This window comes from Euprymna scolopes, chromosome 46, assembly GCF_053919585.1.
Source record: "Euprymna scolopes isolate OS-2025 chromosome 46, ASM5391958v1, whole genome shotgun sequence".
NCBI classification, from domain to species: domain Eukaryota; kingdom Metazoa; phylum Mollusca; class Cephalopoda; order Sepiida; family Sepiolidae; genus Euprymna; species Euprymna scolopes.
The window spans coordinates 36,381,073-36,453,161 of NC_136527.1; positions in this window are offsets into that span (position 1 = coordinate 36,381,073).

Genomic DNA, 72,089 nt, shown 5'->3' on the forward strand with positions numbered 1-72,089 from the left:
CAAATTATTTTTTAGAAGACCATCTTACAAATATGATAGAATCAGAAAACAAGTCTGCTATGGAAATCACCAAAACGAGTCTTTTAAAATATTCCAGAACTTTCATTACAGAAAATTGGTCTAATGAACCAAACAAGAGCATAACAAACAAACTTATTCACCCAGCACTTTATAAATAAGGAAGGTTTTATAGACTAGCTTAAAAGAGGATAGTGCCACAATTATAAACGGAGCAATTAAAGCTGACAATAAAATGAGATAAGAAGGAGAAATAATCAACGTTAGAAGTTGATTCCCCCAATATTATTTGGTTAAACAGAGAAAAAAATATAAGGAAATACCAGGGTTTTATGTACGATATAGAAACAAAACTGTAATCTTTAGAAAATCTGTATTCCAGTAATCATAGGAGGAACTTAAATCAGACAAAAGAATTTTAAAAACTACCTGGCAAATATACCTGGTGAACCAAGTGCAAGAGAGATTTGCATAGAAGGAGTATTTATTTTGTCGTATACAAAAATATAATGAATACAAAAAAACTTTAATAGAATATGCAAATATCTATGTTTCTCTTATAGAGTTAGAGTGTGAGCCCTAGGTAGGGAACCCTTTAATTTTTTAGTACTTCGCCTTATCAGGTTAATTTGACACTCTGTTTTTAAAACGTCCAATTCAAAAAGTTAACATTCTGTTATCAAAATTTCCAACTCCAGAACTTACACTTTGTTTTCAAAACGTCCAAATCCACAAGATACTCTGTTGTCATAACTATTAACTCTGCAACTCGACATTCTGTTGTCAACACGTCCAACTCCAAAACTCAACTTTAAAGGGACGGTTAGAATCTTAAAAAGATCTCGTTTGAATTAACTACACTGATGGGAGGATGATTGGCATCCGGTAGAATGCCCCATCCCCAGCGAAAACAAATTGATCAGAACACCAAAAGAAGAAAGACAAACAACATTCTTATGAAGTACGTGGTTCTTTTGGACACAAGTCAGATTTATTGTGTCATATGCTAACACATATGGGAAAACAATATCTGATAATCTTCCAAATTCCATACCTAAAATTGTATACCAACATCATGAAGCAAGAGTCAGTAGGACAACCTCTATCACATAGTCAGCCAACTATTTTGCACAAGACTATCTTACAAATATGACAGAATCAGAAAACAAATCTGCTACGGAAATCACCAAAACGAGTCTTTTAAAATATTCCAGAACTTTCATTACAGAAAATTGGACGAATGAGTCAAACAGTATGACAAATATTTGTTGGACTTATTCACCCAGCACTATATAAATAAGGAAGGTTTTATAGACTAGCTTAAAAGAGGATAGTGCCACAATTATCAGGACATAATTATAATGGCTTGCTCACGATCAAAGTTTTCAATGGATTGTGTAAACATCATCTGTAAAATGTTAAATATTGAATGCTTCAGCAGGTCCTGGGAACAACAGTTGGACTATTCATACACCATGGATTATGACTCTACGATTCCTACAGATATTTGCTTAAAAACGAAGCAATTAAAGCTGACATAATAAAATGAGACAAAAAGGAGAAAGAATTAACATTAGAAGTTAATTCCCCCAATATTATTTGGTTAAACAGAGAAAAAATATAAGGAAATACCAGGGTTTTATGTACGACATAGAAAAGAAACTGTAATCTTTAGAAAATCTGTATTTCAGTAATTATAGGAGGAACTTAAATCAGACAAAAGAATTTTAAAAACTACCTGGCAAATATACCTGGTGAACCAAGTGCAAGAGAGATTTACATAGAAGGAACATTTATTGCGTCATATACAAAAATATAATCAATACAAAAGAACTTTAATAGAACATGCAAATATCTATGTATCTCTTCTAGAGTTATAGTGTGAGCCCTAGGTAGGGAACCCTTTAATTTTTTTTAGTACTTTGCCTTATCAGGTTAATTTGACACTCTGTTTTTAAAACGTCCAATTCAAAAAGTTAACATTCTGTTATCAAAATTTCCAACTCCCGAACTTACACTTTGTTTTCAAAATGTCCAAATTCACAAGATACTCTGTTGTCATAACTATTAACTCTGCAACTCGACATTCTGTTGTCAAACCTATTAACCCCACAACTCGACATTCTGTTGTCAACACGTCCAACTCCAAAACTCAACACATTTCAAGTTTACTTGCACATGCCTACATATGTAGAACATTTTCTTTTAACTCGTCATCTATTCGGTACATGTCTTTTTTTTTAAATTCATCTTTTTCTTTTGCATTGAAATGTCGACATTCTGCAGCGATGTCATGACCGTTACCCATAAAACTAATTTTGTTTACTTTAGTTAAAATAATGAAAATTTCTATTCTAACATTTTGTTCGTTTATTTCATATTTTCGCTATGGCTAACACAAAGTAGGTGGGGGGCTAAAACAGATGGCAAGCGCCCCGAGGACATACAGGTGGAACTTAGTGCGTCCTCTGTGTAAAACAGAAAAAAAACAATCCGAAGAGAATGTAGAAGCACAATCTTTTACATCTAGTGTTGTCCAATAGCCGATTCTACTTATTGGGAACTCTTGGAAATAGGCTGATGATGTAATGCGGCAAATGCTGAGCGAGACTAACCTGAAGATGCTGGGACGTCTTATCTATATAGACGGCACCACACTGACATTGAAATTTATAAACAATTTTGCTTGACTGTTAGACGTCCTCAGTTCCACCTGTCTGTCCTCAAGGCGTTTGCCATCAGTTTTAGCCCCCCTTACTTTGTGTAAGCAGAGAAACCTTCGGTTACAGTTGGAACTATTTGGCGGGACACATTCCATCTAAGGTTCTTTGTTTTTTGTGTTTGTCCCTTTCACTTATTATTACGAAAAAAATTTTTTTTTCCTTCTTACAGAGGTTTATCCTTGAAAAGTATGTCAGACGAAACGCATTTCGGGTTTTGTTCTTTTGCGTTTCATGATTTATTTTATAACATTTTTTCTTGGGTTTTATTGCATTTCGTGATTTTTTTTAATGGACTTATGTATTTTTTAACATTCGATTATGGTTCATTTCTTTTTCATCATATATATATATATATATATATATATATATGTGTGTGTGTAAGGGGGTGGAGAATATGGGGTGTCAGACACTTAATAGCATTAGTGAATGAGGAGATGGAGGATTGCATTATATTCAGGGTAGAAATTAATATTATAATTGGTGAGGTAAATTCAACTAAATTGAACAACACACATGACACCGGGTAATTGTAGGTGTGTCAGAATTTTTGGGAATTTTTGACACCTAACACAAAACTGCGAATACAATATAAAACACTCGTAATTTCACTTATCAAAGTGGGTTGTTTATTTTCTTTATATAATATACTTCAAAAATAAACTATTAAAGTCGTTTAAAAAATAATAAAAATATTATTTTTTACTTTTTAAAAAAACAGTGTCTACAAAGTGCCTGCACGTGTTCATTCAGCCATTTTGTTTACGTAATGAAATCAATTGAATTTTATGAGTTAAATGTTTTTCAATTTTTTCACTTTAAAAATATATCAAACTTTTTCGATATTTTCAGGTTCAATGTGAAATTTTATGCTCTTTCCAATAAACCGAATATAATATTTTCGATAAGTGTTTTTTAAAATTCACTCACTCCTCCACCATTTATAAATGTATATTCAAATGAAAATGATTAATTTTCTCACCTCAAATTTTTGTATCACAAATTGATCAATAAAGATCAATAAATAAAATAAGCTGTCAGACGAAAAGCACTTCGGGTTTTGTTGTTTTGCGTTTCATGATTTATTTTATAAGATTTTTTTCTTGGGTTTTATTACATTTCGTGATTTTCTTTTAATCGACTTATGTATTTTTTAACATTCGATTATGGTTCATTTCTTTTTCATCATATATATATATATATATATATATACATATATATATATATATATATATATATATATATATATATATATATATATATATATGTGTGTGTGTGTGTAAGGGGGTGGAGTATATGGGGTGTCGGACACTTAATAGCATTAGTGAATGAGGAGATGGAGGATTGCATTATATTAAGGGTAGAAATTAATATTATAATTGGTGAGGTAAATTCAACTAAATTGAACAACACACATGACACCGGATAATTGTAGGTGTGTCAGAATATTTGGGAATTTTTGACACCTAACACAAAACTGCGAATACAATATAAAACACTCGTAATTTCTCTTATCAAAGTTGTTTATTATCTTTATATAATATACTTCAAAAATAAACTATTAAAGTCGTTTAAAAAATAATAAAAATATTATTTTTTACTTTTTAAAAAACAGTGTCTACAAAGTGCCTGCGCGTGTTCATTCAGCTATTTTGTTTACGTAATGAAATCAATTGAATTTTATGAGTTAAATGTTTTTCAATTTTTCACTTTAAAAATATATCAAACTTTTTCGATATTTTCAGGTTCAATGTGAAATTTTATGCTCTTTCCAATAAACCGAATATAATATTCTAGATAAGTGTTTTTTTTAAAATTCACTCACTCCCCCACCATTTATAAATGTATATTCAAATGAAAATGATTACTTTTCTCACCTCAAATTTATATATCACAAATTGAAGATAAAAGATCAATAAATAAAATAAGCTAATTTAAAACAAAAAATACAGTTATTTGCAAATTTACCTGTAAAGTCCAAAGTTTTAAACCATTTTTTTAAAAACCACATTGAATTTTGTTCAAGTGAAACCTTATAATCTTATTATATTGCACAGAAAGTTTCGTTTAATTATGACAATTATTTCTATTTCATTCAATGTTTTTTTAGATATTAGAAAAAAAGTCACTCCATAAAGAAGAAATAAAATATATTTAATCAAAAACTCATGTATTTCTTAGAGAGAAGAAAATAAAAATTTCGTCAACTTGTTGTTAATCGACGAAAAATAATGACTGAAATGTGAGCCGATTTTTATGTATAGTAACCCATGGGGACCAACTTCAAAAATGTCGTAATAATTACAAAGGGGAGATGGGTCACATGTCATGAAGCAAAGATCAGCCAACCAAAATTAATTCTTATTTCTTTTAAGCAAAGCGAACAAGCCACCAAGCACGGACAGTGTTTTGAATTTCATTCTCTGCTTTTCGTATTACAATTTATACAAGTTTTATATATATCAATATTTTCATTTGATATATTTTGACTCTGAGTCAAGACGACGACGACGACGACGATGGTGTTTCGTTTTTTTTTTTATCCTTCAAAATGTCTGCTGGCAAATTTTAATTATTTTCTTGTTAAAAAAATATTGAAAACTTTTTATCTTGAATTTTCAATCTGTCCAAGAAAATTTAGATTTTCTTATTTTCTTGTTTAAAAAAATATGTATTTAAAACCTTTTATTCCGAATTCAAAATGCCTGCTGGAAATTGTAATTATATTCTGTTTTTAAAGGAATTTTCAAACTTATCTTAATTTTGTTCCTGAATTTAAATTAAAATCAATTTATTTTTTTTAATTTCAATGAATTTAAATTAAAGTCGATTTTAATTTAAATTTATTGAATTTTTTTAAACAAGAAAATAAGAAAAGCTATGTATATTACGCTCACCAAGTGCTAATTAAAAACGTAAACAGAATTTTTGACATGAAAAACTGAAGGAAACAAAATTTATAGCAAAACATGTTTATATCAACAATTTTCTAAGAATACAAGTTATTTTCAATAAGTAAAGGTTCTTTATTAAAAGTCGTGTTTGATACAGAAAGCAAAGTAATCACAAAGCTTAGAGATGTATAAGTTAATATGTTCATAGTGTGAATAATATGCACATGTAAATAATATATGTGTATAAGTACATGACACTGGGTATTTACCTTGTTCTGTTTGCTTCGTCACATTTGTTAAGCCATGTATTCCGATAGTCTGTGAAATAATCATTTGAGGTGATGAATCCACGAGCGTTTATGAACTGTTGAAAAGCCTGGGCCGCATTTCTCAATCTGACAGGCATTCTAATGCATTAAAAAAATCTGAATGGAGTTGGGATGGCGGTCTTGAGGATGTCTTCAGGGTCAAGAGGCCGATTTGTGAGAAAATTGATTTTCCGTTGAGCGAATTGAAAAATCATGCAAGTGAGGTATCTGATAGTTATCCGGTACTTTCGGCTGTTATTGCTCTATAATCACCACAAGGGCGTCAATCAACCAAAGTGTTCTTAGGAAAAATGTGAACCACTTGCTTTGTGACAGACTAATGATGCCTTAATCCAGCATGTGTTGGGACTCTTGTTTTGCTCTCTTTAAGTGATTTGGTCAGAGTCTGCACAGGCAGGCGCTTATGGGCGGACCTTGCGTTTGTATATACTATGTATATGATGAGTGACGTCATGATTGACAGTATCGTCCATGGGGACACGCTGCGTAATGTTTGGAAAATGTTAAAGTATTTTTAGTGCATGTGTCGTTTGCGTTTTTTAGATACGACGGCTTATTTTTCGCTGATCCTGCCTTGCACTGATAGTCTTGTATTGTTATTTATTCTACCGCATTTGACGTCGACAAGTATACCACAACAGTGTAGGAAATCTGACTCTAGAATCGTAAATGGGATCTTTGCCACTGTAAATATCCATTGATATGTGCCTTTCAAACATTATCGATTTGTGACCGTATGTTGGAATGGGGGAGTGGTTCCCAGATTGTAAAAAGACCGGTGTCTGTGTGTGTGTTGTTTCTTTATTAGTTTGCTTGCGATAACGCTCACTTCTGTTCCTGTATCGATGAGAAAATGTATGCTGTAATTCCTGTCAGTGACGTAGAAAGTCCAACGCATACAAAGCCAAACGTGTCAGTATCTCTTAGCCATGCTGGTTCCTGTTGATTTAGATGTTTGTGTAAAAAGGATTTTTGTCGACTCAGCGTCTGATTTCTAAACTCCTCTATGAGTTTAACTTTATTTTAAACATCTCTTTGACGTCCGTGTTGTCTTTATCGACTTCAGGTAAGAGGAATTGGCGGGGTTTGAGGTTGGTTGACTGAGAAGAATGACGCTGTGACTTCTATTATTTTCTCAGCAAGGTTGACCAAGCCTTTGACCGGTGTTGTCTCCTGAGTGGGCGTGAGTATCATTTGAACTGCAGGCGGCAATCTATTGATAATTAGTTGCTTCAAAATATCCGTTCAAGTGGGTTTTCGCCTAATAGATGCTTCGTTGTTTTTAAGAGTTGAGACAGCTTCTTATCGCCTTGGTCCTATTCCAGAGACGCTTTTGTTGTCAATCCGACTTTCATTTAATCAATTGTACCTTAAAAATGTCGTATGTAACTAATCCAGGTGGGACCACGATTAAGTCGCGCACTTCAGACAGTACCTTTTTGTGATAGTGAAAACATGATGTGCTTGAGCTTGGTAAAGCATGCAGCAAAAACATGAAGCATTTATAAGAAGTTGTGCAAAAAGCAGGCAGAAATGGCTGCATGGAGAGGGGCAGAGACAACGTGCTGGTGCAACACCTTGTATAACGACGGAGACGCAGAACAAGAAGTTACAACACAGTGCCAAGACACTCCAAGTTGAAGTTTCGCCTCCTTTAGGCATGGAGTCAAGAAAAAGAATCAAATGGCCGCCTGCCAACAAGGAAGCGTTGCCAAATTTGGACAATGATATTTGCGAATTATTGCAACTAACCGGGCAAGGAAGCGTTCAAAATCAGTTAAAATATATAAACACAATTATAACTAACATGGCATCTGAAAGTTTTGGTTATGTACTTTAACTTTAGTAATTTAAAAGTCATCCGTTACTTATGATAGTTTTGTTGTAGTTTAACTTTAAGTTAAAATCCACCAGTCCAATACGACAGTTTTAACTTTTTATATATTTTTGTTTTAATCAATTTAGTTAAATGACGCAATAAAAGTATCAACTCGATAAGAACATATTTTATTTATTCGAAAACAAGGTTCCTTTTCCTTCGCTGACTGACAAATAGCAAGAAGAACAGAAATTTTAAATTCTGCCAAGAGAACAGTAGTACAAATCTTTACAAGGACTTGTAAGATTGTAGGATGAAAGGTCGGGATGACGATCTGATGAGTAAGAATCCGAAATCAGTATTTGAATGTATTTTGAGAAACCAGATTCGATAAATATTGAGTTTAATATGAAACAATTTAAAGATTATACTTGTAGTTAAACTATGCGTATATATTAGTTTACAGTGGAATTGGTTTACAATATCCCGGCTTGCATAAATAAAAAAATATATTAATAAACGTGAAGTTGAACACCCTTAAATAAGTGAAATATAACCTTTAATTTTGTTTAGTTAAAAATCATAAAATAAAATTAATCAATAAAATGAAAATTAAGAAATCTCTCATATTTAGATAAGTATACACAATTTTGATATTTCAGGATGACATCACAAATGATGAAGATCTGAAATACACAGATTGGTAGAACTAAGTAAACGGAATATTTACAGTCACATAACATAACAAGTATAGCTGTGGTACATATTTCCCTATCTCCCCCAAATCATTAGTACAATCCCCGAGGGATGGAACAAGGACTGATTGTAGATGACTGGCAATGTACGTAGGTGAACACACAAAAAATTCACATTGCAGGAGATAGTTTGGTGTCCTTATCCTAAATGTTCCTGTGTTGCATGCTGGGATGCATCAGTGTTGAGTTCTCATTATGAACCAGTATTACCAGTGATCAGTCGTTTGACGGTTTTGACACCAATCCAAGGTCAACAATTGCTGTGTGGGAAAGCAACGAATGATAGGCAATGTACATCCCAATTTTGTAGGTATTGCTTGGTGAACTCGGATATTTCTATCAGAAGACACCTCGTCCGGTATACCAAATGTGACGAATGTTCGAGAGAGTCTATTAGACTATAAGTCACACCTGCGGTTCTTTCAACTATGGGCCAATTGGAGTATTTGTAAACAATGACTAAGTAGCTGATACCTTTAAAAGTGGAAGACGTCAGCACATACACACCGAAATTGGCTGGATAGATGCGTGGTGTCGGTTCTATAATGGGTCGAGAGGGCCCCATCTGGTTGCAGTAATTACAGTTGTTTCGGGTGGTCATGACAGCAGGGGGTGATCATCCTGTGACAGAATATGTATGCTTCATAGATGAGGTTCCTTGCATCGAGGACGTCCGGTCTCGGATCAGAGGGGACGGTAATATGCTGCAACAACAGCTGATTTAAGCTGAGAAATGAGAGTTGGGCAAAATCCGAGATGTTCATAATCGTCAAGGGGGACTTATGTCGTGATGTTCATAAATGGTTGAGACTGTAAATTTTTTTCGGTCAACACGTTGTAGATGGTTCAAGGTCAAATTTGCGTGTGTTGTGGTGTCAAATATAGCTTTATTCCACACAAAGGATGTCAAAAAACGGCTGCTTCATGTTCTATGCATGTTTTTACGATGTTTGTTGTTGCTGGTGATTTCCGTTTTTGTTCAGGCATGTAGTGATCTTTACGAACACATTCTTTGCATCACATGACTGTAAGTTGGACATTCTTTTCTTCAGACACTTGCAAAGGATTTTTTGCCATGTTCAGTCTTTCCACAGTAATCGCATGTTTTGGAGCTGTTTGTCGTATTAGTGTTATGGATAGCAACACTGTTCTGTCGCCCGTAAGTACTGGCAGCAGCTGCAGCACCATGAGAATCATGTAGTCGGGATGCTGAGCACTTTCCGACTCCTTTAGCTTTGACGAATTGAAAAACCTTCTCTAGAGACTGACTTGGGTTTTTGTCACCAAAGTGGTCCAGCTGAATACCTGTATTCTCAAGGGCACGAAAGAGTAAATCTCGGAGGAGGGTTTTCATGTAGTTCACCTCTTCGCCGAACACACGTGTAGTTCAACTTTTCATCAAACACTTAATGACAAATTTGCACACTTCAGCTTGTCCTTGTAGATGATTAACAAAGAAGCAGATGATTTCGTCATGATCCTGGTACATGTTGTGTAGAGTAACACGTGACACCATGGTGTTCTCCTCTGACTACAAAAAGTCGTATAACTTTCAGCACATCAGCTTCTCATTTATCAGTTAATTACTCGTCTGCAGTGTGAGTCAAGTCTTTGCGTATGGATTATTAGCAGTTGAACAATTAGGTACTTTCCTGTGATTTTGGTTGACGCGATATAGTTTCTCAATCTAGTGATGAAGCAGGACCAGTCTTCATTTGAATGATCTAGGGATACAGTAGGCCACTTCACTTTCTCGACGCTTGCAGCCTGCAATAGGGCATTGTGCCAGTTCATTGTACCACAAGCATTGTGTGATCGGTATACTGGTTGATGCGAAGGAGTTTGTAGGATGGTTCTGCACTTAAAATCAGGCCAAGTCAATCTTCATCATCGATAAGTATAAACTATTTTGATATTGTTTCAGGATGAGATCACAAATGATGAAAATCAGAAATACAGATTGGTAGAACTAAGTAAACGTAATAATTGTAGTCACATAACATAACCAGTATAGCTATGGTACATATTTCTCTCATATTAAAAAAACATCAACACACACACACAAACATATATATATATATATATATATATATATATATATATATATATATATATAGAATATGATAAAAATGGCACATTTATAAAGTATATTGTTCACTTAATAATCGATAAAAACGTCACATTGATTAGATAATTACCTGATTTTTTGGTAGATTTTTAAAGAAATACTCCGTCAAAACAAACCTTTTGTCCCTCGCTGAACTAAATAAATTTAAAATAAAAATCTAATAATTTGTGCACGTTTTCATCGTTCCTTATTTCTATTCATTATTATGAGTATTTGTTTATTAAATGTACTTATCTCCTTTGTATTTTTACGTATTCATCAAAACATGTCCTTTGTTTTTAGTTTGAGAAAAATATGTTTGACTTAACCATTATATATGATGCGTTTTCTTGTTCGGTGAAGTGTGTGAGGGAAAAGGGCTGCTAAACTCAGGTACGTGTAAAATGAATGGCCGATCCCCAAAATGCATAAACATTTGATCCTTTCATTTTTAAATTCACCAAAATTCAGAAAATTAACCAATTTTTATGAAATTTTCAGTATTTATTAACCATCATAAAATATACTTTTTAAGTTTTAGTGAAAATGTATTATTTTTTGTAAACAAAACACTTTTACAAAAGTTAAAATTTTAAAACTAAATAAAACTAAATAAAAATGACTTAACTCTAGAGGTTATTTAGGAAACAAAACCTATACTTCTTCATCGTTCAATGAAGGAGAAATCTTTCTACTGGAGCAATTTTAATTTTTATTCTGATTTAAAGTGCCTCTATTTGGGGAGCCTGATTATGCATATATATATATATATATATATATATATATATATATATATATATATTGCTTATGAAAAAAAAAAACACTTGCAAAATTCATTGTGCACTTAAAAATCAACGTTAAAACACATTGAAATTTACGAGACTAAAAAACAATTTATGCCTGTCGAGTCTACCATACTTTGTTCAAGTTATCATCAAAATGTCATTTGGCCACGATAAATGATTGAATATGGATAAAAGATGCAATCATGTGAAATGCAGGTACTTATATTATAGTTTTTTTTTGTATATCTTTATAGCAAATAATCCTAAATCTTATTTATACAAAAACAAAAAATAATAAACAAATTTATTGCTCGAAAAACCTTTAAAAACAAATATTTAATTATGTTATCGCTCTAGACAAAAATGTCGGCTTTTGTACTTTTGAGGAAAATAAAAATTTTAAATTCTATTAAATATAGTAGAAATATTTTACATTTTCTGGGGGAAAAAAGTTACTCATAAATAAATGATTTTAATAAATTTAATTTCGTTTTAAAAAACGACAACCTGTCTATACTAAAATGTTGGTGAGGGGGATGCTATTTAATTTTTTTGGCACAAACAAGTGTATTTTTTTAAATTCAATATCTTAAGATTATACTTTACTAACTATCTTTGAAATAGTCTCAGAAAACTAATATTTATCTTTCAGTGAATTTAGATGAATGTGTCAGTTTCATTTCTCCTAAACTGCACAAGCTCCAGATTAACTTTAGGCTTTAATCTTTCAAGCACAATTAAAAAATAACCAGGAATTGTAAGTAAATAAATAAATAAAAATACGAACATGCGGCTTAAAAAACTATCAGTTTCCGCCATTAAATTGCACGCGAATTAAAGAAATAATAAAGATGAAACTTGTAATCTGTTCTCTCTCATGTAAATATTAAAATGTTAAATAAAATAAAACTAATTTTATCTGTGATATTCAGTAAATATATCGGCTCTATTTCGAAATGATTTTTTTTATTTTTGCTCTTCAAATTTTTTTTTCCCTCTTCAATTTTGTTTTCTGCGAACTTGCTCTTCCGTTCGTCATCTTGAATGTTAACTTGAGCTTGTAAAGTCAATCACATTTGAAAAATCGTTTCCTTTATAAAAGCAGGTAAAGTAAATCGAAAGCAGATTATAAAGCAAAAACGTAAGTATTACTACATGAACTTAGTATCGATTTTTCACATTTGCAGAATACGTTAAAAATGTAAGGGAGATAACTACATTTACTGAGCGAATAATCCTGAAATTTTTCGGTGTTGATTGTTTTTTTGTTATCAATATTGACTTAAACATTAAAAAAAAAACATAAAAAGACAACGGCCAATGTCTAGAATACCTTTAAACGTTTTGGTAAATTATTACTTACTTTCCATAATCGTTAGGCACTTCCAAACGATTGGGAAGAATGGAACACATAATCCCGTAAATTCAAACTTGTCTTAACTATACGAAATATGGAACAGCAGAAGCGACTTCATGATTTTTAAAACCTTTGTTTATCTTCTTCAAACTGCAATTAATAATTAATCTTTTTTATAATTTTGTTAGGTTTTAAGATTTACACAGTTTAACGATTAATAATATTTTAAACATTTTATATTAAATATAAAATACGGTTTTACTAAATATGTACGACTGTTCATTTGGTTAATTTTTTTTATTCTTTATTTGGTAAAATGAGACAAACTAGATTGGTCTACAAAATGTTTATTTTTTTGCAATAATATTTTTCAATCGGTTTTAATCTTGCCATAAAATAGTTGGCAAGAGGCATGTTTATATTATAATTTTATATTAAAAAAAAAATTAAACACCGTTAATTAAAAGTCTATGTTGTAACCGAACATTTTATAAGAATGGAATTGTAATAGTTGTATTTTTTTATTATTAAGTTTAAGGTAGTTTGTTTTTCTTGGTAATTCAACTTATAATAGTAGATATTAATTAACGACGCTGTAAAAACAATTTTCAGAATATATATTTTGTTTAATTTAGGCAATATCTTCATTTTTAATGTGTTTTGTAAACTGCACAAGCATCAGATTTACTTTAGTCTTAAATCTTTCAAACACAAAAAAAAAAAAAATAACCAGGAGTCTTAAATAAATAAATAAATAAATAAGAAAAGGCGGCTTAAAAAACTATCAGTTTCCGCTATTAAATTGCACGTACAACCAATAAGAGAATTAATAAAGATGAAACTTGTAATTTGTTCTCTCTCATGTAAATATTAAAATGTTAAATAAAATAATATTAATTTTATCCGTGATATTCACTAAATAGATGTTAACTCGAGCTTGTAAAGTCAATCACATTTGAAAAATCGTTTCCTTTATAAAAGCAGATAAATTTAATCGAAAACAGATTATAAAGCAAAAACGTAAGTATTATTGCTACATGAATTTAGTACCAATTTTTGCGCATTTGCAGAATACGTTAACAATGTAAGGGAGATAACTACATTTCCTAAACGAATAATCTGGAAATGTTGATTTATTCTTGAAATATCTTCAGTGTTGATTGTTTTTTGTTATCAATATTGACTTTAACATTAAAAAATAAAACATTAAAAAAAAACAACGGTCAGTGTCTAGAATTACCGTTTTGGTAAATTATGACTTATTTTCCATCTTTATAATCGTTAGGCACGTCCAAACAATTGGGGAGAACGGAGCAAATAATCCCATGACGTCAAACTTATATATGGGGCAGCAGAAGCGACTTAATGATTTTTAAACTGCAGTTAATAATTAATCTTTGTTATAATTTTGTTTGGTTTTAAGATTTACACAGTTAAATGATTAATAATATTAGAAACATTTGTATATTAAATATGAAATACAGTTTTACGAAATATGTACGACTGTTAATTTGGTTAATTTTTTTATTCTTTATTTGGTAAAATGGGATAAACTAGATTGGTCTAAAAGATGTTTATTTTTTGTGCAATAATATTTTTCAATCGGTTTTAATCTGGCCATAAAATAGTTGGGAAGAGTCATGTTTATATCATAATTTTATATTAAAAAAAATTAAACACCGTTAATTAAAAGTCTATGTTGTAACGGAACATTTTAAAATAATGGAATTTTTATCTTTTTAATCTTTTAAAAATGAATTAATTTTTAGGAAGTTTCTTTTTCTTGGCAATTCAACTGATAATAGTATATATTGATTAGAAAAGAAAACGCGATTTAAAAAGAAATATAGTAATATAAAATTTATATCAATTTTTTATTGCAACTTCAAGTTTTTGTTCAGTACGAATTTATCATTTACCAAAGAAAAAATAATTTTATAAATTTTAAATACTTTAAACTAATGTTCTTTATAGTTTACAAAAAGAAAAAATAATTTTATAAATTTTAAATACTTTAAACTAATGTTCTTTATAGTTTACAAAAAGAAAAAATAATTTTATAAATTTTAAATACTTTAAACTAATGTTCTTTATAGTTTACAAAAAGAAAAAATAATTTTATAAATTTTAAATACTTTAAACTAATGTTCTTTATAGTTTACAAAAAGAAAACATATAAATCTTAAATGTTTTTCATTGTTTAATGTTTTTTTTTTCATCTTTTTTCAATTTTCTCAGTGGATTATTAATCTATTATTTTATTTTCAATACTTAAACATAAAAAAACAACGATCAATGCCTAGAATCTGACGTAAAGCAAAAAAAAAAACTTTACAATGAAACTTTTATAGTCTTTTGGGAAACGAATATATACTTCAAAAGTGGCGCAGAGAATTATATTTCATGATATGATGAAATTTTAAATACTTTAAACTAATGTTCTTTATAGTTTACAAAAAGAAAAAATAATTTTATAAATTTTAAATACTTTAAACTAATGTTCTTTATAGTTTACAAAAAGAAAAAATAATTTTATAAATTTTAAATACTTTAAACTAATGTTCTTTATAGTTTACAAAAAGAAAAAATAATTTTATAAATTTTAAATACTTTAAACTTATGTTCTTTATAGTTTACAAAAAGAAAAAATAATTTTATAAATTTTAAATACTTTAAACTAATGTTCTTTATAGTTTACAAAAAGAAAAAATAATTTTATAAATTTTAAATACTTTAAACTAATGTTCTTTATAGTTTACAAAAAGAAAAAATAATTTTATAAATTTTAAATACTTTAAACTAATGTTCTTTATAGTTTACAAAAAGAAAAAATAATTTTATAAATTTTAAATACTTTAAACTAATGTTCTTTATAGTTTACAAAAAGAAAAAATAATTTTATAAATTTTAAATACTTTAAACTAATGTTCTTTATAGTTTACAAAAAGAAAAAATAATTTTATAAATTTTAAATACTTTAAACTAATGTTCTTTAGAGTTTACAAAAAGAAAAAATAATTTTATAAATTTTAAATACTTTAAACTAATGTTCTTTATAGTTTACAAAAAGAAAAAATAATTTTATAAATTTTAAATACTTTAAACTAATGTTCTTTATAGTTTACAAAAAGAAAAAATATAAATCTTAAATGTTTTTCATTGTTTAATGTTTTTTTTTTCATCTTTTTTCAATTTTCTCAGTGGATTATTATCATTAATCTATTATTTTATTTTCAATACGTAAACATAAAAAACAACGATCAATGCCTAGAATCGTACGTAAAGCAAAAAAAAAACTCCATCAAAATCTTTACAATGAAACTTTTATAGTCTTTTGGGAAATGAATATATACTTCAAAAGTGGCGCAGAGAATTATATTTCATGATATGATGAAATTACTTTTTTCCAAAAGTGGGGATCATTTTTTTTTTATAAATTTAATGTAAAATGAGCGGTACCGGTGCATGTATTGATCCATGCTGAAATATTTTTAGAAAGTCATTCTTAACATGGGAAGAGGAGGGTGTTTTGTTCCTATTCTGTACTTTAACCTTAGAATTTAATAAAAACAGCTATCATAAAACTTTAATTAAACTTGAAAAAACTAATTTATAATGAAAAGTGATACCCCACTTTTCAAAAAGAATATTTTTCATATCATGAAAACAATTTCTTTGCACCACTGTTAAAGCATATATTCGTTTTCAGCACCCCTGAAAACTTATAACAGTGGTAATCGTACAAGTTTTTTTTTGGGGGGGAGGGGAATCTATACATTGACCAGAACACCTTTATAGTTTACCATGAAAAAAAAATTATGAATATTAAATGATTTCCACTGGTTTAAAGTAAAAATAAAATGCTCGACGCATGCAAAGAAGTGGTATGCTCCTGTGTACTTGTCACTAATCTAACAGATTTTCCAAAAAGAAAAAAATTCAATACTTACAATTTTTAAGCTGTGTTCTGTTTCTAATACAAAGTTCTAGTAAATCGATCCTCCATTTTGGAAAAATCAACTTCAGCCAATTTTGCGAATTTAGCCATTTTTTATTTTTAGCCTATTTTATATTTAGTCGTTTTCTCCTTTCTTTAATTAAATGTTTGTATTCTTGACTAGTGCTTTCAATCTGAGGGATCGATGTATCAGAAATTGTGTACACATGTAAGTATACCAAAGAGTTTCCTGTTAATTTGGAAATGTAGTTATCAGATTTTCTGTTTGTTTTAAGAATTTACGGTTCTGAATTTTTTTAGATGATGAATGATTCTTTGTATTATTTAGATTATTAAGACTACTGTTCTCATCCTGAGTGTTATTTTTTATGCAAATATTGTATTTTTACATGTCGAAAACCAGTTTTTGTTTTTCCTTGCAATAATTGAGTATTATTTATTGTGCAAATATTGTAAAAATAACACTTAAGATGAGAACAAATAATCCAAATGATACGAACAAATCACATGTTTTTTTCTTTACATGTATTTTTACATGTCGAAAACCTGTTTTTGTTTTTCCTTGCAATAATGGAGATTCCATAATTTATGGATTGTGATATGACTTATTACTTAGTTGATTGTGATATGACCCTTTCATTTTAATTCTGACAGATGAAAAGGAAGTTATTATAAATGTGGCTTTCATAAGTAGATGTTCTGAATTTGTGTATGGAAAATCGTAACTTACTTGGCTAGCATGTGTGTGCTTCAAAAGATTGGTCATGTAACAGAAAAGAAAGGAAAGGAAAGAAAGCCTAAAATGGTTGACACTCACTTGTGCAATGCGGACTGTTTCTATTTTTAAAAAAAATGTACTAAAAACGGCATCATTTATGTCTGCTTAAAAAATGAAGAACAAGAGAAAGAAGAGAAAATTAAGAATATGCAATCAAAAATTCAAATTGAACAATTCTCTTGGATCAATAATTATGAAATTGAGTTACTCACTGAATGTCATTGAAGCTACATGATTGATCCTAGTGTTGAGGTTATGGTTGGACTCTAAGGGTTTATGAAACGTGTTGAGGTTATGGTTGGAGTCTAAGGGTATATGAGACGTGTTGAGGTTATGGATGGAGTCTAAGGGTATATAAAACGTTTTAAGGTTATGGTTAGTCTAAGGGTATATGAAACGTGTTAGGTTATGATTGGAGTCGAAGGGTATATGAAACGTGTTAAGGTCATGGTTAGAGTCTAAGGGTATATGAAATGTGTCAGTGGAGGCAAATATTGTTTACTTTCATATTTTACCTCTCTTAGCCATCACCAAAATTATGTGATTAAAAACAAGAAAATACATTAAGACGATTCTAATTAAAATACATGACTACTTTTACAAAAATGCTTTCTCACCAGAGTTTCTGCTGAAGGCTAATGCAAGGAATGCCGAAAAGATTGCAGGCTGTCAAATTGCAGAAGGGCTATACTACTAAATATTCATTGTGTTCATGTTGTATTTGTATTACACTAATGTTCTAAATTTATGATAAAATACAATTTTTCTTAGTGCAGAGTTTTTAAATTGATGTGAACACTAGGATACTTTCAATTTAGCTTCAATTTGCAGCTTTTGATAAAAACGAATGAGTGCGGACTTTTTGTGTTTTCACTATATATATATATATATATATATATATATATATATGTGTGTGTGTGTGTGTGTGTGTGTGTGTAGTGATAACATCCAGAAACAAAAATGTTCATTCACTTCCTTCTAGGATTGTCTGCCAGGCCCGTAGTGCTATGGTTAAAGTACTTGGTTAAAATCAGTTGTAACTTACATACTTCTGAATGTTTCAGTTTCACTTTTGAGTGAGATTTAAAATAGATTATTTTGTAAGGCTTTTAAGCCAGTCATCAACACGAAAGCATGTTACTCGCATGTACTAAATAAAGGGTTCTATTCAAAATTCTGTACAGATTTCTGCATTCAAGAGAAAGGTTATCCAGATCGACAAAGTACACCTGAATAAGATCGGAGGTAACGTATAAACGTTGTGGTAATAACACCCAAGATGACACTCAAGATGAGAACAGTATTCTGAAGAATCTAAATAATATGAATAATCAATCCTCATCTCTAAAAAATTAAGAAACGTAAAGATTTTAGTTAAATATGTGGAAATAAAAACACATTAATTGCATACAACTCTACTCATTTTTTTAATTTCATTAATAATAGATGTTTTTGATATTTTTAATCAAAATAAATACGAGAAATTTAAGTTAACCACATGAAATATAATTTTTTTTAATTTCTTTCATATTTTCAGAATTTACAGTAATGAAAAGAAATTAATGGATAAGGAGGACCTTTCTTTATTGGTGATTTAAAAAAGGTTTAAAACAATTTTACATTTTTTATATAAATTTTCGAAAGTTAAAATTTACTAGCTTGCCTATGATCATACACTACATTGTATATACATTTTGTGGAATCAGATGCAATCGAGCATGGCTGATAAAGCATTTTCTTATGAAGTATGTTGTTCTTCTTTTGGAGAGAAGTCAAGTTTGTGGCGTCATATGCTAACACATACGGCAGACAAACCACATTCTGATGAAGTATGTGGTTCTTCCTTTGTATGTAAGTCATATTTGTTGAGGCATATGATAACACATACTGGAGGAAATTTTCATTTTAATGTTTCAATTATAGCAGTCATCATAGGAGCAGCTGGGTTATGAAAAGGAACTTTAAAAAGTACATAACAAGCATACCCGGTGAACCAAGTGCAAGTGAAATACAAACGATTGCACTGAAAGAGACGGCTACAATCCTGAAAAGATCTCTTGATTGGACTCACTAAAATAGGGGTAAATGTCAGACATCTGGTTGGATGTCCCATCCCCTGGAAGAAATAGTTTAAGAAACATGAAAAAAAGAGACAAACCACATTCTTGTGAAGTATGTGGTTCCTCTTTTGCATGTAAGTCAACTTTGTCGCGTCATATGCTAACACATACGGGAGACAAACCACATTCTTGTGAAGTATGTGGTTCTTCTTTTGCACAGAACTCAACTTTGTCGCATCATATGCTAACACATACAGGAGACAAACCACATTCTTGTGAAGTATGTGGTTCTTCTTTTGCACGTAAGTCAAATTTGTCGCGTCATATGAAAACACATACAGGAGACAAACCACATTCTTGTGAAGTATGTGGTTCTTCTTTTGCACTGAACTCAACTTTGTCGCATCATATGCTAACACATACGGGAGACAAACCACATTCTTGTGAAGTATGTGGTTCTTCTTTTGCACAGAAGTCACATTTGTTGAGTCATATGAAAACACATACAGGAGACAAACCACATTCTTGTGAAGTATGTGGTTCTTCTTTTGCACGGAAGTCAACTTTGTTGCGTCATAGGCTAACACATACGGGAGAGAAACCACATTCTTGTGAAGTATGTGGTTCTTCATTTGCTCTGAAGTCAACTTTGGTGCGTCATATGATAACACATACGGGAGACAAACCACATTCTTGTGAAATATGTGGTTCTTCTTTTGCACGGAAGTCATATTTGTTGATGCATATGACAATACATACAGGAGACAAACCACATTATTGTGAAGTATGTGGTTCTTCATTTGCACGGAAGTCAAATTTGTTGAGGCATATGACCACACATACAGGAGACAAACCACATTCCAATGTAGTATGTAATTCTTCTTTTGAAGTGGAGTCAAATTTATAGTGAGGATACTAAAAAGAGCTCTCGGTCGGTTTCAGTAAAAAGCATGGAAATATTTGGAGCTAGTTTCCCTGCCTCATATCCAGCATTTCAAAGAAAGGAAATAAAAAAGAAAAAACCATAATTTTTCAAAAACTATCTGGCAAATATACCCGGTGAATCAAGAGCAAGAGAAATACAAACAGGTAAAGGGACAGAATCTTAAAAAGATCTCTCGGTTACAGTAACTAAACCAATAGAAGAATGTTTTGCATCCGGTAGAATGTTCCATCCCCAGCAAAAACAAAGTGATAAAATTATGGCAAAAGAGAGAGAAAGAGACAAGCCACATTCTTCCTTTGCACAGAAGTCACATCTGTTGAGGCATATGACAACAACTTACATACTTAAATCATTCGTTGACATCTATGCTGATTACACGACCATCTACGGCAACACATCAAAGGCTGTAAATGACGAAGTTCTCTCTGATTCTCTCTCCTCTGATCTCGAGCGCATGGTTCAGTGGGGGAAGATGTGGCTAGTTACCTTTAATGCATCCAAAACCAAACTCCTATCCTTACATCATCAACGCTCTGATCCCCAGCTGGCATCAATTGTGATGGATGGCTCTCGTCTGGGTGAGGCCCCGTGTTTTGACAAGCTTCTGGGTTTGACCTTTACTCCTGATCTGAAACGGAACACGTACATCAAGTCTGTTGCCAAGGTCGCTGGAAAGATGGTGGGATCCTTCTACCGCTCCAGAAGATATCTCACTACTGATGCGATTCTCTATCTATATAAAAGCCAAGTACGGCCAAGATAGAATACTGTTGCTATATCTGGGCAGGAGCTGCCAAAAACAGCCTATCATGCCTTGACAGAGTACAAAATAGACTTCGTGGCTTAGTGGGGGATGCCCTTTTCTCTACCCTGCAACCCCTCTCCCACAGAAGAGACGTTGCGAGCCTATCCTTGTTTTATCTTTATTTTCATGGCAGGTGCTCGTCTGAACTCCAATCCCTGGTCCCCCCTCGCCAATCTTTCACGAAAAACACCCGTCTAGCTGAATCCACTGTGAAAAATTTCCCCCACTCTATATCTGTGTCTAAATCAAAACGCGGATTTCATGAGCAAAGATTCTTTCTTAGAACTGCACGCCTGTGGAACTCTGTTCCGTCTGCCTGCTTCCCTCCGGACTACAACTTGGATGTCTTCAAGTCTAATGTTAACAATTTCCTAATGAACCGCCCCCTTAAGTAAACACTTCATCAAATCTCCTCACTAACGTAATGTACTTGCAATAACCCTTATCCCTGAGTGGCTTCCGGGCCTTGATAAGTGGTGATCACTGTGTAAAAAAAAAAGAACTTGACTGCCTACTAGACACTATTCTCGAGTGTCTAAGGTCTCTCTGTACAGAGGTTTGCCAAATATTCAACATTCTATTCCAGCTTCATGAAACAAGAACCAGCAGAACAACCTCTATCACGCAAGTGGCCAACCATTTTAATCAAGACTATCTTACAAATATGACAAAATTAGAAAACAAGTCTGCTACAGAAATCACCCAAAAGATCTATTAAAAATACTCCAGAAGTTCCATTACAGAATATTGGAAAAAATGGGCCAAGCAATATTTTGACAAGTATTTTCTGGATTCATTCATCTAGGACTTTATAAGTTTGAAACCCACAGAAATAGGGAGGGTGAACCGTTTGACATCGAGTTGTCAGGTTCTTCTAGAGGATGGCTACTATGAAATAAAATAGAATGTATAAATATATCCACATTACGATCTATAACATGTTGAATATTGAATGCTGCAGCAAGTCATGAGAGCAGCAGTTGGACATGTTATACACCATCCGCTATGACTCTCCACAATTCCTAAAGCTACATGCCTTGAAACGAGCTGTTAAACCTGACATAATTATATGAGAAAATAAGTAGAAAGTCATAACCTCAGAAGATAATGTCTTCAATAATACTAGGTTAAAAAGAGTGAGAGTAAAAAATAACAAAATACCAGGTTTTATGTACGACATGAAAAAAATTGGAATCTTTGGAAAATTTCTATTTCAGTAATTATAGGAGAAACTGAAATTAAACAAAAGAATTTAAAAAACTACCTGGCAAATATACTCGGTGAACCAAGTGCAAGACAGATTAAAAAAATTGCTCAAAAAGAGATGTTGGAATGAAATGTATAAAGGGTGAATGCCTAGCATCCGCTAGGATGCACCATCACCTGCTGAAACAAATCCATTAAATTAAAAAAGAGACAAACCACATTCCTTTGACGTATGTGATTCTTTGCATAGAAGGAACATTTGTTGTGCCAGATGCAAAAACATACGGAAGACAAAAGAACATTCAATATCTATGCATTTCATATAGAGTTAAATGTGAGCCCTATGTAGGGAGCCCATTGATTTCTGAGAACTTCAACTGCTCAAAATTGAAACAAAAGAGAAAAGTGCATGAAATATACTAACTGGTTTAATGAAAAATCTTAAGAAATATTTATACACACTTCTTAAGACAAGAATCTTAAGAAATATTTACACACAATTAGAAAATCAAACTTTTACAATGAAGCAATAACAGGGACAATAACTCTATATATCTATATATTCTAAAAAATCACGTGTAAGTTACAGGAGAATCTCTTCAAACTAACTGAAATGTATAAGTAAACAAGATATTTACCAGGTAAATTTCTCAAGACTTCCAACTCAAAAACTACAGTCTTGTTTCAAAACATCCAGCTCAAAAACTGAACACTCTTTCAAGTTCAGTTTCACACAGTTGCGTATATAGCATGCCTTCTTACACGTCCATCCACAGTGAGAACTAAAATAATAAAATTTTTAAACAGTAAAAAAACATATTCTTGTTATGTGTGTTAAAAAAGTGTTATTCTCTCATGCAAAAACCTGGGAAACGAATTCGATACTTTGCTTATGTTCATAATTTCCTTTTAAAAACAAAGTTTTTATTCTCGTGTAAATCTTTAAAATCACCCAAAAGAACAAAGATAACATCTTAACAGTTTTTTACGTCTATTTTTAAATTCAATAAAACGTCTTTTTATATCGTGTATTCATGTTTAAATATCTACTTCATGTTTTAGCTTTTTATTATTTTTATCAGCATACATTTATTGTGCAAGATCTTTTTAATACGATTGACGTTCAATAAGTAATAAGCCTGACCCACTTCCGCTTGTCTAAGCTAGTTAAATGTTGCATATGCACTTAGGTCTGAATGCTCTCCATCTGTCATTGATGAGACAACTGTCAGCCATTTTGAGACAACCTTTTTTGAAGATCCATGCTTGACTATTTGCTAAAGGGGATGATTAGTGCAGGGTCTGTGGAAACTACCTGATGGATTCATAGTTGCTGACAACTTTCCAAAAGCAAAACCGCATTGATTACCATAGTGTACCAAAGAAGTATTCACTCTGGGTGTCTTACACCGGTATCCACAATTTACATACGATAAAGCAAGAGTGTTGAACAACATCCAGTTACCATTTACTTTTGCAGCATCTTGATATCAATAAAAATTCAACAATTATAAACTGATTAGCCATATATAGCCTCGACGTAGATAGTAAGTTTTGTAGCAGTTGTATTTTGTGTGGCTGTTTTATATTGTTTAAATTGTGTTTTTTTCCATGGACCATTGCTGGATTAGTTGAGGAAGAATACATTACGAAGTGCTTATTTATTTTAAAGAAAATAAATGAAGCATTAATGAATATTGCAGTTATCAGTTAGCAAGTGATAATTTAATTAATAGATTTTTTTAAATAAAAATTGCGGAAAGCGAAATTTTATAACAAAACATGTTTATATCAACATTTTTATAAGGATATATAATAGTTATTTTGAATCAGTAAGATTTCTTTATTTAAAGTCGTGTTTGATACAAAAAGCAAAGTAATAACAAAGCTTTGTAGTTAATATGTTCATAGTGTGAATAATATTCACATGCATGTAATATATGTATGTGAGTGCATGGCTAGGTGTCAGAAATTTCGTGAAAATAGTGAATAATTCCACCCCGTCTTTCCAAGCTTATGACTCATCGAAAAATGTAATTCAAGCCCAAATTTTTTTTCAATTAAAGGAGCAAGAACCAAGGTTTCATTAAAAAAAGTGTTTTTTTTTAAGGTTTTAAACTTCGGACTCAGGCAAATTTCCAAAAAGCAGTACTTTTTTGTTTTAAAAAAACAGACAAACAAATAACGTGGTTTTAAAAAAGGTTTTAAACTTCAAACAGGTAAATTTCTAAAAAAACACTACGTTTTTATTTGTTTTAAATTTGAATATATTATTTATGGACCTTTTCTCTTCAATTTGTGAGTAAATTAATTATTTACTTTTCGGTAAGTAAATTAATTATTTACTTTTTAATAGACACTTGAAAATGGGGGGGGGGGCGTGATAAAAAAACGTTTGTCTAAAATATTATATTCGGTTTATTGGAAAGAACATAAAATTTCACATTGACCCTGAAAATATCGTAAAAATAGAATCAATAGAAAAATTTTGATAAATTTTTAAAGTTTAAAAATTGAACAATATTGAGTTCGGAAAATTCATTACTGTTAAAAAAAATATTTCTATTACTTTTAAAACAACTTTAATAGTTTATTTTGGAAATATAATCCATAAAGAAAATAAACAACCCACTTTTAACAGAGAAATTACGAGATTTTTATATTTTATTCGCAGTTTCGTGTTAGGGGTGTCAAAAATTCCTACAAAAATTCTGATACACCTTGTATGTGTATCTTGGTTTTTTTAGTTTGTCTATAGCTGTGATGTACACATTTTGTGGTATTTCAGCTTAAAAAAATCCGATTTTGTTTCCCAAGGCATTAGTTATATAGGCTTCATTTTTTTTTACTTAATGCAACATTTTAATGCTCCACAAAACTTCGTACAGTCTTTTCAGAAACGCATGTTTTTTCTCACTTGCGTTTTTACCTTTAAGCAATCAATGTGTTTGTTTTATAGTCGATTTGTTCATGGGAGGAGAGACCAATATATAATTAACTAATTACTTCTTACCCATGTTTTCTATGTTAGTCTTAAGTATGAGAATTAAGAGACGCAGACAGACAGATATTTTCCTGTCTCGCTCCCTAATTAAGACTGGGTGAAAACTTTTATCCCCTTATTTCCGTTTGCCGATACTTTCATTTCTCATGTGTTTATCTAGGGAACAAAACTTCCAATTATGCAAACTGCAGCAGCACGGCATATTTATATTTGTCGATATGTTATCCTGAGATGTACGACTCTACCCCTCACAAAGAAAATAAACAACCCACTTGAAAAAGAGAAATTACGCGTTTTTTTTATATTTTATTTGCAGTTTTCTGTTAGGGGCGTCAAAAATTCACCCCAAATTCTGACAAACCTAGTACTGCAATTCTATGGGCTTTAAAAGGTTTTTGTAGCTGCAACAGTGGTGCGTGATAGAATGCACCCACATAGAGTAAGCTTGCAGATGGGGCAACTTGTGAGCTTCAGGTTGATTGCAAATGCCCAATCTTGGAAGTAAGAGAATTTCCAACACAAGAGCCGACGTGTGTGTGATGCTGACGTGGCCATTACGTAGTGAATCCGACAAAGGAGAAAAAAGAAACAAAAATAGAATAGATGCCACTTATACGTAAGAATATTAGAAGTAAAATGCTACAATATTGTGAAAGTGACCAAATTTTATAACTCAGAGCATGTATGTGGGATGTTCTTAGTTTGGTATTCTGAAGTGTAACATTGGGAGAAATCACACACCTTCGGGATATCTAAGGATTAGTAAAGCGATTTGTACCATTGACCGCGAACGGGGTTAAGCTCACCTTAATTAAGGGGTTAGTTAAGAGAGGTGTTACGTTTTTCCATGGTTTGATTTGGAAGACTGAGGGATTCAGAGCTTGAAAGTCTGTGTGAATCCGTAAATAGAATTATGAAGTTAGCAGATACCTTGGAAAATTGAATAATGATCACGGACACTTAAGTCTGTGAATTCTGAAGTTGACGGTCACCCTAAGGTGGCTTTCGAAGAAATTCCAGGGGTGTTCTGCTGATTTCTTTTGTTCGTTAGTTAAGCCACTAGCATTTAGACGTTTTTGGCCTTGGTCACGTAGGTTTGGTCTGACCAGTTAATTGTCGGTAGAAAATGTGCCATATTTATTTATTTATTATTAATGGTATTATTATTTCTCATCGTCTGACAAGATTTAACTTTAAGGGATATAAATAACAATACGAAGGAGTACGTAAATGGTCAAAATGTTGCAGTACTTACGGTTTGTAAAATGGCGTCGCTGCGTTAATTATTTATTTGACCACGTGTCGTGTGAAGTTTTCTTTTTCTTCTGTTTGCCTGTTATTTTTTAGGTATAGTTTTATTGTGCCGTTCGTATATACTTTTATGACTTATCTAATCCCATTGCTGCCACCATGATGTGGTACTTGTTAGTTGTAAGTATGAAGAATAGAGCTGAACTGCGGATCAAGTTTTAGTAGTTTTATTAAGAATGATGTTTTCATTTGGTCCTAAGTAAGAATAGGTGAATCTGTTTTGCAATTTCTCTAATTGAATGTGTTCTCATGAAATAGCACTTGTAAATATTTAGTTTAATAGTTTTTCCCTCAAACTTTGAACCATCTCCCCATGTTTTTTTATTCTCTGAGTGTACTGACATGCAATAGTTTTGATGTAATGTAAACAGGCATCTCACTGATAAGCTCTCCACAATATCGTGTTAGACAGGATCCCAATTAGTAATATTCATGAAGAAAATGATGTCAAGATATTAATGAACAAAACGATGTCAAGATATTCATTAAGAAAATGATGTCAAGATATTCATAAAGAAAATGATGTCAAGATATTCATAAAGAAAATGATGTCAATATATTCATGAAGAAAATGATGTCAAATTATTAATGAAGAAAATGATGTCAAGATATTAATGAAGAAACTGATGTCAAGCTATTAATGAAGAAAATGATGTTAAGAAAAAAACCAAACAACTTGTTCATTCACCTAATCATTTACAGTTTAAAAGTAAAATATTCATCCTTTCTTGAAGAAAAAAGAAAAAAAATTTTTGCTGATGAATAATTTGAAAAAAAATTTTTTTTCAATAACTTTTTATTATTTTTTTGGTTCATGAAAAGTACCAAATTTTCCGGTTTGTTCATTTTGAAATTTGTGTCTGTTACAACGTTCAGACTAAACCAATGATTGCTGGTTTTGTCTGATCCATGCTTGATGGGAATTTCCGAGAATCCAGGTCAAATTATGAAAGAATACCGAATATTTCTTTCTCGTTACACTGCTAAGACAATAGGCAACATTATTGTCGTTAGACCAACCTAAAGGAATAACTGAGATGAAGGTTTCAAATGCACAAAGATTACAACTTGGTGTTGTGAATGTGGAATCAGACTTTGTTGAAAATAATGCTTCCTGGCATACCGTTTATAATGGATGAGGACATATAGGGCTTAGAGACATTCTATAAGTGAAGAACAGACAGTTTCCTACAAGTAAAATGGGAATATTTTATTTTAGGTTCGTATCTTAAAGCATTTTCAGGGTAAGTAACAGAATTCAAAACTTTTGGCCACCAAATTGACAGAACCGACCAAAGGGTTAAACAACAAAAAAAGAAGCTTACATTCAGCTTACAATCAACATAGCCCATGTGTGGCTCAATCCATACAAGCTAAGAATATCAATAACATATCTCATAGAATATTGGCCCATTTTAACAGTGATCACATTACTTTAGGACTGACCACCAATATCTATAATGGATGTCAATTTTAAAGTTTTGTAAAAGTACTCATGTATTTTAATTAGAACTGTCTTAATGTATTTTTTTGTTTTTAATCACATAATTTTGGGGGACTGTTAAGAGAGGAGAAATATGAAAGCAATCAACATTTTCCTCTTGTAGCACGTTTCATATAGTTTTAGACTCCAACAAACACCTCATCACTGTGACCAATCATGCAACTACCAGGATTTTAAATAAGTAACTCGATTGCGAGATGATGGCCTACCGCATGGTTAGGAGAATTGTTCATTTTGGCTTTTTGATTGCATATCTTGTCTCTTCTTTCTCCTGTTCTTCACATATGCACAGAGGAGAGTTTTACCTAAGCAGGTAGAGAGGAGAAGGAGTTTGTGTTAGTTTCATATGATTGTAGGTGAAATATGTCAGGAAATGATCAGCTTTTTTTTCATACTAATCTGAGAAATGAGTTCCTTTTAGCAACCGATGAAAATAAGGGGTCCTATATCAAAATAGAATCATTAGCAGTTTATCCTCTTTGAAAGAAAAATAAAAGAATATATAAATAACAAGAGGGATATAATGGTTCCTTACTGAATTTCTATGATCAATACCAATCAAAATAAATAATGAATCACACTTATAAAAAAACTAAAACAATATCAGTTTTTTACAAAACTTTCAAAATACCTGGATTAAACAACTTTCCGGAAGGGTCTTACCAGCTGAAATAAATTATGAAAGAAATTAGAGATATAATACTCAGATTTTATTTAAATGCTGCATATATACTTTTACTTGCATAACGTGTATGATGCTCATGTGAGAAAATCAGCAGCAGCTGTAGAATAGCTAACTAGTGAAAATATGAGAAGCCGCCATCTTAGTACATATGCAAAGCGTGTGCACACTGATGTCACAGGAAGGAGAAGAGAAAAAGACAGAAAAAAGAACACATGATGAGAGACGACAGCAATCAGACGTGTTTTGACTCATATACAGTGAAAAATGTGTTGCATGGTTGAAAAAGTGGAAACCCAGGTGGGGAAAAATGATACACAAAAGTGGCATTTCTGACAGGTGTTACGGGTGCGGTGGCTAATCACAACGCCGTAACACAGTATTTGCTATCGTAAGGAAGAGTAGGGAAAAAGGTTTTGAGGGAGAGAGATAAAAATACAAGAAGCAGGTATTTTATATAAAAATAGGGAATTTATTACAGGCAGAAAACATACCAAAACAAGACAGACTGACAGAAATATTTATGAAAGTAATGTTCAAACAGGACAAAAGGGAAGAACCCAAAAGTAAAACGAAAGGGAAAAATGGTAACAAGAGGAAGGTAATTATAGTGGGGAAAACTAGGCAAAGCAATTATCTATTCTCGGAATTTTATATATAATATAATATTCTATACGTTTGGTCAAATGATAAACAAAAGTACTTTACCATCCGTCGTAGTAGTAGTGAAGACCAAGTTGGGTAGTAGGTAGATTCTGGTGATAGTGGGTTGAGGTTAAAGTTCTTACGACGCCCTTTGAACAAATCCGCCGGGGAGAAAGGCTGCCTGTGGAAGCTACTAGCTCATTCTTTCTCACTCCCGTTAAGCTGTTACTCCCAGCGTTTTATATTTCTTAGACCTCTTTTTCTTTCCTTCTTCTTCCTAACCTTTCCTAATTCTATTTTTAGGGATGGGGACAACCTGAATGACCCTAGGTTCTGTACCCAGTCCATTCAAGGTCAAAGTTAATACTACGCCTCTTGTTACACAGGCATGTGCAATGCGGGAGTGATATTTTCAAAAACAGTGAAGTTCGTTGTTTGAAATTACCTGTTGGAAATGTCCTTCCTTCGTATTTTTTAGTTGTGATGATTGCAGCTAGAAGTCAACTATGACAATTAATGTCTCCAAAATACGAAATAGTTTAATTTTATGTCGCCTTTACTTTTTAAAACAAAATTAAAGTGTACTATCACAATCCGGTAAGTAAATATTCGACAAATATTTTTAAAATGTTTGCACAATAAATAACACTCAAGATGAGAACAGTAGTCTTAAGAATCTAAGTAATACAAAGAATCATTCTTCATCTAAAAAATTCAGAATCGTAATACTATAATTGGTTTAATGTTGGAGACGCCCCTCCATGGGATTAATGGACTATCTCATGATGTCACTTCCTTTGGTGACGTCACTTCCGGTAACGAGTACCGGTGCCTAGCAGAGATTCGTACGTGGCCAAGGAGGTTGTGTTTAAACGCCCAACAGTTGAGGAATGGTATTGCTCAACCCGCCTTGCCTGTAATATATATGAATACATGTTTGTTTCTAAAAGTCCTGTGTTCCTTTCGTTTTATTACCATTTAACACCATAACATTTAAGAATCATGATTATTTTTTAATTCATTAATTTTTAAGGTTTGTTGCTTTGGTCAACGTCTAGAATCTTTCCAAACCCAAAAAAACTCTTTACAATGACGAATTTTACAAGTTTTCGAGGGTGATGAAAGCATATATATGCTTCAAAAATGGTGACGAGAAATAGTTTTCATGATATGAAAAATGTACTTTTTCAAAATGTGAAGAATCACATTTGAATAAAAATTAAACGTAAAATGAGCACCAACTTTATGGCCACCTACGTAAGGGGTTACTTTTTGCCTTTGTTTTTTTTGGATTTTTTTATCTCAATAAAGCCACGAGGATATTTAAGAACAAAAATAAAGTATAATCTCTATACAAATACGTGTCATTCCTTATGTTTTCAGTGGTGACCATTTTTATGTGCAATTGCGCACATATATTTGCCACAAACAAGAAGTTTTCCAAATAATAAGAAATGTAATTATGTTATCGATGGTGGCCAATTCTGTATGTGCAAGTGAATACTTAATTGGCCACCACTGATAACAAACAATTGCATTGTTTAATATCCAGATACTTTCTTGTTTATACCAAATTTAAATGCGATATTTGTTGTCAGCATACCCGAAAACCTATTGAAGTTGTAATGTTAAAGATGATTGTTAAGGTGGAAAGTAAATAACAATTTACCAAATCGGCTTTCAGGCAGGCCAACAAAACAAATAAAAAAATTATCACGTGGCCAGAAAGTGGGTGCTTATTTTATACTAGCAGGGCTACCCAGCGTTGCTTGGGATCATATAAACTATTACAAAATTGAAGTTGATTTTGAACATATCTGTTATTCTTAGGATAGAGGAATTTTTAATGTCCATGTATAATTTGCTATTTCGAGCAAAAGAATTCTTACCTACCTAGAACATGTATGAAATAATTGTACCCTCCATAGGATAGGTAATTCACAGCATGTATATGAAATAATTTTACCTTTGTGAGGACGGGTAATGTACAACACATATTTAAAATAAGTTTTCCTATCCTCAGACGGGAAATTTATATGCATATATGAAACAATTTAACGTACTCTCGACAGGTATTGTGCAACATATATGAAATAATTTCACTTCCCACCAAGGCAACCAAAATTTAAAAAAAAAATAATTTTTAGACGGATCGTTATGATTTCCAAATTAATACATAAATACATTACCTTGGTTAATGATTAGACAACTGATATTCATAAAAAAATTCTAGTGGCCCCAAGCCCTGTCTGAAGCGATTATTATAAAACATTTTCAATGGCATGATGTCTTGTCTGGAACGATTTCCATAAGACATTTCAAGAGGCTTTGTGCCTTGTCTGGAGCGATTTCAATAAAAGCTTTCAAGTGGCTTCATGCTTTGTTTAGAGTAATTTCAAAGAAAACTTCCAACTGACTGGAGCGATTTTTAAAAAAACATTGCAAGCGTCGTCATGAGAAATTTCCATGAGAAATTTCCAGTAGCTTTCTGCTTTGTCTAGAACGATTTCCATAAAAAAAGTCTAGAGGTTTTTTTTACCTTGTCTGGAGCACTTCCCATAAAACATTTCAAGTTGCTTCATGTCTTGTCTGGAGCGAATTTCACAAAAAATTAAGTGGCTTTATGCCTTGTCTTGAGCGAATTTCATATAACATTTTCATGCTGTGTCTGGAGCGATTCTTATATAAAATTTCTATTACCTTTATGCCTTGTCTGAAGAGATTTCCATAAAAAAATTTAGTGGCTTCATATTGTGTGTGGAGCGATAGGTGTATCAGAATTTTGGGGGATTTTTGACATCCCTAACAGAAAACTGCGAATAAAATTTAAAAAAAAACTCGTAATTTCTCTTTCTAAAGTGGGTTATTTATTTTCTTTATAGAATATACTTCCGAAATAAACTATTTAACTTGTTTAAAAAATAATAGAAGTATTATTTTTCATTTTTTAAAAGTGTTTACAAAGTGCGTGCGTGCGTTCAGGCAGCCATTTTTTACGTAATGAAATCAATTGATTTTTACGAGCTGAATATTTTTCAATTTTTAAACTTTAAAAATCTATCAAAATTTTTCTATTGGTTCAATTTTTACGGTTGTTTCAGGGTGAATGTGAAATTTTATGCTCTTTCTAATAAACTGAATATAATACTTTAGACAAACATTGTTTTATAACTTACCCCCCATTTTGAAATGTCTATTAGAATTTTAATAATTAATTTTTGTGCACAAGTTTTATATATCACAAATTGAAGATAAAACATCAATAAAATAATCAAATTTAAAACAAAAAAAGAACATGTGTAAATTTACCTGTAAAGTCCAAAGTGTAAATCTTTTTTTTCGATAACCACGTTGTTTTTGTTTTTCTTTTAAGTGGAAGCTTATTTTTTATTTAGAATTTTCCAGTCAATATGTTTCGGTCAGTGTATATTTTTATATTTAATTCCTGGTTTCCTTTATTTTCGATATAAAAAAGACGATACTGAATAATACAGATTTATAGCATAATAAATCAAAAATTCAGGTATTTCTTTTGAGATACTAAAAAAATATTACATTTACTATGCAAGAATTTTCTCGGAATAATGGTGAGTTTATTTTTTACCACACATATTTTTTTACTTTCTGTAACTGATGAGAAAGTTGTATTTAAATTTTATTTTTACTTTTTAAACTTTATTTGAGTAAAAAGAATATTAATTTTTCAGGTAATTTCTACACTTTATCGCCGAAACAGTTTTGGCGATAAAGTAAAAGTTACTACATTTGTATTATTACTGTATGTACACATAGATTAAAAAAAGTGGTCTAAAAACAAATTGCCCACTTGACGTTACATTATTATAGAAAAGTGACCCCTCACTTTCTGACCCCTAACATTTCTCATCTTGGAAACTACTAGTTTTGTTTGCTGTATATATAAATGGTTATTTCCGTTTTCAGAGCCTCCGAAAACCTTTACAAGTGGAAAATTTGAAGGAATATAATCCCATATCGAGATTACTTACGTTTCTGAATTAGTGTTTTTTTTACACTTATAGGCTTCCGTAGAAAACAAAGTGAGAATCTTAACATCCGGTTTCTTTAATGGACGATAAACTAGTATTATCGATACGATTTACCGTGACATGTGGTTGAAAAATCCTTCCATTTAAAAAATACATGGATTATAATACATAAATATGAATAAATTCTCATACAGTAAGATTAAAAGAAAGTATATCTTAGTCATGGGGAACAGGTAAGTGATGTTTTGCCAGTTAAATAAATATCATAAGATTCAACTCATGTTATTTGTTCGACATTCCGTGAAATGTTAAGTGAAAAAATCCAAGGAAAAAATAAATAAAATAAAAAGCTTTTATGATATTAAAATTTGGTCTTTGCTCGTTTTATTGAAATAAAATTTACGGGTTTAAATTATATTTTCATATTGTTATAATCTGATAGACGTATAGGTGTCTATTCAAACAAATGTTTGTTATGGCGACTTGGCCAAAAATTCTGATACACCTAGTGGAGCGATTCCCATCAAACATTTCATGTGGCTCCATGCCATTTCTGGAACGATTCCTATCGAACATTTCAAGTTGTTTCATGCCATGTCTGGAGCGATTTTAATAAATAAATTAATTTTAAATGCCTTCATGACTTGTGGGGGGCGATTTCCATATAAAAAACATTTCAAGTCGCTTTATGCCTTGTCTGGAGCAATTTCCATAAAAACATATCAAGTGGTTTCATGCCTTGTCTGGATCGATTTTCATAAATTTCATTCAATCACTGGCGACGCTGGGCCTTCTGCTAGTATATATTTCAATCAGTCTCATTTAATATATTAGATGACGTTATTATTTCAACACGGTCAGTATTCCGTATGTTCGTTTCTTAATTAACAACTTGCTAGGTGAAAGTACAGAACAGTTTTTAAAATACCTTCCTCTCCTCGTATTAAGAATGACATTCTAAATAATGTTAATACTTCAGCACAGTTCGTATTCCATATGTCAAATTTTTACTTCTAATATTGTTAGGTGAAAGTACAGAATAGTTTACAAAAATACTTTCCTTTCTCCATATTATGACTGGCTTTCTAAAGAATAACGTTATTATTTCAGCACGGTCTGTATCCTGCATGTCATTTTTTTCATTTATTAAATTCTTAGGTAGTTAAAAACATACGCTCACCATATTAAGGATACCTTTCTAAATAATAATGTTATTATTTCAGCATGGTTCGTATTCTGTATGGCATTTTTTCATTTAATAAATTCTTAAAGGACAGTACAGATTAGTTAAAAATATACTCTCCCCATATTAAGAATGGCTTTCTAAATAATAACGGCATTATTGCAGCGCACTCCTTATTACGTACGTAATTTTTTAAATTTAAGTTGGTAGGTGAAAGTACATAATAGTTAAAAACATATACTCCTCATATTAAGAATGGTTATCTAAATAATAACCGTATTATTTCAGCACGGTCCGTAATCCATATTTCAGTTTTTTATTTATTAAATTGTAAGAATAGTTAAAGACAGACGCTTCCCATATCAGGAATGGCTCTCTAAATATTAATGATATTATTTCAAATCATATGAAGCATAGAATATTCAAAAGATACTTTCCCCATATTAAAAATGGCTTTCTAAATAATGTTATTACTTCAGCACGGTTCGTATTCCATATGCCAGTTTTTATTTATCAAATTGTTAGGTGAAAGTACAGAATAATTAAAAACATATCCTTCAAATATTAGTAAAATGGCTTCCTAAATAATAACGTTAATATTTCAGCATGCTTCGTATTTCGAATGTCAGTATTTTATTTATAAAATTGGTAGGTGAAAGCATAGAATAGTTAAAAGACATTCTCCCCATATTAAAAATGGCTTTTTAAATAATGTTATTACTTCAGCACGGTTCCTATTCAATATGTCGGTTTTTTATTTATTAAATTGTTAGGTGGAAGTACATAATGGTTTAAACATATCTTCCCCATATTAAGAATGGCTTTCTAATAATAGCGCTATTATTTAAGTATAGTCTGTAATACGCATGCCAGTTTTTTTTATTTATTAAATTGTTAGGTGAATGTATAGAAAAGTTAAAAACATATGCCTTCCATATAAAAATGACTTTCTTAATAATAGCATTGAGACTCAAGACTTTGTATTTTGTATGAAATTAGATTGAGAAATGGATACTTATTGTTGACATGAAAACAATAATAAAACAAAAATAGAGGTAAACATGAAAGGAATCTACCTGGCTTTTTCTAAGCAGTTCAGAGATCTCACCCCCCATTTGTTTTTCCAGGAGGAAATAATGCCTGGTAAAAAACTACTTGGTTACTTGGCTAAGATTACCGTGTAGTATCTGTTCTGATGCTCTGCTTCACTTTTTTCAGTTGGTGGAGAAGTTCTTCATGACTGAGACAATTATTTAAAATTGTTAGGAGAAAATAAAGGATAGTAAAAAACATACCCTATCCTACCCATATAAAGAATGGCTTTCTAAATAATAACATTATTACTTCAACACAGTTCGTATTCCGTATACATATTTCTTATTTAATAAATTGTTAGATGAAAGTACAGAATAGTTGAAAAATACCTTCCCTCCACATATTAAGAATGGCTTCCTAAATAATATTATTTCAGCACAGTCCGTATTCAGTGTGTTATTTTCGATCCCCTCTGCCTTAAAAATATATTTGAAATAAAATAAATATGAAATCTTAAAAAGAAGAAATATAGGTTTGTCTTTGTACAAACAAATTAAAAACCGTGAGTAAAATTTACATATTATTTCATTTTTTTAATACAAAGACATAAAAAATGAGTTGCCATCAACTAGAATAAAGTCAAAATATCTAGCGTTCCAGTTTAATATTGTTTTCTGTATTGTGTGCATGAGCGCAAATAATGTCGGCTAGTGGTTAATGTACATTTTATAAGTGTAAATTCTGCCAATGTCTACACGTTATTCATGTATGTAAAAAAGATATAACTCACTATAAACCATCCTTGGTGCATGAATATTATTTCCTGAGAATTTCAGTGTTATGTGACCAGTAGTTTATGGGTTTACCTGTGAGATATTACACACATGTACTATTTTATTTATATATATAAGTATGTAAGGTTTCACAGCAGCATTTCTAAGATAGGTGGTTGTAGGGATTACATGATAGTAATGTATTGTATATAAGTACTTTCCAACTGTTCTTCCGGTTAATGTTCCCAGGACTTGCTGCTACATTGAATGCTTAATATTTTTCCCGTATGTGTTTTCATGAGTCAACAAACTTGACAAGAACCACATACTTCACATGAATGTGCTTTCTCTCCTATATGTGTTTTCCTACAATTCAACAATGTTGACTTCCAAGGAAAATAAGAACAACATATTTAACAAAAATGTGGTTTGTCTGCCATATGTGTTTTCATATTACTCAACAAATTCGATTTATGTGCAATAGAAGAACCACATACTTCACAAGCATGTCGTTTCTCCCACGTATGTGTTTTCATATGCCACAACAAATGTGACTTCTGTGCAAAAGAAGAACCACATATTTCACAAGAATGTGGTTTTTCTCCCGTATGTGTTTTTATATGAGTCAACAAATTTGATTTCTGTGCAAAAGAAGAACCACATATTTCACAAGAATGTCGTTTCTCTCCCGTGTGTTTTCATATGACGCAACAAATGTGACTTCCGTGCAAAACCTGAAGCACATACTCTAAATAATGTGGTTTCTCTCCTGTGTGTGTTTTCATATGACTCAAGAAAGTTACCTTCCATGCAAAAGAAGAACCACATACTTCACAGGAATGTGGTTTCTCTCCCTATGTGTTTTCATATGACTCAGCAAACATGACTTCCATGCAAATGAAGAACCACATACTTCACAAGAATGTGGTTTCTCTCCCGTATGTGTTTTCATATGACTCAACAAATTTGACTTCTGCACAAAAGAAGAACCACATATTTCACAAGAATATGGTTTCTCTCCTGTATGCGTTTTCATATGATTAAACAAAGTTGACTTCCATGCAAAGGAAGAACCACATACTTCACAGGAATGAGGTTTCTCTCCCATATGTGTTTTCATATGATTCAACCAACTTGACCTCCATGCAAAAGAAGAACCACATACTTCACAAGAATGTGGTTTCTCTCCCGTATGTGTTTTCATATGATTCAACAAAGTTGATTTATGTGCAAATGAAGAACCACATACTTCACAAGAATGTGGTTTGTCTCCCGTATGTGTTTTCATATGTCTCAGCAAACTTGACTTCTGTGCAAAAGTAGAACCACATACTTCACAAGAATGTGGTTTCTCTCCCGTATGTGTGTACATATGACTCGACAAAGTGTACTTATGTGCAAAAGAAGAACCACATACTTCACATGAATGTGGTTTCTCTCCCGTATGTGTTTTCATATGGCGCAACAAATGTGACTTCTTCGCAAAAGAAGAACCACATATTTCACAAGAATGTGGTTTATCTCCTGTATGTATTTTCATATGATGCAACAAAGTTGACTTCTGTGCAAAAGAAGAACCACATATTTCACAAGAATGTCGTTTCTCTCCCATATGTGTTTTAATATGGTGCAACAAATGTGACTTCCATGAAGTAGAAAAACCACATACTTTACATAAATGTGGTTTCTCTCCCGTATGTGTGTTCATATGATTCAACAAACTTGACTTCCGTGCAAAAGTAGAACCACATATTTCACAAGAATGTGGTTTTTCTCCCGTATGTGTTTTCATATGTCTCAACAAATTTGACTTGTGCGCAAAAGAACAACCACATACTTCACAACAATGTGGTTTCTCTACCATATGTGTTTTCATATGATGCAACAAATTTGACTTCTGCACAAAAGAAGAACCACATACTTCACAAGAATGGTGTTTCTCTCCCGTATGTGTTTTCATATGCTGCAACAGATGTGACTTCCGTGCAAAAGAAGAACCACATACTTCACAAGAATGTGGTTTCTCTCCAATATGTGTTTTCATATGATTCAATAAAGTTAACTTCTTTGCAAAAGAAGAACCACATATTTCACAAGAATGTAGTTTATCTCCCATGTTTGATTGCATTCCACAAAAAGTATATTGAGTTGAGTATATGAGAATAAGCACGCTAATAATTCTAAAAATTTATTTGAAGGAATTAAAACTGTTACATCACCATCATCAAGAAAAGGTCTTCTGATCTCTTAATGGATTTCTTTTCAGTGTTGCAAATTCTGAAAATATACAATAAATTTGAAAAAATAAAATTTTGTGATAAAATTTAATTTTTATTAAAATATATATAGCGTCCTATGTAATTTGAAGTAGCATCCGATGTAATTTGAAATTTTATTTTCAATATCACTAAAGATTGAAACTTCAGCATTCAGGAGTATTTAACTTACAACTGATTTTTACCAAGTACTCTAACCATAGCACTTTTTTAAGGATAGATTTTAAACTCTTCTAACTTAATGTTACTAATACTACAACATAAAAGGTTGTGGAAACAAAAAGGTGAATTCCGAAAATGTTATTTAAAATCTGCAGTTTTATTAAATTAGGCTTTTTACATATGATCAAAATTATAAGACCAAGGGTTTAAATTCTTAGATTTATGGTACTTCTAATGTTTTTAGTTCAGTTAGAGATTAGCAATCACTGTGTAAAGGTGTTACCAAGCCTAAACCAAGAAAACTCACCGAAGTTGACTGCCCTCGAATTCTAGGATTCCATAAGCAAAGTTTGTCACAGCAAATGATAGCAGTTAAGGTATATCGCAGTGCAACTGTTATTGTCAACTTTCTAAAGAACATTGAGAATTATGGAAAAGCAAAATCCTTTAGTATGCCCCCAAAATTTCTCCTGCATTGAGTAGGAAAATCAGACAGGTTGTTATGAATGACAGAGGACTTTCTTCGAGTCAAATTAAGTCGGTTACAGATACTGATTACAGTCCAATCATACGACACTTACAACAAAAAGGCATGGTAAATAAAAAGTGTAAACAAATTCCTCTATTGCTTCCACGTCACAAAGTGGAACGCTTAAGATTTGGTTGGGAATACCAAATCTGGGACGTTGTGAAGTGGAAGACAGTCTTGTTTTCTAATGAGAAAAATTCAATTTAGATGGTCCTTATGAGTTACAGCGATATTGACATGACAAAAGCATGTCTTTTGAAATTTTTTCCACGCATCATAGTGGTAGAGGGTCCATAATGGTATGAGGTGCCTTTTCTTACAGATGATAAGAGGGAACCCCAGATGGTGCAGGATCGTCAGACAACAGCTGGTTATATTAGCGTGCTGCAAAAAGCATCTTTGATGACGGAGGGACATCATTTGTGTGGGGATGGAGTGTTATTCCAATAGGTTAATGCTGCAGTCCACAATGCAAGACGGACCTTGAACGTTCTACAAGAAAGTGGAGTCCATCTCTTGGGACATCCTTCATGCTCACCAGACTTGAACCCAATTGAAAATGTTTAAGGATGGATGAAAAAAGAGGTTTATCGAAACGGCAGACAATATTCAAGAAAAATGAACTTCGTGAAGTCATCTTCAGAAACTGGAGCAGGATCCCTCGCACCTTAATGGAAATCCTTATTTTTAACATGCCCCCCAAAACTTTTGAAGTCATCAAAGGCAGTGGAGGTAGAACTCATTATTAAGTTTTATTGTTGAATGTTTTCATACACTTTTCGTACACTTTTTTACAATTTAATAGAATTTTTGTCTCTGGTCTTATAATTTTGATCATGTGTAAAAAGCCTAATTTCATAAAATGTAAATTTTAAAAATAAATCTTTAGAATGTAGCTTTTTGTTTCCATAACATTTAGATTGTAGTATCGGAAGAGTTTATAGAAACTTTTACTGCTTATTACTATATTATTCATAATTAATTGTTCCCATATCGTGTTAAATACTATACTAGGCTTAGTAATTGATCATCACCCAGAATATATATCGATTCCTTAAGCCAGATTACTCTTTATTGTTCTTCTCCATTTATAATTTTTACGTCATCCCATAAGGGTAAATCGTTTGCCTTTTAAATCATATATTCTGCCATAACTGGTTTTTCAATCCCTTCAATGTTTTTTTAATCTTACTGTAAGTAAGTGACATGGGTTACATTTGTATAACTTTCAACATTTACATGGAATCTCTTTGTCATGATTTTTCCATAAACCATTTGACATGCACTCTTTAATACTAACCTGACGTTTTAAAAATTACAAATTCTTTCATTTTTTCTGCCATGTCCTTTGTATATGATATACAAACTTTTATTCGTATAACATAATGGCAGTATTCAGAAGAGATTTGACTATCTTGCTTTCTGGTGAAGAGTTCTTCTTAAGCTTTCCACCTCATTTGAATATGTATTGTTATTAGTATATTAGTATATTTTTATTTGTATGTATTGATTTTGCTCGGTGTTTTAGGAAACAGACAGTTTCTTTACATTATAGATTGTGAGGATTGAACTGTTATACTGGCCACATATTTAAAGATAAATAGAGTGTTATTAGAGTCTTTTAATGATGTAAACCCCATGTGGCATGAGATGACTTGGAAAATAAGAGACAAGAGTTTGATTTGGAGTGGTATTATTATTTTGTTCTTTCGTCAGTAGCACTTTGTTGTTATAATGGAGTAGTATCTGTTTTCAAATTTTGTGCAGGGATTGAGTTCACTATTGAAAAATAAGGCAGTGGTGTCAGTAACAATATAAATAAGAGGGAGATCTCTTTTTAGGAAAATAGTGCTGTTGGGAAATAAAAGAGACAGTGGAAAAAAGGATGTGGATTATTGATACCTTGTGGTATTTCAGGGTGACCGGAATAGTTGATGGGGAAAATGTCAGAAGGCCATAGCAAAAGTTAAATGGAAGATCTGGCTCGACATAAGGAAGGAGTACGAAGAAAATCCCATGAAGGTTTTCCACATGAGACAGTGGATTCTAGTTGAGGGTATGGGTCCAGCCAGTCCCCAAAGATATGGAGACATAAAAGAGGAGTAAGGGACTAGTACATGAAGTAAAGAGAAGTAAATAGTCAGGTAGATAATTAGATATTAGTTATTGTGGCGAGCTGGGCCATATACAGAGATTCTGCAGGAAGCATATCCAAGGAAACAAGGGCGCTCCATTCCTTTGATGCCTTATAAACGGAACAAGGGCATCAATGCACATAGTTGGTAATATGGGCGCATCAAATTCCTTTTCAATAAGAATTCAGGGAAATAATTATAGAGCTTTTAAGAACAGCCAATTAATTGTAGAAGGTAACATTATCGAGATTAGATTGAGAAGGAGCTGCAAAATAACTAAGTGTAGTGTGACTGGTAACATTATCGAGATTACCATGAATGATGGACAAAAGAGAAAAAAAATTTGAAGGGAATAAAAATACCTCAAGAATTCAAGTTGGAAGTTGATATGTTGAAGTAGAATAGAGATTTTTCTTGGACAGAACCGATACTCTGGAGAAGCATATCAATACTGGAAGGCATTAACTCATACTGAGACGCCCGTATTGAAAAGCAATAAAAGTTGGTAGACTTACAGAATAGACAAAATGATGTGGACAGGTGTCATTGAGACATTGAATAGTCCATGGAGTTTTCTATTAGTGTTAGTAGAAAAAATTTTGCGTATATTTTCGGGCTTTAAACAAAATCACCACGAAGTATGCCTGAGCATTACTGATTATTGACGATATACAAGCCTTGCTCGGGCCAGCAAAATATTTCTCAAAAATAGACCTAAAGTCAGAGTAATAGCAGCTTAAATTAAGTAAGGACAATAAAATGAAAGCTGTGTCCACCTACCACCAGGGTTTATTTCAGTTTAACTTGATGCCACTCAGACTTGCAAATGTATCCAGGGTCTTTCCGGAATTAATGTCCATAGTTATACAGGTACAGCAAGATTATACATTACCGTATTGGGATGATATTTTAAGATTCTCAGATACGAACATATAAATAGGGTACTAGCCAGTTTATGCAATTTATTTAATTTTCTCAGATACGATGGAAAGTCACTTAGATCACATAGATAGGGTACAAGCCAGTTTACATAAGCACAACCTTAGGTTAAAAGCCATAATATGTGAGATTTCCAGGAGAGAAGTACAGTATTTGTGGTTCAAAGTAAGTGAACAGGGTATAACAAAGTCAAATCGATAAAATTAGAGATGTCTTCAATATCACGTCATATTATCAATGATTTATCAAAAGATTTTGTGAGACAAGTGAGCCGTTAGTTTACTTGATGAGGAAATATTAAAGGTTCCAATGGGACAACACATGCTAGTTTGCCTTTAATGTTTGCCTAAAAACGAAGTTTGCAGATATGGTTATATTGGTGTATTTTGATCCTGAAAAGGACAACCGGCTGTACACAGATGCATCCAATCATGTATTGAGGAAATATCTGTTGCAAATTGTCATATGATCAAAGAGAGAGCAAAGAGGCTGAAAAACCAATTTACTAGTTATCACATAAAGTTAATGATAAAATTGAATCATTTGGAGCCAAACAAGTTTGCGTCATATAAAAGGGTTGAGTGTTCATCAGTATCGTCTGAATGTTCTATGATTTCGAGTGTAGATTTAAGAGGCAGATAGGGAAATTTTTAGATTTAAAGATGCGGATGAAGAATGGTAAATCATCTATAATGCAACAAAAATAATTCATAGTGAAAGACGAGATGATGTCGAAACTCAACGACAAACTATTGATAAGGTTATATGTACCGTCGCATCATAGAAAGACTGTTTGTGCAGTACGATGACAATAATGGTCACATGGGCGTGGAAAAGATATTTCACGCCAATAAGTGAAAGTATTTCTGTCCGTGTTCATTTAAGGAGGTGAATGAATACGTAGGCAAATATATTTCATGCCAAACCAGAAACTTGAGAAAGCAACAACTACAAATGCAGAAGTGTGGTTTGCCTCGTTTTCTTTTTGCAAAACTGATATTGGATATTTCCAGGCCCTACCCTACACTTTCAGGTAACTAGTACATAGTGACGTTCATCGATATGTATAGTGCTTGGCCAAAGGCTTTTGTGATCCCTAATAAGAAGGCAGAAATGGTGGTGCATCTGTTGTTGGATGAGATTTTCCCAAGATTCAAGGTACAACTCCAGTTGTTAACAGACAATGGGTCCAAAACTGTTAACAAAATGATGAAGAAGGCATGGGAAGACCTCAACATACATCATGTGACCACGCCATTTTATTTCCCCTAAAGTAACAGAAAATAGAAAGATTTCATAGGATGATGTATGACATTTTAGCGAACAATAAACAGTCATGGCATTTATACATAAACCAAATGTTGGCGACTGTCAGATTCCATGTGAGCGAAATAATGAAATTCTCACAATACTACTTGGTCTACAACAGAGACGTGATCCTGCCATTGGATAATATATTAATGCCTTGTAGTGTATGCTATGGGGACGAGCAACACGAGGTCGCTCTAAAAGAGATGCATCGATCTTTTACTTTAGTAAGGGATAACATTCAGGAAGCTAGGAAAAAACTGGTAGAGAACTCTGATAAGAAAACAAAGTCAATGGATTTTAAGATTGAAGATCTGGTTTATTACGTTAGAAAACATTATGTGGTTATATAAGATTAAGTAGCATTTGATGGGCTCCATGACAAACGTGCATGTGTAACATCTGTGGACAACGGCAATCAAGGAATGGGAAATTCCCAGCATGGAAAGACCATTATGAAAGAGCGTATGAGTTGGATAGCAATTCAGGCATAATACAGGCGGTTATCTTAATATGGAGGAGTTAACATCAACAACAAAGATCGGATCAGGAGTCTGATGTACCAATGATGAAGAGGAGAGTCATAACACAGAGCATAACGTCGAAAATTGCATATATTTTAGACATGAATTATCCCCTATTTTCATCAAATATGATATTAGGATCCATTTGAAAAGGCCTAAAGTAGGTTCAGTGTTTGGAAGTGGTTAGGGTTAGATGTCAAAGACGATATTAGGATCCGTTCAGAAAGGCCTAAAGTAGGTTCAGTGTTTGGAAGTGGGGAAGAGGAACAAGTGAGATGGAATTGTTTAGGTTGGGTAAGATCTATTTTCTGTTTTTAAAAGAATATTCCTTTCTCGGGTTCGTTCCATGCATGATTAAAAAAAGTAATTGAAAGTGATTATGAGAAAGACAAAAGAAATTAATTTTTAAGTTGACACAAAAGGAAAGCAATTGGACAAGTTTGGATTCATCTGCAGTGGTCAAAAAATGGAAAGGAAGGTGATGAAAAAGACACATGCATGAAAGGGCATTTCTGAGAAACATGTTCGACACCAAAGTTATATTTTGAAACACAGTAAAGTGCATTGTTGGAAATTACTGGAATAAATTCTTGTGTATCCACTTAAAAAATGCTGAGTTATATTTCAATGTTCTTTCTTTTTTGTTTCTGCGATGGTACCAGAAAATGTGCAGGTCTGGTTTTGAAATGTAATAACACTGTTCGAGTGTAAGAGCCACATTAAATACTCTCATCTCTATAAATGATCAGTGAAATTCGAAACCAAGATCCCAGTGACTGTGGCAGTTGCTTTATTACTGAGCCATAACCAAAAGCAGCATATAAAGTCTAGGTGGAAACCATTATTTCTATAGCAGCAGCACCGACACCTCATGGTTTGAGATTTTGAATTTTTTATTTATAAGCTGTGCTGATTGCTGCTAGCAGTCAACTTCCTTTCTAGTTTATCAAATAAAAGGCCATTTCTCAGGCAAGTTGAGCAGATGACAACATTCATAAAACGATTAAACATTGGCAATCCTCTCTTCTATTCCAGCTCTTGGACTGACAACACACTGAATGGTGATTCTACTAACTCATTTCCCTGTTTCATTGGCATAGAAATGGCGACAGTCTGCATTGCACAATTGACCATCAACAATAAAACCATCAGTTTTGCCATTTTAACTTTTCTTTCCTTTATTTTTTGCTACACTACCAACTCTTCGAAGTACACACACACACATGCTAGCCAAGTCAGTTGCACACATGGACCCATTCTACAGCCAATCCTTTTATTCTTTTTTACATTTTTACTAACGAATAAAATTAATAAAATTGTTTTTAAATGTTAGAATGAGACTTACAACTTTAAAACTTAAAACTGTTGTCAAAACATCACACTCCAAAACTCGATACTCTATTGTAAAAACTTCCAACTCAAAAACACAAATTCATTACATCCACTTATGAAAAACCCATTAATAATCACAGTTAATGTTCCATAACATACAAAATAGTTTGATTTTATGTAATCTAACTTTTCAAAACGGAATTAAAGTTAATGTGTACTATCACAATCCGGTAAGTAAATATGAAATTTCCATTATTGCAAGGAAAAAACAAAAACAATTTAATGTTCAACAAAATAAAAAATAATTACACACACATGCTAGTCAATTACAATATTCCCTACACAAATTCAGAACATCCACTTATGAAAGCCTCATTAATAATAACTCTAAACTTTTCATCTATCACATTTAATTGCTTGATTCGTTGAAAGATGGACTCATTCTACAATCCTTTTCTTATATTTTACATTTTTACTAACGAATAAAATTAATAAAGTTGTTTTTCAGTGTTAGAATGAGTCTTTCTATACTACAATCCTTTCAGCAGATAAATATAAATTAGCAATTTATTCTTAAAATAACAATTTCTCGGGTTAATTCGATACAGATGTCAAAAACTTCAACTTTAAAACTTGAAACTATTATCAAAACATCACACTCCAAAACTCGACACTCTATTGTGAAAACTTCCAACTTAAAAATTCAACACTCTTTCAAGTTAACTTGCACATGACTACGCACATAGCACGCCTTTATCCAACTTGTTCTTCTGTTTGTTTCACAAACGTTTTTATTCACCCATTTCATTTGCATAGAAATAGTGAGTCTGTGTTGCACAAGTGGCCGTCTGTTAGAGAATAGCAAGGCAGAAGCAGAAAATTATCTGTTGATCTATCTGTTTATCTAATTATCTCTGTATCTATCTATCTGTCTATATAATTACCTATCTAGCGATGAGTTGACAACAGAGATTTGAAGTCATTTTCGATGACATGTTTTGTGTTCCAGTTTGTGCAAGCATAGCTGAAGTTGGATTAGAGACGCCGATAAAGACAGATGGGATTAAATGTGTCACTCCTGTGAAGGAGAAGTCTCAAAATGGAAGCATAGAAGAAATCTCTAATCCAAAGATATAAAATCCTACATCGTCTTTGGTCCTGTCTTGAAGCGTTCCTTTAAACAGATTCGAGCTCCTCAAGGACGTATGACAAACCTATCAGAAGTAGCAGACAGGTATGACGTCATGTTATGTTATATATGTATATATGTTGACATGCAGTCACACACCAACACATAGAAGAATCATGGGCATCTACAATAGACATTAAAGATCTGATGACAATAGTACGTTACACAACAAACACAACATTCATAGTAACACGTCAACAATAAAACCAACTGATATTTTAACCTTTCTTTTTTTGTTGCACAACTAACACTTTGAAGCACACACACATGCTAGCCAAGTAAGTTATGATTTTCCTTACACAAATTCAGAACATCCACTTATGAAAGTCCCATTAATAATAACTCCAACCTTTTCATCTATCACAGTTAATGGTTCATAAATATAGTTTAATTTTATGTCATCATCACTTTTCAAAACGTTAAAGGGTACTATCACAATCCGGTAAGTAAATATGAAATTTCCATTATTGTGATGAAAAACAAAAACAAGTTTACAACATGTAAAAAATACATGTAAAGAAAGAAAAATGTTATTGGTACGTATCATTTGGACTATTGTTCTCATCTTAAGTGTTATTTTTATAATGTTTGCACAATAAATAACACTCAAGATGAGAACAGTAATCTTAATAATCTAAATAAGACAAAGAATCATTCCTCATCTAAAGAAATTCAGAACCGTAATATTGTAATTTGTTTAAAAATCATGATTATTTTTTTAATTTAATCAAAGTTATTTGTAAGGTTTGTTGAATGTATTTTTGAGAGAACTTAAAAATACATAATAATAAGTTTCTTTAATTATCAGCATTCTTTAAACAAACGAACAGAAAATCTGATAACTGCATTTCCAAATAAATTAACAGGAAAACTCAACAAGAATACAAACATTTAATTTAAAAAATGAGAAAACAATAACTGCATTACTTAATTTGTGAAATTTGGCTAAAAAAAGTCGATGTTTCCAAAATGGGGGTTCGATTTACTAGAGTGTTGTATTAGAAACAGAGTACACCTAAAAATAGTAAATACTGAATTCTTTTTTATATATAATCTGGTAGATTACTGAGCATTAGACTTCGTTGAAAAAAGATAAAATAAAAAAGATGACAATAAAAAATATACACAGTGGGAGGGTATTGCTTCCATACGTGCATCGAGCATTTTTTTTACCTCTAAACATATGAATCAGTGAAAAACATTTAAATTTAAAAAATTGAAAAAAAGAAAAAATTATAATTATATGTTGTTTTCGTCCACGTCAAAAATCTTTCCGATCCTCCAAAAAATCTTTACAATGACGACTTTTTTAAGGTTTTCAGGAGTTATATACTTTAAAAGTGGCGCAGAGAAATATTTTTCATGATATAACAAATTTATTTTTTTTAAAGTGGGGGATCACTTTTCATTATAAATTTAATGTCAAATGAGCATCCACTTTATGGCCACCTAGTAAAACGCAAAGCGGACACTTTTTGTTTTTGTTTGTTTTTTTCTGATTTCATGTTTCAATAAAGACACAGGGACATTAAAAAACAAAAATCAAGAAAATTTTTTATCAATTCTGAACGTGAAAGCGCATACAGAATTGGCCATCACTGATAACATAAAGAATTACGTATTGATCTTTTTTTATGTTTAAGTCAGTATTGAAAACAAAATCTGATAAATTAGTGATCATTCGATAATAATCCGATGAAAAAAAAAGATGAAAATAAAAAATAAACTTTACTTTAAACATATGAATCAGTGAAAAACATTTAAATTTAAAAAATTGAAAAAAGAAAATTTATAAATAAATAGGTTGTTTTAGTCCACATCTAAAAGCTTTGCAATCCTCAAAAAATATTTTACAATGACGACTTTTTAAGGTTTTCAGGAGTTCTGAAAACGAATATATACATTAAAAGTGGCGCAGAGAAATAGTTTTCATGATATAAAAAAAAAATACTTTTTCAAAAAGTGGGGGATAACTTTTCATTATAAATTTAATGTAAAATGAGCACCTACTTTATGGCCATTTAGTAAGACGGGCCTTTTTTATTTTTGTTGTTTTTTTTTTCTGATTTCATGTTTCGATAAAGACAAAAGGATATTAAAGAACAAAAAAAAAACAAGAAAAGTGTTATCAATTCCGTACGTGAAAACGCATACAGAATTGGCCACCACTGATAACATAAAGAATTACGTATTGTGAACGTTTTTTTTTATGCTTAAGTCAGTATTGAAAACAAAATCTGATAGATTAGTGGCCATTCGATAATAATCCGATGAAAAAAAGATGAAAATAAAAAATACACATCGTGCGGCGTGCGCCATTTAGTAATACTTACGTTTTTGTTTTATAATCTGCTTTCGATTAACTTTATCTGTTTTTATAAAGGAAACGATTTTTCAAATGTGATTGACTTTACAAGCTCAACTTAACATTCAAGATGACGAACGGAAGAACAAGTTCGCAGAAAATAAAATTGAAGAGGAAAAATAAAAATTATTTCAAAATAGAGCCGATATATTTGGTGAATAGCACGGATAAAATTATTATTTTATTTAACATTTTAATATTTAGATGAGAGAGAACAGATTACGAGTTTAATTTTTTTTTAATTAATTCTCTAATTCGTTGCACGTGCAATTTAATGGCTGACACTGATTTAAAGCCGCCTTTTCGTATTTTTATTTATTTATTTATTTTAGATTCCTGATTTTTTTAAATTGTGTTTGAAACATTTAAGCCTAAAGTTAATCTGATGTTTGTGCAGTTTACCAAACTCATTAAAAATGAAGATATTGGTGATCATTAGTTTATCATATTTTTTATATATATAGATTTCCTTTATCGTGTTAAATCTCTAACTCGTTGCACGTTCAATTTAATGGCGGGAACAGATAGATGAACATATTTTTGAAATCTTATCATATTTTTTAATCGTGTTTTAAAGATTAAAGCTTAAAGTTAATCGATGATATTGACGGGTTACTTAAATTCGGCTCAAGGAAATAATTTATCCCGAATTCTCCTAAGACAGCAAAACATCGAACCGGAAACGTAAATATAAATCGAAACGTTTCGTTCCCCCCCCCCCATTTGCTCAGTTTTTTATTATCGAAATGAAACGAAACAGCTTTATTTTTTTTGTTGTTTTTTGTGTCTTTTTTTTTTTATCGAAATGAAATTTGTTTTTGTTTTCCTTTTATTTTTTATTTTTATTTCATTTTTATTGTGAAAGAAAAAGGGCGGGGTTAATGATTGCTCACGAGAGGGAGAGCGGTGTGTGTGCATTTACCTTGCTTACTAACAAAAAGAGACTGCCTTTTTAAAGCTTTTTTTCAGAGGTCAGGTGACAGTTAATCACATGACCTTTTCGTTATTTAAAGGGAGATTCTTCTCAGTGGTCAAGATTTTTTTCCAGATGAATTTGTGGCTGGTGCCGGAAAGCTATTCTTTGATTACCTAAGCTTTGCTGACTAGCAATTTTTAACTGACTGTCACGTCGCGGAAGGGAGCAATTCTTCTGCAACTTAAGATAGGTGCACATTGCTTCCTTTCCTCGACTGAGCAGTCATTGGATTTTAAAGGAAAATTAAGTTTTTTTCACATTATTAGTTTTTTTTGGGGGGGGGTCTTCTATATAAATAAAGGTTCCACCCTCAAATTTAAAATTACTACTACTAAGGTTTTTCTGGCTGCTTAAAACGAAAACAACGTTTAAAAATTAAGGAAACAAATATTTTTTCAGACATGAAAAAATTATCGTGTGAAAATGAGGGGGATTCCATTTTCATAATCATTTAACGTAAAATAAGCACCCTCTTTACGGCCACTTTTTGTGGGGGGGTAATTTTTTAAGGGGGTGTTTATTTGGTAATTGTGATCAACCAACCAGCAAAAATGAGCGCTTGGGCTTACAACAACGACCACTAGTTATAACAAAGAATTACATTGTTAAAAAAAACATATATACATGAAAAAAAAAGTTGTAATGAAAAATGTTTTCCTGTCGGCGTCAGAAACTGACAAATTCAAATTTAGAAGTTAAATAAATTTATTGTAAAAAATCCCTTGAAAGATAAATATTAGTTTTCTGGTACTATTTCAAAGATAATTAATAAAATAAAGTCTTAAGATATTTATTGGATTTAAAAAAAACAAACACATTGTTTGTACAAAAAAATAAACATTGCTTGTAAAAAAAAAGACATTGTTTTTACAAAAAAGCTTAATTACTCCCCACCAATCAAAGAAGAAGTTCGTAACAGATCCAGCTTTGCATAATCAAAATAAAAGATAACGCGTCGCTCATAAGTTCTACAACCCCCCCCCCAAAAAAAATGTCAGGAAGTCCATTTTATTTTATAACTAGGGCTGTGACAAGAGAACATTTTATCATTGTTTTGACTCTCGAGTATATATCCGACACAGTTAATCAACCGAGAACAACATCACTCTATTGTTGGAATTTTTTTGTACCAATAATAGTGCATCCCCCCCCGTTTACATTTATTATATTTGAACTGGTTCTTGCATTTGGTTTTTTGTATTTCGTATCCGTAATGATTCTTAGTTTCATACATTTTGGGTTTGTAAGAAACTCCTTTTAATTTGAAGAAAAGGAAAATGCTAGCTCCTTAATGAGCCCAGCAAGGATTTCGGTCTCTATTTTGGTTGCAGTGGTGTGGAGAATGGATGCAGGTTCATTTCCCAGCGCAGACAAGGAATTTTGGAGCCTCCTTCAAAGAAGAAAACCCGGCAAGAATACCCCGGATATGCGACGAAGCATGCTTCTGAAAACTATCTATGTGACTATGGTCTGCACGTATTTGGAAGGAGTATAATTTTTTACAAGGTTTCTATTTTGTGTGGTTACGGTTTGCACTTAAATAGACGGAAAGAAATTTCTAAAAGGACTTTAAACGAAAAAAAAGGAAAAGACACGTACCTGACTGGCTTTTAATTTGTGAGTACGCTCCTAAAATTTATTACATATGAGAGTGTGATTAGAAACTACTATTTTGAATCTTATTATTGTATTCGTTCATGGATACAGCATCTTCATTATAAGAACCAGTGTTATTTTTTCATTATATGTTACCTTGGCGTTTTTTTTTAATTTAATGCCCACGAAGGAAAAAATTGCAACTAATTTTATTGTGAATAAAATCTCTTCTTCGTTTCAAACAAGACCTTTATATTTTATTCTTTACCCCCCCTTTTTTATTTCATGCTTTTATTTTTTTTCAGGCTAGTTACTTTCGCGTCAAATTTATCTGGAAACAAGATAAATTTCCGACATTTTGCAAATATTTTTATTCCCTTTTTCAGAACACTTTGAAAATAAAGTGTGTTCTTTTTTCATCGAGATATGTTTTAATTTTCTTTCTGTAAATGCATTTTGCAAAAGTTTGTCCCTTTATGTAAAAGTAGTTTGGGAAATTTCTGCTTTTATTTGAAAGCATTTGGCAAATTTTGTCCCTATATTTAATGCATTTTGCAATTCCCCCCTATTAAACACATTTAGCAATTTTTTTGTCTCTTATTTAAGACACTTTGAATATTAAGTGTACCCTTTTCTAATCGAGATACGTTTTAATTCTTTTTCTTTCAAGTTAGGATTAAATTTAACTTCTTGAAATTTCTGCTATCTCCGCTATCTGACACTATCAATTTGTCTCTTAGATTCGTTCGACTACTGTGAATTTCTTCCGTTATTTAAAGGCATTTTCCCTTATTTAGAAGCATTTTGTAAGTTTACTGCTTTTATTTGAAGGCATTTTGTAAATTCATGTCCCTTTTTTCAAATTACTTTTCAAATTAAGTATATCTTTCCTACGTCGAGACCCGTTTTATTCTCATTCTGTCAATGTGTTACTTAGCTAGGGTTAAATACACTGGCCCACTTGTGACTCTTTCTGTTGCCCCCCGTACCCCACGCCTGTATTTAGAAACGGTCTGTATAGATATTTCAACTACTAAATTCCCTTCCCACTTAAGTTGTAACTTGGCGTGTATCTCAACGTCCCATTAAAAGACACGACGCCTACTATGTCCTTAGTTTAGAAACCGTGTAATGTAATTTTGTATGTTTCGAATATTCGACATTAGCTTAACAAAGATTCCTGAATTTAACATAGTACGTCTGTACAGGGACTGCAATGTTATATTTAGTTTATTCCTGAATTTAGCATTTTTATGTACGTCTAATGTCTTTATTTATATCTGTCTAATATATTTTACGTATGCCTAGCACATAGTTTTTCACATATTTTTCCTTATAAAAAGAGATTAAGCAATACATATATACTTTCCTTTTACTACTTTTTAAAATTGAAGTTGTAACTTTCGTAACCATCTTTCGAAATATAATCTACATTTTATTTGCATTAGTGTAAATTCCACGGGTATTGCGATTTATCTTGGGAGAAACTATAGCATTTTCTTCCCTAGTCAGCGAAATGGAGATCCTGCTAGACTGAGGTAATTTTTTTTCGTCCTAATTCAGCGTGTTCGATATTTTTTGGAAGCTGGATTTTCCCCACTTTAAGAAACGACTTTTATCTAACTATACCCTCGTGGGGTGCATAGTAAATAGAGATGCTGTGTCCGAAACCGAACGATAGTATCACAGATATTGTATTATGTGTTGAAGTCTACTTTACCTAAAACTTGTTGCATTCGCATATGAGCGATTACTTTCGTATTTTATTGTAGAAAACGATTTCTTATATGTTGAAGATATTTAAAATTTTCAATAGCGAGTTCATACCGATTTGTTTTGCGGACTGTGTTATTAAAAGAGTTTGTGAAAAAACAATTCCCCTTTCTTTACTTTGATCCGTATTTGCATTTGGTTGTTTGAATTCGTTTGAAGATACACATGTGACATAAGTGGCATGTATCCTCCCCCGACGTAGTATATTTAAACTCTCTTCCCACTTTTTTCCTAGGTTAAATTTCAGTGAGGATATTGCTATAAAAGTGTTAAACGTTATTCATTTTCTAGTCAATTAACTTCCATATAGAAATTTGCATTTTAAATCCACTTAATTTTAATTTTGAGTCATAGTGACCCTTTTAATTTGTAACTGGGGATTGTATCCCTTGATATTTTCACAGCTCAGTATGCTGTATTGGTCTTGTTTTGTTTGTGCTATGAAGAAGGAATTTTATGCAAATACCTTTGTAACCTTTGTGTGTGCATTTTTTTGTGTAAAATATTCGAACGCCTATTTTTTTGTATTTGTTTGGATTTAGTTTATATTTTTGAAAAAAAAAAACGCTGCACTCGTGTTGTTGGTCACTCGTTCTTCCAGATTCCTTGTAAGGAAACAAAAGTTTTATTTAGGGCAGATTATCGCCGTCTTAGATGTGTTGTGGTTGCAGAAGGAATTACCTAAGCCTTATTTTATGACAATGAAAGCCGATGTTGATGAATGGTTAGCATCGGTAGATAATATAACTGGGTTGTTGGGTGATCGTTTCTTGCGTGAGGACGTGGACTGTTCGCTTGTAGAAGCAGATGCTGTTAATGTTGTAGTGTTCTCGTCCCAGGTTCGATTCATTCTCTCGAGGTTGGCAGATGGTGTGGAGTGTGATTCCTTGTGCAACCCTGTGATATTCGAAACCCCTAGGGAGATGCTTGGCGAGTTACCGACTACTAGGCCCAAATGTCCAGACTCGGAAGACGGTTAGCTGAGTGCTGGCAAGTTTGGCTTGGAAAATGTTGCATCTCAGTCTGAAAGCAGTTTTGCAAGTTCCACTTCAGAGGATCTGCGTAGTCAGGTGCTGAAGTTTGATTTTTCTGGCAGGCAGTTTGCCAGTAATATTTTAAAGAAAAATGTATTGGGAGTGAGATTCCCAGGTATCATGAATGATACCACTCGTGTCCACGACTTGTTAAGCGTGGGCATGAATATTGTGAAATTCATGGAGGGATTTCCATGGAATGTTGGAATTGTTTTACCCTTTAACCATGTGAGTTCGAAAACTTGCATGTGTAGTTATCTTCCACAACCTTGTCAGAATACTGAGGAACTTAGTCTTGACGGTGAGATATTACTCAGGTCATGTAGTTCTGACAATAGCCAGTAGTTAAAGGACAGGAGTCTATCCTGTGTGAAAGTGCAAGTTTTCTGCACTTCTTTACGTGCTAATGTTAGCACTGGGAGAGAAATTCCTCATCAAGGGTATAGGGCAGAAAGCATTATATCCACCTGTGAACGTGTAAAATCCAAGAGAAGAATGTTTTTAGAGTTACGTGAACTCAAGTTGGACTGGGGCGTCCAGATTCAGGTTGAGTGTAATTCGATAAAGAATCCCATGAGGGATCCTGTCGCATTTGCTGAATACATGGTGTGTAGTTCAGCTTCTCCAAGTTCCTATGAGAATGTAGGATATGTTGTGCAGAGATTACTTGCAGAATCTTCATTCGATGAAGTTGCTCCTTTAAGCATCACATTTCCTGCTTTGGAGTCACATGCAGGTGTTATTGTTTTTAAATGTTTTGTGAAGATCTGCTTCCACATAGCTTACTGCAGTAATTGCAAGAGCTATTGAAATCAAGCTCGATTTGTCCTGGGGTGTTTCTGAGGCGCTCAGGGTTATGTCATACTTAGAAGTGAGTTTTATAATGCTGAGATGTTTGTTTCAGTGCTCTCCTTGATAGGGGTATCCCATAAGTATTACAACTCCAGTTGCCTAGGTGTTTCTGACACCTATACTCAACTTTGTTTGTTTGGCTATATATATATATACATATATATATATATATATATATATATATATATATATATATATATATATATATATATATATATATATATATGCAAACGTTTAAAACTGTAATTGCCTTGAATAATTTGTGCAGAATTTGGGTTGAAGTTTTATTTCATTCCACCAAGTTGAAGAACTTATCAAAGCATAGGGCTGATTGGATTCGTCCCTCTTGTAGCACCGGTGTTGATCTCACTGGGCTCTTGTGGTTACGAGGGAGCTGAGATATTTTGGTGTTCGCTAGAGATCCTATAGGGATGACGAGGTTGGATGATAAATTATGTGAACTCCTCAAGCCTGAGATATTTTGGTGTAATTAAAGTAATTATTGCAGTACAATTGCAAAAAAAACAAACAAACATATAAAACTAATAAAACTTGGAATACGATTTAAAAAACAGGGCGGCGGATCAGTAAGTTTTTTTTTTATTATAACTTTTTTTTCACGTGTAATTTTTTTTACATTTAATCTCTTTAATTCATTTTTTCTTGTATAGATTTACTTTAGATTAATCTTTTAAACACTATCAAGAAATAATCGGAAATCTATATAAAAAATAAATAAATAAAAATACGAAAATACGGCTTTAAACACTATCAGTTTCCGACATTAAATTGCACATACAACGAATTAGAGAATTAATAAAGATGAAACTTGTAAGCTGTTCTCTCTCATGTAAATATTAAAATGTTAAATAAAATAATAATTTATCCGTGATATTCACCAAATAGATCGGCTCTATTTCGAAATGATTTATTTTTTTTATTTTTCCTCTTCAATTTTGTTTTCTGCGAACTTGCTCTTCCGTTCGTCATCTTGAATATTAACTTGAGCTTGTAAAGTCAATCACATTTGAAAAATCGTTTCCTTTATAAAAGTAGATAAAGTTAATCGAGAGCAGATTATAAAACAAAAACGTAAGTATTAGTATTATTACATGAATTTAATATCGATTTTTAAGTTTAAGTTTCTAACGACGCCGTAAAAACATTTCACGTGTATTTTTTCCATATAAATATTAACTATGGTTCTTTTTCAGTATGTTCACCAATATCTTCATTTTTAATTTAGTATTAATTTATTATTATTGTATTAAGTATTACTACATGGCGCACGTATGTGTATTTTTTATTTTCAGTTTTTTTTTTTTTTCATTTTTCATCAGATTATTATCGAATGGTGACTAATCTATAAGATTTGATTTTCAATACTGACTTAAACATAAAAAACGGTCAATAATTCTTTATGTTATCAATGGTGGCCAATTCTGCATGCGTTTTCACGTACAGAATTGATAACATTTTCTTGATTTTTGTTCTTTAATGTCCCTGTGTCTTTATTGAAACATGAAATCAGAAAAAAAGCGAATAATCCTAATGAAAATGTTGATTTATCGTTGAAAATTTTTCGCTGTCGATTGTTTTTGTTTTCAATATTAACTTAAACAAACAAACAAAAAAAATAACTTCTTTATCGTTTACCAAAACAAAACAAGAAAATAATAATAATTTAGGCACCGCCAAAAATGGCCGCAAAATCAAGTTGTTGTTGTTTTTTAAAACGAAATTACATTTATTAAAATCCATTATTTCTGAGTAACTTTTTTTTTCCAGAAAGATAAAACCCTGAATTTTATCATATAGAAAACAGAATAATGTAAAACTTTTTCTACTATTTTTAATTAAATTTTAAATGTTAAATTTTCCCAAAAAGTTAACAATTGGCATTTTTTGTCTTGCACAAAAAACGTACATAAATATTTAAAAAAAAAAAGAAGGTTTTTGAAATAATTAATTTATTCATTTATTGTCTAACTAAGATTTAGGATGATTTTCTAAGAGAATTTGCAAAAAATATTATAATATAGATACCTGAATTTCAAATAATTCCACTTATTCATATAGGTAACCAGATATTTCGCGTCGATCTAGAGTCTACGGCGACACTGTTTACGTTTGCGTTTGATAAGAAGAAAACTATGGAAGACCAAACAGGCCAAAAAAAACTTCTTTTTCAGTGACGAAAATTTCAATGTATTATTAAGCTGAGGCTGGCCAGTACCAGATGGGTGACCATTTGTATGAGTTTGGTTATTAATGTGTATGTGTGTGGGGGCCAGGCTCCCCAAAATGGGGGGGGGGGCAATTTAAAGCAGAATAGAAAAAAATTATTTCAGCGCGTTTGGTCCACCGTAGTCGAAAGGCGGCAAACGTTTTCAAACGGGATCGAAAAAAAATGATGCTATTTTTAACACAAAGGGCATAATATTTATCGAATTTTTTTTGTATCGATTCTTCAAAGCATGCCCTGTTTAATAATGGTCATGCATTATTCGGCTCGCTAAAAAAAATTCTTAATTTATTTATCAAAGCTTTTAAAATGGCTTTTTTCGTATAAATATTAAAACATTTTTTGTTTTTGTTTTGCTTAACTTAAATTAATTATTTTACTTAACATATTCACCGAATTTCACACTTCAAAACTCAAAAACGAGATGATTAAACACAATCGAAGTTCTGATACTCAGACGTCAAAATAAGGTATGCAAACAATTTTTTTAATCGATATTTCTGTCCTTTACAACAACACAATATGTTTTGTTCAGTTTCAGATGATTATTTTAAGCATATGTGTACCACCTCAAAACAAGGGGGGTTGTAAATAATATATATATATATATATATATATATATATATATATATATAAATATCGTTTATGAAAAATAAGTACACTGTTATAATGTTCATTCTTCTCTTAATAATCGCTGAAAATTTCGTATTGATCGGAAAATTACCTGATTTTTGGTAGATTTTTAAAAAGACGGTCCGTCAAAAAGTACTGTCCTGCCCCTCCCCCCAGTTTTGCCGGTGCCTATAATAATTTCATAAATTTTATGTTTTTAAATGTTTCACAAGTTTTAAAAAAAAAATCAGATTTTGTTTTCACTAATGACTTAAACATAAAAAAGGTCAATTTCTAAAATCTTTAAAAATTACAAATATTCTTTAGAATGACGACTTTTATAGGTTTTCAAGGATGCTGAAAATGAATAAATATTTCAAAAGAGGCGCAGAGAATTAGTTTCGATGACATGAAGAAAGTATTTTTTCTAAAAGTGAGGATCACTTTTCTATATAAATTTAATGTAAAATAAGCACCCACTTTTTGGCCACATGGTAATATTTGGGGGAGGGGCTGCCTGAAAACCGTTTTGGTAAGTTGTTACTTATTTTCCACCTTAATAGTCATCTTTACCATGACGAATTCTATATGTTTTCGGGTATGCTGAAAACGAATATCACATTTAAAATTGCTGCATACAAGTAGTTTTATGGATATTAAGCTAAGTGGTTCACCATATAGCAAGCGTACCTGTTGTCTTGAAGGGAGTAGTATGCACCCCATCCCCACCAGTCACTCATTATATGAATGTATTTTAATATAATTGGGAGGAGAGTCCCTCTATCAATCTTTTAACTGATAGGACCAACCAGTGGAATAACAATTGTTTTTTGCTAATTCTCTCTATTCCACCAAACAGTCAAATTTGGGATAGAGGACGGCCTTTATTATATTTATACATTCTTTCTATAAATGACAAAGACTCTTTGGAATTTCTAAGAAACCATGTAATGTATCACATGTAATGTTACATGGGTTGTATTGCAGGTAATGTTACATGTAATATATTGCACGTAATGTTACATGTGATGTATCACATGTAATGTGATACATCACATGTATCATACCTAATGTTGCATGGGATGTATCACACATAATGTTACATGTAATGTATCGCACATAATGTTACATGTAATGTATCACATGGAATTTCTAAGAAACCATGTAATGTATCACATGTAATGTTACATGTGTTGTAATACATGTAATGTTACATGTAATATATGACATGTAATGTTGCATATAATGTGCTGCGCATAATGTTAAATGTAATGTATCACACCTAATAGTACATGTGATATATCACACATAATGTTACATGTGTTGTATTACACGTAATGTTACATGTAATATATCCCATGTAATGTGGCATATAATGTATCACACATCTACATGTGATATATCACACGTAATGTTACATGTGTTGTATTGCACATGTTACATGCAATGTATCGCATGTGCTGTTACATGTAATGTATCACACGCAATGTTACATGTAATGTATCACACGTTATGTTACATGTAATGTATTGCACATAATGTTACATGTAATTATTGCATGTAATGTTGCATATAATGTATTGCCTGTAATGTATCACATGTAACATTACATGTGATGTATCACATGTAATGTTACATGTGTTGTATTGCACATAATGTTACCTGTAATGTATCACACATAATGTTACATGTGATGTATCACACATAATGTTACATGTGATTTTTCACATATGTTACATGTGTTGTATTACATGTAATATATCACATGCAATGTTACATGTGATGTATTGCATGTAATGTTACATGTAATGTTTCACATATGCTACATGTGTTGTATTATATGTAATATATCGCACATAATGTTACATGTAATGTATCGCATGTGATGTATCACAAATAATGTTACATGTGATGTATCACACATAAAGTTACATGTGATACCTGCAGAAAAGATTGCACTTTTAGGACAAGAGTAAATGGAGATGCAGATCCTTTTTCCGAAAACAAAAAAAATGTAATTTCTTACATGAGGTCAACTTCCACAATTTTTACAAGGTTTCGACTATGCTGAATAAGAAAATGTCACTTAAATTTTGCAAGCACTTTGGCGATATAAAGAACTCGATAATGCACTGTAATTCACTAGTCGCCATGTTGTACACGCACGATAAACAAATCTACTTCTCTGTGACTAACTCTGCCACCCCCTTTTTAATATGGTCTTTGCTGGAGGGTATGCTAACAACAAATATCATAGTAAAAGGAGTGTTTATTCTGAAAGAATTTTCTTCCAGAATTTCCATGGGTAAGTTTTGGATGTCTATTCCGAAAGCCGTTCTTAACAGGAAATTATTCAGTGAATCAAATTTGTAATTGTTTTGGTTTATACGCATGCACATTACTAATTTCTTGGTTGTGAAAAAAAAGTGCATTTGTTTCCGCTAGGTGGCAGTGTCAGTCACAGAAAAGTAGATTTGTTTATTGTGCAAGCATACAACATGGAGGCCAGTGAATGACAGTGCATGATACAGGTCTTTATATCTCAAAAGCTACTTGTCTCTGCAAAATTTTAATGAGAGTTTCTTATTCAGCATAGTATAAAACCTCTTACATGTTAAAGAAAATTGTGAAGGTTGACCTAATGTACAAATTAAAAATACCTTAAAAATATTTTTTAATATTTCAGGAACATTACGATAAGCAGTATTCCTTCAATATTTTCACAAAATAATATAATTAGAAAATATTAAATGTGGTTTTAATGATAAAAATTATCACAAAAATTTCGCATGTGACACTCTGTTCATAAAAATCAGTAATCTTAAACTTCATGCAATTCTCATGAGATCCTCATTTAGCCAAGCCTGCATAATGAACACTTGTTACAAGAAAGCATTTATGTTGGAATGATTTGAATTAATATTCCTAACACGTAATTAAATGTTTTTTCATCTTAATACAGTGATTTCAAGTTATTTGTTAAGTGTCGCTATTTTCCGGAGTTATTTCTATATTTTTATTTTATGTATGTGAGGATGTGCCGGTACCTTCTACAAATTGGTGATCTCATTAAATTTACTTTTAACGGTCCTGCAGATCCTCTACTACTTTCGACTTCAAGAGATTCTTATACCTGCAACCTCAGCGCTAAAAGTTGATAGATCTCGATTATGAATGGGTGAACACAGACTCACACCCTTAGAAGTTAGTGACTCCACTGTCAGTTCCTACACACACACACACACACACACACACACACACACACACACACATATATATATATATATATATATATATATATATATATATATATATATATCGTTTTTGGAGCAGAAACACGAGAAAATAAATATCCAAACTTATTTTCTGCTTCTTTATATGTGTGAACCCAGCTAGAGACAAAGAGTGTAGACCTTTGGGTGTGTAGATGAAGCCATGTTTGTGTGATGTTGATTGCCGACTGACTGTAGGCTTCTCTCGCCGTTTGCCTTTTTGTCTGGGCTATATATGTGACCTGCTTTGTTAAGGGTCGCTCACCTTCGAGACCTGTGCATATCAAATAGTTGAGCTTTCACCACTGATGATATCAATTTTAACGCTCAGTGCGTTTGCTACCAGCTGTCACATGTGCGTTTGCAAAAGTTGAATGCATGGCACCAAGTAATTAAACTCTTGTCTTTTTTACTCTCCAAATCATGTGATGCCATGTGGAGTTAACATAAAAGACTCTCATATCTCACCTTCAATTCTCACAATCTATATAATGTAAATAACGTTATATCGTTTCCTACAACATCAAGCAAAAGCAATATGTACTAATAACAATACATATCAAAATGAGGTGGAAAGTTTAAGAGAAATCGTCCACCAGAGAGCAAGATACAAAATGTTTCCAGATAAACGAATCACTCCTTAATACTGCCGTAATATGGATAACACTTTGTATAGATATATGAAGAACTTGGCATAAAAGAATTGAAAGAATTTGCAATCTCTATAACGTCAGAAGAGTATTCACGTTTGATTTGACTCTCCAGAAACAGGTTGTGCATGTCAAGCCGTTTATGGAAAAATCATGATTAAGAAATTCCATTTAAATACGGAAAATTATACAAATGTAAGCCATGTAATTTACTAACAGTAAAGATGCAGTAGAACAATAAAGGAAACAGTACATATTCTGGGTGATGATCAACTACTAAGCATACCTAGTATAGTATTTAACACGATATGGGAACCATTAATAATAAACAATAGATATTTATGTACATATACATATAGTAATACGTAGTAAAAAGTGTCTATACATTTATATATATATACATAGTAATAAATAGTGATAACATCTTGACCCAAAATATTTCCTTAAATTCATAATAGGATCGTCTTGTAGGACCCGTGGTGCTATGGTTAGAGTACTTGGTAAAATTCAGTTGTAAGTTAAATACACGTGACGTTGAAGTTTCAATCATCTGTGGGATTGAAAATAGAATTTGAAATTACATAGGAATTATAGCAGTCATCGCTAACGATATAAGAGTTTGCTAATCTAATGTACTAAATAAAGACTTCTGTTCAGAATTCTGTACATAATTCGGAGTTGAAAAAAAAAGTTGCCAAGTTCAACAAAATACACCCAAGTTGAATCCAAATAATATAAATAATCCTCATGAAGATTTTTAGTTAAAGATTTTAAAATAGAAACACATTGAATATTTGGAAATAGAAATACATTAATTTTGCTAACTAACCAGTATTGCATAAAACTATAATCATTTTATTTTGAATTTCATCAATAATAAATGTTTTGGATATTTTTAATAAAAATCAACAAAATAAATTTAATTTTACCACATGAAATGTATGTTTTAATTTTTTTATTTTCAGAATTTGCAACAATTAAAAGAAATCCATTAATTGATAAGCTGGACTTTTTTCATTGGTGATTTAAAAAGGTTAAAAATAATTAGAAATTGCATCATCTCATTTTCTAAAGTTGAAAAATCTGGATGTGACTCACCAAATATTTTTCATCAAATTTGGAAAAATATGTTCTTATAACGTGTGTTTATTATCACTAAATTGAATCCCAAAAAAAACAGTGCAACTTTAATAAAAAAGGATTAAAAAGGATCAACCTCATAAAAATTTCTTTATATAAAGTGTCTAAAGTTGAAAGTTATTAGAGTGTCTCTCATTATACACTCCATTGCATATAATTTTTTGGAATCAGATACAAAACAATATGGAAGACAGTCAATACAAGAGGAAAAATCACATTCTTGTGAAGTATGTGGTTCTTCTTTTGCATGGAAGTCAAATTTGCTGAATCATATGAAAACACATACAGGAGAGAAACCACATTCTTGTGAAGTATGTGGGTCTTCTTTTGGATGGAAGTCACATTTGTTGAGTCATATGAAAACACACACAGGGGACAAGCCACATTCTTGTGAAGTATGTGGTTCTTCTTTTGCATGGAAGTCAACTTTGCTGCGTCAAATGAAAACACATACAGGGGACAAACCACATTCTTGTGAAGTATGTGGTTCTTCTTTTGCAGATAAGTCAACTTTGCTACAGCATATGAAAACACATACAGGAGAAAAACCCTATTCTTGTGAAGTATGTGGTACTTCTTTGGCACAGAAGGCACATTTGCTGCGTCATATGAAAATTCATACGGGAGACAAACCACATTCTTGTAAAGTATGTGGTTCTTCTTTTGCACAAAAGTCAACTTTGCTGCAGCATATGAAAACACATACGGGAGAAAAACCCTCTTCTTGTGAAGTATGTGGTTCTTCTTTTGCAAAGAAGTCAAATATGATGAGTCATGTGAAAGCACATACAGGAGAGAAACCGCATTCTTGTGAAGTATGTGGTTCTTCTTTTGCACGGAAATCATATTTGGTGAATCACATGATAACACATACAGGAGAGAAACCACATTCTTGTGGAATATGTGGTTCTTCTTTTGCACAGAAGGCACATTTGCTGGGTCATATGAAAACGCATACGGGAGACAAACCACATTCTTGTAAAATATGTGCTTCTTCTTTTGCATGGAGGTCACATTTGTTGAATCATATGAAAACACATACGAGAGAAGACCCACATAGGAAATATGCAGCTTAATGAAAACATCGACATCAGGGATCTAGAAGAGCATGAGCCTTATAAGTACCTTGGCATTGAGGAAAACGAGAACATACAACATGCCAAGATGAGGGAGAAGATTAGTAAAGAATATGTACGCCGGATGAGGAAAATATGCAAAACCCAGCTCACCAATAAAAATAAAATTACTGCCATAAACCAGCTTGCTATGCCAGTAATAACATACAGCTTTGGTATCATTGACTGGCCACAAAAATACATCAATCGGCTAGATGTAAAGACACGGAAGCTACTAACGCTTCATAAAATAATATACAGAAATCAGTCTACCAAGGCTGCATTTGCCCAGGGGAGAAGGAGGTCTGGGACTCTCAGAGATCAGTCATCAACATAGGGCAACTATTGTGAGCACCGGTCAGTATCTGAGAAGCTCCCAGAATGACACCCTCTCAATAGTATATGAACATCAAGAGTCAAGAGCCAGCAGAACAACATCAGTCACCTAGCTGGACAAGCATTTTGGTCAGGGCTGTCTCTCAGATGAGGACGAAACATCAAACACGTGTGCCACAGAAATAGCAAGAAAGAGCCGACAGAAATATACCGAGACCTTCCAACAGATGAACCTTAAAGAATGGGAACAACATCAGCGTGTAAAGTATTTTCTGAGGGAACTCTCTCATGAGTACATAGATAAAGAAGGTTCTTTGGACTGGCTCAAAAGGGGATCCCTCCACCACGATCAGAAAAGGGTAATAATGGCTGCCCAAGACCAGGGATTGATGACCAATTCATTCAAGAAGATGGCAGGGATCAGTAATGACAAATGCAGGTTCTGCCATACAGAATTGGAAAGTGTTGATCATCTGATATCAAGTTGCAAAGTTTTTCTAGGGGACGGCTACTATATAGCGAGACATGATGGAGTATGCAAGTACCTCCACTGGACCATCTGTAAAAAATTAAACATCCAGTGTAGTAGCAAGTCCTGAGAACCTCAACCTGAAAGAACAGTTGGAAATGACTTATATACCATACATTACAACCATATATCCCTACAGCCACCTACCTTGAAAATGCTGCTGTGAAACCTGTCAAATATGTAAATATATCCACATGACGATCTTTAGAATGTTGAATATTTAATGTTGCAGCAAGTCCTTGGAACAACAGTTGGGCATATCATACACCATCCACGTTGACTCTACGTTTTCTTATGGCTACATGTCTAGAAAACGGATCTATTAAATCTGACATGATGAAATGGGACAAGAAAGAGAAAGAATCAACCTAAGACGTTAATGTCCTCAAATAATACTGTGTTAAAGAAAGTGATATGAAAAAATAACGAAATACCAGGTTCTTATGTTCGACATAGAAAAGAAACTGGAATCTTAGGAAAATCTCCATTCCAGTAATTATAGAAGCAGTTGGAATTAGACAAAAGCATTTAAAAATTTTTGAAATATATTGTAGTGAAGTAGAAAAAAAAGAAATTAAAAAATATATATAAGACACAGCTGTTCCTTCCAAAAGGTTAAGCTCTTCAACGCCCAAAAATAATTCACCGTCACAAAAAGAATTCACCGTCACTTCTTCCAACCGTCGTTTCAGTCTCTGCGCTCTTCCCCTGCTTTAAAAAAAGTACCGTTTATATGCTGCCCATTTCTCCACTTATGGAAATTTACTATCAACCAGAGCCATCTAGTTTTCCATTTCTCCAAACAGCCAATTTGCAAAGGGGGACAACTCAAACCACATATATTAACTGGCCCAATGAGAAATTCCAAGAAATATTCATACACAATGCCTTGAAGACGAAACTTTAGCAATGAAACGATAACAAGGATAATAACTGTCCATAAATTTACCTTCGGATATGAATTCATATTGTAATAAAATCGTGTAATTTCCAATCGGATTTCTTCAAACTAACTAAAGTATAAAAAGTTAAATTAACAATTTGTCAGATACCTTCGACACTCTTTCGCGAGAACTAAAATGATAAGATTTTTTAAAGTTAAAACATATTCTTGTTATGTTTGTGAGTAAAACTCGAAACTGTTTTAAGTTGATTTGCACACAACTACATAACTAGCACGCCTTCGTTTATCTCGTCCATCGATAGTGAGAACTAAAATTATGTTTGTTATATGTGTGTTATTCTTGTTAAAAAATTGTGTAACTCTCTCACACAAAAACGATAGAAAAGAATATGATCCTTTGATTATCTTCATAATTTACTTTGAAAGACAAAGTTTTTTATTCTCATGTAAATCTAAAAACATTTAAAACAAAAAACATACATTTTTATGCCAAAGTTACATCTTAACATTTTTTTTTACTTTTTAAATTTACATTTCAATAAAACGTCTATTTTGCATCAAGTATTCATGTTTTGATATCTATGTAAGCGTTTAGCTTTTTTCATTGTCTTTTAAATATGTTTAATGTACAATTTTGTTTAAATATTAGGGTCGTTCAATAAGTAATGTCCCTGACCAATTTCTGTTTGTCTAATCTAGTACAAATGTATATACAATGATTTATGGGTCATATGGCAAATTTCAACTTTGAACAAATTGTTGTTCCAAAGTTTTTGAAATCAGTCAAGTGAGCAATGGAGCCTGTCAAGTGTCATGCAGTGATCAGTTGTCTTTTTTAAAATCACGCACTCCACAGGAAACTTTGGATGAAATTAAAGAAACAATGCAATGTCATATTATTCTTGTAAAATGTTGGCATTATGAATTCCAATATTTCATGAACTTTGTAGGAGCAGCAGATTTGGTTGCCCTTTATCTGTCATTGATGAGACTACTGTCAACCATGATGAGTCTACTTTTTTGAAGATTCATGCTTGACTATTCGTGTTAAACTGGCTTCAGTCGAAAAAAAGTTTTATGGTATTATGAAATTCATAAGCAGTCTCCCGTTGTATGTAACCCATGTTTGAGGAAATGATGACATTAGGTTTTCACAAATCTTGCACGGATGTGGCGACGTCCTTCTACATATAGTGTCTGCTATTCCTAAATAGTCACTGATCTGTTACTGACCATGCTCGATATTGCTTAACTTGGGTGATATAACAAGAACTGGTATGCAACGTAATTATGACATGTATGAGTCGATTGCTCTAGGATGAATTTGGAGATGTGCTAAGAATATGAGTCAAAAGTTTTCAAAACACTGATTATATAGGATAAAACCTGGGTCTATCACTGCAATAGGTGTATCAGAATTTGGGGGGGATTTTTGACATCCCTAACATGAAACTGCGAATAAAATATAAAAAAAAACTCGTAATTTCTCTTTTAAAAGTAGGTTGTTTATTTTCTTTATGGAATATACGAGGGGCGTGCAATAAGTAATGCCCCTGACCCACTTCCCATAGCAGTAGAGCAACGAAACTTGGCACAGTTATTAGTTTTTCTCTACATAGGAACCACCTAGAGTTATGCATTTCTCCCAAAGTTTGATGGAGTTCTGGAGACCGTTTTTGTAGAACACCCCAGGTTGGTCCTCCAACCACGACGTGAATTCAGAAATCAAGGCTGTGTCATCTGGGAAACACTTTCCTTTCAAAAAAAAACTTCATGGCTGGGAAGAGGTTAAAGTCAGAGGGTGCAAGATCAGGAGAGTAGGGAGGATGGGGAGGATTTCATAATCACACGATCGTGCTTCTGATCTGGCGACATGCGAGTTGTGGACTGGAGCATTGTCCTGCAAGAGGAGGGTACCTTTGTTGATCTTGCCCCGCCTCTTGATTTTGATAGCTCCCCTTAATTTCTTCAAAAGTGAAGCATAATAGACTTCTGTGATTTTGGATCCCTTTGCCTTGAAAACTGTCATAACTACTCCGTGCTGCATAACTACTCCGTGCTGGTCCTAGAAGACTGTGAGCATGACCTTACCAGCGGGGGGTGCACCCTTGTCTTCTTTGGAGGTGAATCCAAGTGCTTCCACTGCATTAACTGGGCTTTGGTCTCTGGATCATAGTGGTGGATCCAGGTTTCATTCTGTGTAATTAGTCTTTTGAAAAATTTTGACTAATTTTCTTGCCACATCTCCAAATTCATCTTCGAGCACTCGACAGGTTCCCGCTTCTGGAATGATGTGAGCTACCTGGGAATCCATCTGGCAGACACATTATGCACATGCAAATGGTCATGAATGATAGTTTGCACAGACCCTGTACTATTTTTGACATCTTTGGTTATTTGGCGAATAGTAATGCGCCGATCTTCCAAAAATTGACGGACAGATGCCTCATCAATGGTAGAAGGGGGGGGCGACCAGGTCTGGGAGCTGTTTCCACAGATTTACGGCCATGTTTGAATTCACGATGCCTGCAATTTACAAGGTCATATGATGGGGCATTATCACCATAAGTTTATTTCATTTCATCAAAAGTCTCCTGTGATGTGCGTCCTTTCAAATACAAAAACCGGATCACTGCTCGACATTCAACAGGCTCCATTTCTCACCTGACTCAGTTCAAACACATGTGACACAGAAACCACAATTAGTTCATAGCTGTAATTTGCCACATACCCCGTAGAGATATAAATCATTGTACATGCAAAAATTCAGCTAGATCAGACAACTGGAATTGCGTCAGGGGCATTACTTATTGCACATCCCTCGTACTTCCAAAATAAACTATTACAGTTGTTTGAAAATAATAGAAATATTTTTTAAAAACAGTGTTTACAAACTGCCTTCATGCAGCCATTTTTTTACGTAATGAAATCAATTGAATTTTACAAGTTACTTTTTTTCAATTTTTAAACCTTGATTAGCTGGTATGCAATGTGATTATAACATGTATGTGTCGATTGCTCTCCAGAGCACTAGGCTTGGTTAATTTAGCTTAATGATCTTACACAATCTTTTCATATAACACATAGTTTTTGATCACGTGTGTCTGCATCTCCCAGCGATCAAGTTCTTTATTTTATGGTCGATTTAATTATTGTTATTGACTTGCCGTGGTCTCCTCATGGTTGTTGAGGTCTGACCCTCACTTTAAATAAACTTAACAAACAAAAATCATTTTAAATACATTTAACAACCAAAAACTACTTTAAATAAACTTAACAAACAAAACTCATTTTAAATAAACTTAACAAACAAAAATCACTTTAAATAAATTTAACAACCAAAAACTACTTTAAATAAACTTAACAAACAAAAATCACTTTAAATAAACTTAACAAACAAAAATCACTTTAAATACACTTAACAAACAATTGAAGAAATCTGATTTTGTTCTCCAGGTCACTAGACTTGGTTCATTTAACTTGATGATCTTACACAGTCTTTTCATACAATGCATAGTTTTTGCTCACTTGTGTTTGCATCTTCCAATGATCAAGGTCTTTGTTTTATGGTCGATTTAATTATTGTTATTGAATTGCCGTTATCTCCTCGTAGTTGTTGAGGTCTGACCCTTACTTTAAATAAACTTAAAAAACAAAAATCACTTTGAATAAACTTAACAAACAAAAATTACTTTAAATAAACTTAACAAACAAAAATTACACGTGTAGTATAACACAATGAAGATTTGCTGATTAGAAAAAGAAACTAAAAAAATATTTTTAATAAGATTTTTACAGTGTATGAAAATAATGAAAATGCGAGACCAAAAACGTGTTTTCATTATCGACGCTTTAAACAACATTTTTATGTAGTTAGGTTCGGGCAAAAAATGGTGGAATAAAGATGGGGACATAGTTTTGAAAGCCGATTTATCATATTTTTTTAGGTTTCCGACTACATTTTGATTGGATTTGAAAGAATAATGACGACAATTAATTTCCAAAATGAAAAAAAATATTTGTACACCTGAAAAAAAAATATCAGAAATGTTTTCATGGCGAGCTAAGCAATTTATCTAAATTTGGAAGTTAAATAAATTGTAAAAAGCCTTTGAAAGATAAATATTAGGTTTCTGTGTCTATTTCAATGATAATCAGTAAAGCAAAGTCACAAGATATTTAATTAAATAAAAAACACACATTGTACAAAAAAACTAAATTAATCAGCTCACAAAAGTAAAAGCTTCTCGATTTGCAGAATGTCAAGAAAACTGAAGCCTCAAAAGATGGATTATACAAAAGCTCAAAATATAAGACAGTCGAAAGGCTGTTTGAAAATGATGCTAGGTAGTTAAAGGGAAGTAGAGGTGCTAGTTATCTTTTTTACAGCCGTTCATCCGTACATTCCACTCATGGACGTTTGTATGATTATTTCCATTTTTAAATTTAATTATTTTTCTATATTATTGCTTTTAAATTAAAATATTTTAATTTCATTTTTCAAGATTATATACAACTTATGTTATGGCGGAAATTTCACAGAAAATATTAGAATTGTACATATACATATTATGCGCAACCTGTAATTTATAAAAAAAAAAGTAGAACCAGTTTTGCAATTATAATTTTTTTGTACAAATATTAAATAAACAATGCATAATTCCATGATAATATCGGTAGTTCAAAAAATTAAATTTTCTTCGAGTTATATCGAATTCATAAATACGGACATTTAGCGTTTTTTTGTAATGTTCGTGTAAAAATGAAATCTTCTGGTTGCAATAAACGATGCTAATTTTTCATAAAGAAAAGCACAAATAAATCAATGCATATTTTTACTACTGGAAACCATAACTTTAGCTATTTTTTGTTTAACAAAAATAATATATTTCCACTGAGATTTAAATAAAAAAAATAATGCTTTCATTATATTTCGTTGTCATTAATCGAGAAATTCTAAAAAATTTCATCTACATTAGTTAATTTCCTGATTTTTGGTGAATTTTAAAGTAAAGGAAATTTTAAAGTAAACGAAAGGGTCAAAATATTTAAAGATTTTGAGCATCGGCAATAATTTTTCACGTAATTCTTAGTTTATTTTCAATCACTTCATATGCACGTCACATTTGTAAAGTGGTAACGTCACCAGCTTTGAATGCTGTTTCTTTTTAATTGTTATAATTTACGTTGTTTTATTTTCATAAAAAAGCAAAATTAAATTCAATCATTTTTTTTTACTACAGAAAACTATAACGTTAGTAAAGGTATTTTTGTTTAAACAAAATAATACATTTTAACTAAGTATTTACCGTTTAGTTCAAAGCAGTCACTGGCCACACACTGCCAGGGGTGTACTGGCATTGGGTGCGTCATCAGAAGTTGTCGCTGTTGAGTCAGTTAACAGGTTTCACACCCTCACAGACTGCCTGCATTTGTGGCCAGAACATTATGTTGCGAGCTGTGTTCAGTGTGCACTGAATGTCCAAGTGAGATCTGTGTGTCCTGGTAATCATTTCGGGTCTGAATTCTGTTGGAATGATAAGCCATGTGCTTCCGTATGCCAGACCATTTTCAGAACATAGTTCATTGCGGTATGGACAGTATTTTCTAATGTT